This window comes from Teleopsis dalmanni, chromosome X, assembly GCF_002237135.1.
Source record: "Teleopsis dalmanni isolate 2A chromosome X, ASM223713v2, whole genome shotgun sequence".
NCBI classification, from domain to species: domain Eukaryota; kingdom Metazoa; phylum Arthropoda; class Insecta; order Diptera; family Diopsidae; genus Teleopsis; species Teleopsis dalmanni.
The window spans coordinates 36,803,727-36,869,458 of record NC_051848.1 but is presented as its reverse complement, the minus strand read 5'-3'; the positions used below and the strand labels follow the sequence as shown (position 1 = coordinate 36,869,458).

At 25.4% G+C, this 65,732-nt stretch overlaps 1 protein-coding gene across 4 annotated transcripts; it reads left to right on the top strand.

Annotated features, from left to right (window-relative positions):
* The first annotated feature begins 33,248 nt into the window (after positions 1-33,248).
* LOC119687185 (embryonic polarity protein dorsal-like) lies at positions 33,249-65,229 on the top strand. 4 transcript variants are annotated; one of them, XM_038101435.1, is made up of 9 exons: positions 33,249-33,317; positions 49,660-50,079; positions 50,235-50,413; positions 50,496-50,890; positions 51,268-51,346; positions 54,699-54,803; positions 63,081-63,143; positions 64,134-64,717; positions 64,788-65,229. In XM_038101435.1, the coding sequence occupies exons 2-9, from the start codon at positions 49,685-49,687 to the stop codon at positions 65,052-65,054; spliced, it is 2,067 nt and encodes a 688-aa protein (XP_037957363.1). In that variant the 5' UTR covers positions 33,249-33,317; positions 49,660-49,684; the 3' UTR covers positions 65,055-65,229. The 4 variants fall into 4 exon arrangements, with proteins under 4 accessions (XP_037957363.1, XP_037957360.1, XP_037957361.1 ...); XM_038101432.1 differs by lacking the exons at positions 54,699-54,803; positions 63,081-63,143; positions 64,134-64,717; positions 64,788-65,229 and having other exon boundaries at positions 51,268-53,946; XM_038101433.1 differs by lacking the exons at positions 33,249-33,317; positions 54,699-54,803; positions 63,081-63,143; positions 64,134-64,717; positions 64,788-65,229 and adding an exon at positions 39,142-39,252 and having other exon boundaries at positions 51,268-53,946.
* The last annotated feature ends 503 nt before the right edge of the window (positions 65,230-65,732 follow it).

Genomic DNA, 65,732 nt, shown 5'->3' with positions numbered 1-65,732 from the left:
TAAGTTAAAAAAATGTGCTCTTAGTTTTGTTTTGTTTATCAACATCAAACAAAACCAAATATGTATCATCCGGAATATTTGAATATAAATTTTATTTAATATGATTTAAAAATTTAAATTTATGCACCGAAAATTTTGGGTTGTCACTAACGTTACAGGTCATAACAATAACAAATATTATAAAATACAAAAAATATTCTAAAAATGTTTTGTCTAATATAGAAAAGAAGGTATATGATGTTTTTGTTATTTTTTTCACCTGATATATTTTTTTTAACTTACTCGAATTTCTTTTATTTTTCAAAATTGTATAATGTGTGAAACTGAACCATAATTTACTGATCATATAATATTTTCCTATCACAGAAATTGTTGCCTTTGTGACCAATCTTTAAACTTTGGCAAAGATTCTGATTTTACCCGAATCCGGTAAAATCATTAAATTTTAAAAAGGAACTACGTTCAACTGATATCTATCACGATACTTCAACGATTACTCAAGCGTGGCTTTATAAGTCGTTTGCTGATTTGAAACGCGGTCCTACAAACACCGATGAAGCACATCAAAAGAGGTGGTGACATTGGAGAACAACAAATGAGTTCAAAAAGAATAAACTGAAGTTGCAGGAGAAAGCTGATATCATAAAGGTTTCAAAGAAATGTGTCTGCTTCATTTTGCTTGAACATAGACAATGAAAAAACTTTTCATAATTGAAACGGAGTTAATTAAAAACAACAACGTGTTAATGATTCATAGCTGTTTGGAGCTGTTGAAGCGAGATAAATAATCTTTTTGCATCGGTACATAATAATGGACTAATCTTGGATCCATCACTTCACGTCTGAGCCGAATCGGGAATCAACTGCTTAACAGTTGCTAAACTGTTAAAAGTAGCAAAAACGCAAAAGACAGCTGACAAGGCTATGACGTCCGTATTTTGAGTTGTGCGTGGAATTTTGTTTACACCAAACACGCTTTAAAAAAACTAATGGCCAGATAAAGGGCTGAAATGATTGTTTTACTCTTAAAGGAGACTTAATTAATTACCTAGTTGACCATTATAGTTGTGAGACGTCCTTGGCCGCGTCGAATAGAGTGATCAGTGGCTTGCTAACGCTAGTTGGTAGTACCGAGAGCCCCCAAAGCATTGGTCACCTGATTTTTCCACCGAAGATGCAGACGTTCTCTTCTGTGCTTTTTATCTGCCAGTACCAAATCAAACATCTTTCTACCCGGAGGACTTTCTTCCATACGCACGACATGCCTAAGCCATAGATCTTCTGAAGAACTTTTTTCTCGAATCCTCCTAACGCCTTCTCATCACTGTTGGTATTGGTGCAAACTTCTAAGGTGCAGAAGCAGGACAGGGATAATAACTGACTTATTGAGCGTGATTTGATAAGAGTAATTTTTCATTGAATCGCTAGGCTGATGTCATTTTTGATGTTTATGCTGGTTCCCAAATAAACAAAGTCTCTTTCACGACTTCGAATTTATAAATGTCAACGGAAATTTATTTGTTGATAGAATGTACTATATATTGTCCTCATTTACTACAAGAGCCATTTGCTTCTCTTTTTGTTCTAAGTTAGTGAATGCCATACTAACAGCGCGGTTGTTTAGGCTAATGATATCAATATCATCGACATACGCAAGCAGCATTAAACTTTTGTAGAATATTGTGTCAATGCGGTTTAAATCTACTGCTGGGATTATCGTTTCTAACATTAGGTTAAAGTAGTAGTCATACGACAAGGAGTTACCTTGTCTGAAATCTAGTTAGGCATTAAACGGCTTGAAGGAGGGTCTTTCCGTGGTGGGAGAGAGAGAGAGCTGGTGGTGTTGCTCAACATCTTGAGGGAGATTACATTGCTGAATATACCATAGTTGAATTTTGCCAAACAATTGTTGTTTTTTTTTTGGTTATCCTACAGACTTTTCGACCTATGTATTATTTTCTGCTCTTTAAATCGTACATCATTACTTTCATTATATTCTTGAATTTTTAAATTGATATCGATTTTGTTGACAAACCAATTTAATACTATTGACCGATGGATTTACCAAAGTATTAAGCATATCATTTTAATAAAGTTTGTAATAAATATATTTTTAACTGGAAATGATAATACATTACTTTCAGTTATTACAGCATTTTATTGATTTTGTTTCTAGCATGCTGAAAAACATTTTTAAATAATTTAATTTCCTAGAAAAGTTATTCTTTTCGAACTTCCCCCTAATACACCGATAAGCCACCGTTGAGTGATTGTGGGGAATACTATGAAACACTACCAATTCAATTCTATGTTATACATTAATTTTATTTAAATGAATTTAAAATTTTGCGAAAAAAATTAATTATTAGAAATAAGCTCATTATTAATTTGACTATTTAAGTTTTATTATCTATATACATGCGAGTATACATGTTTCTAATATATGTATTATTATTATTTATTATTATTTTTTATTGTTTTTTATTGTGTTTTATTATTTTTTTTATAATATTTTTATTATTTTTTATTTATCAAAAACAAAATCATTCGATTTCTCCATGAGAGTCTGGAAATACCGTACCACTTGCTAATTTTCATATATCTACCTGCGAACCAAAGAGTACGTACAAAAATTTATATATAGTCTAAACGCGTTACACCTATTTCTTTTATATTAAATTAGCTTCTGCGTATATTAACCTAATCAATTGATTTCAATTGAAAGCCATCAAAATAGATTTTATTGATAATTATTACTGCTATTAATATTTCAGAATTAGTACAAAAAAAAAAAAATTAATAAAAAGAAAAAAAAAAGCATAACAAACAATAAACTGAGTAAAAAGTATATAAAATTATTTATGTGAAGCGGCGAGCAATGCTTTTTATTTCATTAATAGAATGTGTTGCGAGCTAAAACGTTGATAAACGTTATCAGTTAATTTCATGGCTCGTTCAGGATTAACCAAATGCTATTTGGACACTTTACATTGATGATGATTTAAAGAGTGACTATCAGGCCCGTGTGGCTAAAATGTAAGAAAAAAAAAAAAACAGAAAAAAAAAGAAAAAAGAAAGGCGATAAAATATTTGCGAACAAATGTATATATTAAATAATAATTGTGTTTACTGATATAAACAGAAAATGAAATTACCCCATAAGTATGAATAAAAACGGTTCAAAATATTCCCCCATTCATGCTAAGACGTAAATATAGAAATGTACGTAGAAATGTTCTATATCGGATGAGGCCTCATTTTATATTTGTTGACAAGTAAGTCTTTTGGTGAAAATCAGATTAAAAATTCAAATACGAGTATGAGCCATTAGTTGTACAATCAAAAAGTCGTCAATAGATTATGGCACGTAATGGCAATCAGTTAAAAATGTATTAAATATTTTAAATGTATGGAAAAAAAATGATTGATAGTATAGAAAAAAAGTTTTTCTAGACTCCAAAGTACTAAGTCATGAGACACATAGTTGCGACTTTCCCTTCTTTAAAATATCTTCACTTACGTAAACGGAAAAAAATTAAAGTTCGAAATTAGTTTTGGATGGATTACAAAACTACTCTTCATTAAATCAAACCTTATGGTTTTCATTAGTCGTTAAAAAATATAATGTTGAAAAATATTTTTATGACGTAAATATTAATTAATACCAAAAAAAAGTCCCATTATTATTTAAATTATTATTTTTAATATAGTCAAATACGAGTGCAATTCCGATTTCCCGGGCATGTCCTTTTGACAACGATCTATATAAATGATAATACAATTATATGTCATTATATACTGATATAAATTACTTTTCGAGATTTTTAAAGTTAAAATTTTAATTTATTTATATTGATTAGACTAAAAAAAATTACATGCACCATCTAACACCAAGATAGAGGTACGTAGGTTGGAGTGAATTGACCTTGTATCAAAAGAAAGCTCAAATATTGGCATATCTGTATGCAATCTGGTCACGTTCCTATAAAATGAAATCCAAAATTCTCATTGAGATACCCCATAAAGATATCGATCTTTTGGTAGGTTTACTTAAAGGTCACTGCAAACTAGGGAACCATGCTAGAAGATTAGGTCTACCTTTCAATCAAACCTGTCGCAGCTGTTGGAAAGACGATGAGAGTGCCTCTCATCTACTATGTTTTTGTCTAGGTCATGTAACGGCGACGATTCAACACTTCAGGTGTCCCTTTTCTTGAGAATCGTGATCAATTACAAGATCTGACATAAAAGGTTGTAGGTGGTTTCAAACCATGAGATTTTCCTACATATACGGCAAAACAATGGGCCACGTATGAAATACCTAATTGAAATCAATTTCTATTTTGAGAGAGACACCCTTAATTCAGAACATACTGAATCTTTTTAGACACGCTTGAAATTCTGTGATGAAAGAAATCTTTTGTACCTTGATCTATTTTAAGAAAATTTTACAAAGTCTATTCTGTTTCTGCTGTGATTATTTTATACATTCCATTTAATGTAATGATTTTCACTATTTGTCTTTATACCAAAAATTTCTTGAGTAGCTGATTTTGAACGGCAGTCGAGATAAGATAAGTCGCATTGTTATTCATCTGTTCATTGACTAATGATTATTGAATTTTTTTTTTAAAATTTTTTTTCTGTTTTTGTTGTCATTAAAATTAAAAGGGTGACTCTTTAACATGTTCTTCCTTAACATTGTAAAAATTTGTTGACACATTTTCATTCTCAGTAAGTATCGGCATAAAAAGAACAAAGGTCTGATAAATCATATAAATATATTTGAGGAATTGTGTAGAATGGGAAGCCATATTTTTGAAGACAGTTGGTTTTATAGTGGATATTACTAAATGAGTGTAGTTTCAAACAGACTTCAAGTAATAGAGATCATATTGTTTTCATTGAAGTTAGTATAATTCATAACATTTTAGTTAAGGTGTGAATAAGAAAAACTAAAATCAAAGGAAACACACTGCATTAACTTACACCATAAATCATTTAGAAGGGTTTACTCTCGAAAATGGTTTTTTAAATTAATCAATGAGTATGATACTAGAATTTTATGTCTTAAAATACAACGATTAATTATGTTAAACTCAAAACCTAAAAGAACGATTAGAACGCGTTATGGTAGTTTAAAACACTCATAACATCAAATTCATGGCTCATCAAAACGCGTTGTGAATAACTTAAAACGACCAGAATGCGTTGCGGAGGCTGAGAAATGTCAAATGGCTTCAATAAATAAAAATATGTGATTATAGAATTCCTTCTTATTGCTTGGTAAAACTGGGTGCTTAAGTACATATTTCCACAGTTCCATAGATTTATTTTTTACAGTAACCTGTTGACCTTCCTTCTTCGTTCTGGGCATTACGGAGTATAAAACAAGGTTAAGCATTACGATCAAATGTAAATCTTCTTCGTGTAAACCAGAGGCTATTATGACCATTGTCACAATGCTTGTCAATGTCATCGTAAATGTGGACGTCAGTTTACGTGTAGTTCCTTTCATAATGTATGCGGTTTGTATTTGTTTCTGACTTAAGCTGTCTAAAGTCTACTTAACCCATTTCGGAAAAGTTTTGAATATTTCAAAGAATATTTTCTATTTTTTTTAGGTTAAAAGAAATTGAGAGTAATCTTTCAAATAAATATTAAACTTATCTCATTTACTTAAACTTGTTTTATTTTACTATTTACTATAGAAATTTCAACGTAAAATTTCAAGTCTGAAATTGCATGGTACTTAATGGGTTAAGAATGCATTGAAGGGTTAATATAATAAATACTGTCTCCGGATTACTGATACGTCTGCTTCACCGAACTCCACATTGGTATTTACAAAGCACCTCTTCAGCTATTTATCAATTATGAATTTAATATAAGTATGAAGTTTAATAACCCGTACTTTGTAACTTTTAGTTTCTTCAGTTACTGCCACTCATTTTATGTTATTATTTTATGAATAATGTAATATGGAAAATTAGACCAATAGATTTTTCTAAAGACCATTTATGATGAGCTTAAGAATTTAATTAATTCAAAGTTAAATTTTTGAATCTGAAAATTCATTCACTATTATGTCTTTTTCTATTCGAAATAAGATTATTGACATAGGACAATTTTAACTTAATTTAATTATTTGTAAAATGGCAGTTGTATAAATATAATTAATAAATATTAATGATTTTAAATTAAGTTAAATTAAATAAAAATTAATTGAAATAAAATTAATAACTTATTTCAATTTATTTGATAATAAAACTGCACTGAAATTGAATAAAATTAAAATAAATTTAGTTAAATAAAATAATATAACATTAAATAAAATAAATAAAACGAAATAAAATATAAAAAAAAATTAAAATTAAATAAATAAAACGAAATAAAATATAAACAAAAATTAAAATAAAATAAAATAAAAAAAATAATATAATAATAATAATAAAATAATAATAATAAAATAATAATAATAAAATAGTATAGAGTAAAATAAAATGAAAAGAAAAAAAACTAAAATAAAATGAAAAGAAAATAAAATGCAAAGAAAAGAAAATAAAATGAAAAAAAAAATATGAAATAAAAAACAATAAAATTATATAAAATAAATTTTAAAAAAAATTTAATTAATTTAAAATATATAAAACATATAAAATAAAATTCTATTAATTTAAAATATATAAAATAAAATGAAATCATATCAAGTAAAATTAAATTATATTATCTCATATTGTATAAAATTAAATCAAATCAAATAAAATTAAATCAAATAAATTTAGTTAAATCAAATGAAGTGACTTTATATTATATCAAATTAAATAAAATAAAATAAAATAAAATAAAATAAAATAAAATAAAATGAAATTTAAATTAAATGTTATTAATAAACATAATAAAATTAATCTGAACCCAACTGAGTGTGTAGAGTGTGTGTAGTTCGCTTAAAAATTAAACATAAAAATTTTTTCATGTTTGTTAAATTTTTTTTTTATTGTTTTTTTTTCTTATTGTTTTTGTTATAAATATACTTAATGGAAAATTTATATTGTTTGACAATAAACATTTTTGGTTAATATTTATTTAAATTATTTAAAATTGCAATGCTTCAACAACTTCAAATTTTTGTAGTGTATATTTTATTAAGAAAAATAAAAAGCTCTCCGCAACAACTTCTCTCTTCCACAACGTGCTACGCATTTGATTGTTATGTGTGTTTATATAAATTTTTGTTTGTTTTTTTTTTGTTTTTTGTTTTTTCTTTTTTGTCTTTTTTTTTATAAACTTATGCGGGCTACTACATGAGTTTATGATTCGATTTCGCATTTCACAACCAAATAAATGGTACGAACTTTATAGTGTTTGTGGCGGTGTAGTGGGGTAATGCGAAACACCTGTACAAATGCTTTGCTTTATTCAAATTCCAAAACTTTCATGAGCATGAAGTTACGCACATAGATGACGCTTTTTTATTGCTCAACAAAAAAATTTGAGAGAAAACAAATTTTATAAATTGCTTTCTCTTGCTTTATGTGCCTCCTTTTCGCTCTGTTTTGTTTTTAGGAAATAAAGCTTTTTATCGTATCGCAGCTGTTTGTTGTCATATGCAGTGTTTGGTGGCTCCGCCGTACACACACCATTTTCCTCCTACTGTTTTTGTGTTTTTTTTCTTTGTTTTTGTTTTTACCCTATTCTAGACTATTTGCAGGGAAAAACAAACTATTAATTACCATTTTTTGTTGCGACAATTACAATCGCTATTGCTGCTTTTGCTGCTTTTGCCATACTCGCTGTCGCTGTCAATACCTTCACCACTACTGTTGTGACTTTAGAAGTTAGTAAAACAATATTGGCCAAACGAATTTTGAATGCGATTCATTGTTAACTTGACTCCATTCGCATTCGGTCGCTTAATATATTGAACGGCCGGTAATATTCGAAAAGTATTTGCATTTTTACAAACTTTTATAAATTTTTTAATCTATGAATCTATAAATCTATAAAACTTAGTGCATTAATAATAGATTAATTGTTTTGTTTATTTGTGTAGTTTGTGTAAACTAAAAGCCGAAATTGTGTTAAATTTTTTAACAATAAATAACAACTTTTTGTGTATGCGAAATCAAATTTAAATTTCGCGCCAATTTTTTGTACGTTGAAAATTCGTTGAAAATAACTGAAAAATTTTAAATCTTAAGCTTTTAATTATAAAATATCTTAAATAATAATTGTAATTTATCTCAATAAATTTGCTCAAAAAAAAAAATAATTAATAAAATTTTGCAAAACACAAAATACAATTCACACAATCGACTCAATCGACTAAATTTACTAAATGCAAGATGTAAGTCTATAAATAAATAAAATATTTTTTTTAAACAAAAAAAAAGTGAAATAGCATGCAAAAATATTAAAATGTGTGAAAATATTGTGCAATCGTATTTATTTTACCTTCTAAGATAAAACATATTATTGAAAATTGTAAAAATTTTAAAAATTTTAAAAATTATAAAAATTATAAAAATTATAAAAATTATAAAAATTATAAAAATTATAAAAATTTTAAAAATTATAAAAATTATAAAAATTATAAAAATTATAAAAATTATAAAAATTATAAAAATTATAAAAATTGTAAAAATAACTATTATTTAAATTTCATTGCCTGTGCCTGTCTTTTCTAATTAATTTATTCTAACATCTTAGGGGTTTTTTTTGAAATTGAGTTTGTAAAACAGTAGGAAAAACACACAATAAAAAATTTATTCAATAATTTAGGAATATATTAAAAATGTTAACCTTCTTTATTTTAGTTTTAATTACTGAGTATTTTTAATTTTAACAAATTAAAAATGTTGGTTTCACTTAATTAATATCTACTTAAAACTATATACATATGTATATAAAACCCTTATTTAGATTTGAATTTTAAATTTTAAATTTGAAATTGATACGCATAATATGATAAATTGTTATAAGATTTTACTACAGTGCTGCTATTAAAAAATATTGTATATCTAAATTATAGTTTAGAGCATTTTTTTGTTTATTAATTTGAATCTTGAAGTATTTTATGTTTAAACAAACAAAACTCCGGTTTTTCCTATTTAATCCGGTTTATGTGATTTGTGATTAAAAAAAACCCAAAGTACTGAATTGAAGTTCTTATCAACAAATTTAGTATAATTAAGTTAAAAGTATTTTAATGGTCTAATAGCAAGTTTCGAAATATTTAATAATATATATAAAAAAAAATGCTGCAGATAAAACTTAATAAAATAAAAAAACAAAAAGCAACCGCTTAACATCAGAGACAACAACTATTTGATTATGAATACATAATATATAAATTCATACACTTTTTAAGTACATAAACATCTATAAAAAAAAATTAATAATATTAATAATAATAATAAATTGTTTAAATTTAAATACAGTGTTAAAAAAAAATAACTCGTAAAATGTTTAATCTAGTTTAAGAACATTGTTTACTATTTAAAGTAATAATTGTAAAGAAATAATAATTCACCTATGTAGATAGATGTAGCTGTAGTGAAAGGACAATTCAATCCTCCTGAATTAGCTAAGAAGCTAAGAAAGAATTGTATGCTTATTAGAACCAGTTAGACACATTGACAAATGCAAGTATCTGGCCAATATAAATGCTGGAAATATCGCTGCATGTGTTAAATATTGGAGCGCAAAAAGTTTAAGCCTGGTTCTAACAAGTCTACACATAAACAAACTAGATGCTCCGGTGTCTCATCTTCTAGCGCCGGTAGACATGTACTATAAAAGATTCGACACAGCCACCTTATAGTCCAGTGTCCAGTTATGACAGATATTAACCTCAATAGTTTAAATTTACTTCTATCTGTCTAGTCGGAAGTTCTATATTTGGAGTATAAAGATCTCTGTGACTCTTAACCTGGCTTCTAAGCAAATATGAGTACAACTACTATTTGCCGTAAATCAACTTTCGTCTGTTGATGATAGTAGCAGGGCTTAAAACTAGAGTTTTCATATAAGAGTCGCCAGGTCTAGAATTACCAAACTAGAATTACCTTTGAGCTACTGCTTATCACGTTTAAAAATCGTCTAAATTTATGAACTATTGCGGACGAGATGCAAACTGCTGAAATAGGTTTGATAGCTGCCTATGACTATCAGTAAAAATATAAACTTCCATTTTACAAGAGTACATATTTGTCCATGATAAAGCATTTAACGGAAATTTATACACACATTTATAAGAGATATAAAGCCTGATGCTTAACAAAAATATATGTTTTTAATATAAACTATAAACATGACTGGTTGCTTATCGTCTGACAGCACAGCGTAGTCTTTCTCTTCTTCGGAACTTTTTCATTGCTTTCAGTTCACTATTGTGAACGATAGCATTTTTGATCGAAGACTAGTGACCCTCTCAGGCAATGTGGCAAAGGACTTCCTTATAACTTAATCTTTACGAGAAATTTTTCAAATTTGTTCAAGCTAAACATCTACGTCTATATATAATAAAGTTTATAGTTTCTTTAACTATGAATTATCTATTAAATTATTTAACTATTATATAATGTATTCATCAGTGATTAGATTATGTTTAAAGTTAGCCGCTTATTTTTTTAATACTGTATATGATAGCATAAGGATCCAGTAAACCTAAATTAATACTAATAAAGTTTTTAAGGACGTTTTATTTTTTATTTGAAAAATAGAAAAATTTTTGTAAACAGTTGAAGTCGGTCAATGAAAAATAATTATTAAAAATAGTTTTCTTAGCAAGCAGGACTACTTATTTAGTCTACAAATATAAAACTAATGTTGGATTTTCAAATATGGTTTTTGCTTATATTGTGTAGTAGATATTTATTATTAGTGCTGGGTTGGTGATTGGAAGGAACGAGTCCTACTCAATTAGCTAAAAAGCCGTTTTGAATCCACAAAACCTCGTAATAGTGGGTAGTAGAGAGAAGGTCAAGCTAGAACCAGTCAGAGGCATTTATAAAGGCAAGAATTTGGCCAATGCTAATGCTAGAGGTATCGCCAAGTGTGTTGAAGAAGGGGCCACCCAAAATTTTACGTCTAATTCTGACCAAACCTGCACATAGACACATCAGGTATTCTGGTGTCCTTTCTTCGAGAGCTGGTAGATTTTATTTTTTTTATATATAATCAAAAAAAAATCGAACTTCGAAATTCGAATTTTCCTTCCATCAGGCACTGTTTTCTTGTAATACTCTTTAGAAGCAAGGAATTTACCGGTTTTTTCGACAAAACTGATAAGAAACTAAAGCATTTTTTGTAAAAAAAGGTGCATTATGATAGAAAATCCTTTAAGAAAAATCTTCATAAGATAATAAGGTATTGAGGTTTTCAGTAAATATGGTGGACTTTCTTTTTAATAAAAGAAAATTAGCGTTGGAGCATTAGAATGTTTGAGTCCATTTAAGTACGAAAGCATGTCAGACATTAAATTAAAGAATATTTAATGAAGTTTACTATCTTGGTTATCCATTTGTACGATACAGTGATTTATTTGTCACTTGTGAATGAATATAAATAGAATTCACTTTTATTTCGTTTGTGAGTCGTTTGCTGGGTTCACTATCTAGCAAAAATTGTGAACGTTACTTGGTCGTTGTAGACTAGTAGCTCCGATAACTAACTCTAATTCATACTACATTATACTATACTATTATATTGAGGCACAAGGAATGTCAAATTAAATGTTAATATTTAAAAACAGTCGGTACAGTCGGTAATTTTACATACATATTTTAAATACATATATAGATATATATAAAGGTATTTCGATTTTTTATAGTTTATTTCATGTTATTACACTTAACAGAACAGGTCTATATGCGCAATTGGTTGTTATTATTAAATTTCTTGGAAAATTTGTTTAAGGCTGGCATTGCATTGTATATTTATAAATATTTATTTAAATTACGACACTTCAGCTGCATGCTTTCATTTTGCATCTTATTTCACTTCTACAATTGTGTTCGTTCTCATGTAAATTGAAATATTTCCGATAAAAAAAATTTATATGGACAATAAAATTGAAATTGTTTATTATAATATATATTTGTTTATTATTTAAGAACACAATCTGCAGACATAATTGCAATAAATAATAAATGTAAATTTATGTGAAACTTAAAGACGATATTATTTTTTATATAAAAATATATTTTACGCGACTATTATTTAGGAATACTGAGAACTTGCTAAGATGTTTTGATCTAGATATTTATATATTGCAAAATTATTTTCTAGGGAACAGAATGGAGTTTTATAAACATAAAATGTTTTGTCATTTAAGTTACTAGATATTTTATTAGTTTTTATGGTTTTATAAAAGAACATTTTATCTTGCTTATATTATTATGTTGAGGCTAGTCTCTATTAACAGCGAAGTTTCTTCATAACCCCTCTCTACGCCTTGATTGGATTATTGTTTATCAATTAATAAGCCTAAGCAATAACTGACCTTAGATCTGCATACCTCCCCGAGGAGCCTATAACCATTTTGAGATTCGGTAACGCGGTGTTGGTAAGCCTGTCAGTTTTTGCAATTAATTTCAGGGCTCTATCCTTTATGTATTTTTTGATCGAATCATTACTTTTATTTTATAATTGTATCGAATTTGGAATAATATATGGCCCAAAGCAAGACAATGGGTCTTTCGATTTTTTATTAAATCTTATGTTGCACTACGTTATTAAAGAAATCGATCCTGAAATCATTATATAGTATACTGTGAGGTAGTGAAAAATGTGTTTGTCATGATATTATAACTATATTAAAGAGAAATACCTGCAGCCTGAAGGATGTATTCCTAGAACTGAAAAAGCTGAGGTTGAAATTTATGTTAATGAGAGAAATATGGTTAAAAAAAAAACAAGAAATTTTGTATAACCAAAAGTTTGGAGGATATAATTTTAAAGGAGTTTCAAATGTCGATCAATACAGTTTCAAATATAACAGATATATAAATCCAAATATCTGGAAATTACACATTTAGCAGTGACGACAAAATACTATACAATTACTAAATAAATTAAAACTGTAAACAAATGTATATATGCTCACCGAATTGTTTCACCCACTTTTAACCTCTGATTGTAAAATTTGGGTATTAAAAAAAAAAAATTAAGCTATATATAACTGGTTATCTTTGCGTAATAAGTATTACGAATTATCTTCAGGCGCTTTCAGCACTGCTAGAAACTCAAGCGGTTGACCGACTATTGTCGTGTAGATCATGTGATGTATAAAGCACTAATGTGTACTTTAGCTTATAGTACACATGTGTTATAGACCGATGTAAACAGCATGCGATAAGTATATATTGGCTGACCATGCGTTATGGAGATAATTCTATTATTTAGAAAATAATTTTGAGAATGTAGTGATGCTATAAAATACATCTAGTGACTCATATAGTGTAATGATAAAAAAATTAAAAGTGTGAACAGTAAAAAATGAAATTTTACCTTGATCAATCTATCTATGTCTGTCTAGAAAAAACTGTGCGGAAGAATTAAATAATATATTATATTTATAGAATAGATAGCCTATTAGTAAATTTGCAAGATCTGCAGACAATAAAATTTCGTTATAAATAATTTATCGACTAAAAAGTATAAAATATAGCTATTTTTGAATAGTTCACTGACAATCATTAGTTTTTTTTTTTCAAAATAATTCTTGCGTTTAATTATGAGTAAAAAATTTTTTAGACTACAACTATTCTAAAACTTTTAATTAAAAAAAAAATTAAAAAAAAATTAAATAGAAAATTAATTTTTTTAACTATTTCGTTTAATATATTGTATGTACTTAAATGATTAATTTTCTTATCTTTTTCTAACTACAGACTAGTATTGCGTCAAGTTTTTTTTATTTAAATAATTAAATAAATTATAATTATTTAATATTATATAAATAAATAAAATTTATTATTTAACTAATAGGAAATGATTTCTTAAAGACATATTGACATAATTTAGCATAACAAGTTGTTCGGGCAATAATATATATATATATATATATATATATATATATATATATATATATATATATCCAAGTATGTTTTCTAACAAATTGTATGTAGGTATTAGATGGTTTAATCTTACCAATGTTTGTCAATTTAGGTTAAACGATTAAAAAAATAATATAAATATTATAAAAAAATATTTTTTTTGAAATTGAAATTTGTTTTGTTATAAAATTATTATCAAAGTAATGTATGTAAATCTAAATGTCGCAATTAAAAACGTCATTACTTTGTTAAAAAAATGTGATTTTATTTTATTATTTATTAATCTGTGTATTCGTTAATTATATTCACTCATTCATTCTATATTTTACTGAAAGCTGAGTCATAAAGTTCTCATTGTAAAACATGTGTACTTTTTTCATATTAAACACAACAAAAAAATGTGTACTTTGAAATACGTATGTGAATTTATAATATAATTTTCATTTCAGATTACTTGTTAAGTTCCTTAAGTTAATGAATAAATATTTATAATTTAATTATTAGTTATTTCTATTAAACAACATTTTTATTTTAAATAGCTATCTAGTTCCACTTATATTGTATATAGAGTAGCAACTAATTTTCAAACTAGTAAGAATGTGAAGACTATATGACTTTAAACATCTTTTCACGTCCGGACAAAAAATTATTTATGGAACGATCGTTACGTACTTTGCTAGAAGATAACAGTCATTAAACTGTTAAGTTTAGAATGCTGAGATTTCCAATTTAGTAATCAAGAGTAAAAGTAGGGACAATTTAGTTAACCTAAAGAGCGCGAACAGTGGAAGAAGGTTAAATAGGTAAAGAGAATTGGGTAGTTGTGAGGTTATTATGTATAGACTTTCTGACTGGGATCATAAAAACTATGATTTTTACCTAGGAATGTCGGAAAGAACACATTACATCTTATAGAAGTAGAAAGAGCGGTAATTTGGAAATTGTAATTCATAGCTTAAATAAAACCTGGAGGAATGGTATTAAACGAAACTAAAGTTGCAAAAGGTAACTGATGTATGAAGAATATCAAAAAAGCAAACTTTTGGTTAAAGTATTGATAATATGTGAAGATTGTTGCTGGGGTCATGAAAATTGTAGAAGTAGAGTGAAAGTTAATTTGGGGACTTGTTCTACACAAATGAGCAGATTTATTAATGATTTTTTAATTTATTAATAATTTTTAATTATTACTTTATTCAATATTTTATATTAATTAATAAAAGCTTGTTTTTAATGTTTAAAATATAGTCAAATTTCTTAAGTAAAATGCATACTACGTACAAAAATTGGCTAAATCTGATTTTCCAATTTATGCATTTTGTTGTACAATTATCCTTTGCTATTAAAATACACTGTAATTTATTTCCTACAAATTTCTTATTTTATAATTAGAAATAAAGAAAGTGTGCAATGTAAGAGCAAAAACAAGAGCGAAACCATATGAAAGTATCTAGAAATTTAAAATGAGTAGTTATGTTATGCTAAGAGCGTAGTATTCTCAAGTAGTAGTTTCCACAGTGCAAGACGTGGACGAATACACTTTATAAGTCATCGATAAGATTTAATGTCTTTGTTCGGAAGTGCCTTCGAAGTCTGTATATATTTGAATCGATTGGTCTATTAGTATGTTCCGTTCAACAACACATCAAGATACCTTCAAGATATTATGAAAGACGAATCGATCTGTTTTGTCAATATGAAAAGTCAATATAAGAAGATTTTCAACTATTATAAGAAATAAAAAGATTTTTCTTTTATAAAGTGAAATAAACAATTAAATAATATATATTTTATTATTGAAATTATAATATTTAAATTTGTGTATCTGTTGTCCCGTACATCCTACATAGAGTACGCCGTTCTATTAAGCATAGTGACACGTCTTGAAATGTTTTGCTTTTCAATTTAAGTTTTAAAACTTTTAATGAATTTAATAAATTTTCAGTACGACTACTTTAAGTACATTAAGTTTCATTTAATTGTACTTTAAATGCAATTTACAATAAATTGTGTACTGGTTTGAGTTTACGTTGAAAGTGACTCATGTTGCATTTCAAGGAATTCATATCAGATATACTGCAACCAGCCATATAATTCCAAAAACACTTACAACACATCCAGTTTAAGTGTTAAACCAGTTTGAATACAAATTGACGGTTCAGATATTAAATCTACTTAGTATATGCATTACGTACGCAGATATGATTTTCTTCAAATTTTATATTTTTTGTATATTTTTTATTTCTTATATACAATGAATATAGTATCTTGTTTTGCTAATGTTTACTTGTGATCGATGCGTACTGCTGGGTATTAAGTGAAAATTAATGATATTTTAATACCTTAATTAAACGTTATTAGAAGACAACGTTAGCAATTTATTTATTTATATATGTTTATATTATATATATATATATATATATTTCATGATAAAAATGTTCAGTTTTTATGTAATATAATAATTAAATTGTTGAAGTTTTATGTATATACTTGTCGAAATATATGTTTGAAAACAATGTGTTTTATAAACAAATGTGTGCAAAATAATTATACATTATTATATACGTAAGTAGATACATGCAGAATAAACATGGTTGGGTAGCGACTCTTAATTGCTTTATCATAGATTTATTTTTAAACAAATTAAAATATATTAAATATTTTAATTGAAAAAGTACTTATATATATTTAAAATTTTTATACATTAGCATGTTTGGTAGAAACAAACATTTTCAAGTGTAAAAATTTTTTATGTATATATTATCTTTTATCTTATTTATCTCAGTTATTAAAAATGTCTATATAGAAGCATTCCAAAAATTTTTGAGTCTAAAGATAAGTTCATTGCATTTTTCGTCAATATTGATATTCCATTGAGTACTTTTCAACAATTTGTTTTTCTCATATTTGGTGCTGTTAACCGGCAATTTTATTGTTTTTGCAAAATTGCTTATATATTCTTCGATAATTAATTTGTCCGGTTTTTGTGCTAACAGCTGGTATTTTGACTTTTACTTTTCACTGTGGTTATACAAACTTCCTAATTCATCAGTACTGATGGTCTTGTAAAAGTACTATATATATATATGTATATAATATTGAAAAAATAAATTGAATTTGGTAAAACACTTTTAATGCAATTTATGAAAAAAAATAAGATTCAAAGAAATACTCATTTAAGGAAATTAAAATTTATTAGTTTTTGTTTTTATTTATATAATAAAATTGTTGTGCTTGCTAATGTTCTTCTGCCTAGTTTTCAGATAATATCCGTCTTAGATTTATTTTTACAAACCCATTATCCACTTTTGCAACACTGTTAAGAATATAGTAATGGATTTATTAATACTAGTGGTGTTCATATCTTATTTGCCTGGTTGAACGACGGTCAAGGCGATATTGATCCCGTTCCCTCTGATTTTCAACGTATTAACTATTTCCTATTAACTACTAGCAAAATTACATTTTAAAATGTTTTAAATATTTTTTTCATTTCCTATATTTTGTAGGGAGTCCTAAAACTTATAGTAGTAGTAGAAGTACTAGCTTTATTAAATAATTTAAAATTTTCTATTTCTATGTAGAGCTGATTTGACAACATATTAAGTAAAGTCCCTTATGCGAAATAGTTTTTTTTTTACTAAACTGTATGCTGTTAGTTTTCGAGATAACGAGACTTAATGTTGTTCTATTGTTATATTAATTATATATACAGATACCACACAATAGGTATACGAATTATTACATTAACAACACAAATAACTAGTTTTTCATGTTAATATTTTCGGTTTTAAAATTCAGTATCTTAAGAAACAAGGACTACTAAAATCACCTCTTATGAATGATTGTGGAAGATTGCAGACGCGTTCAGCAGATGCAACCCCATTCCAACAATATAGGACAGAGATTCCTTTTAAGGCGAAGTCAAAGGCTTTTTGGATGAGGCAAGCCTCAGAGAAAAGCTGCACCCTTTAGGTAGTGTTATCTGAAGTTAGACAGAAATAGGAATAGTAAGAGGAGTAGGAATCGTGTCAAAGACTCTGTACAAATATAGCCTAAAGCTATCGCAATTTTGCTATGTGTTGAATTAATATTTCTAGTACTTGGAATGTTAAAACTTAATATTATATAATAAAATGTGTTATCTTTAGAATTTTAATTAAACTAATTTCGGAAAGTCACATTTTATTATGTTTTTCCTGTACTCTTAATATACGAGTATGCAGTTAATAATCTGTAGTTGAAATCATTTAGTATTTATAGTTTTTCATTAAAATTGAATGTTAGCTTTTCCGAAGTACAATATTTGAGGTTCTTTGAAAATTGGGTGCTCTCCCACTAAATAAATTACATCGTCTTTTATTTGTATTTTTTGTTATAAACTAATTTTGACTTTGTTTATATTTACGTGGGTTTAAGTATATATAAAATATTTCTAGTATGCACTGTTCTTAAAAATCGCTAATGTACTCATAAATTAACTATAAAATATTCACAGATAAAAGATAGTTTTGTTATTTATATTAACTTTATGAAGTTTTTATGAATTCTATACATAAATTTCATATTCTAGCTATAAATCTTCTTAGTTAATCTTCAGTTTTTCAATAGTATAGATCGATATAAATGCAAATTATATCCAAAATAGACTTCAAGATACTGTTGCTATTATTTTGAAATCAAATACGAATTGATTAAAATTGAACTTATTTTTAATATTTTTTGTTTAAGCTTATTAATTATTTTATTTGCTAAGCTTATCATTTGATCTTTGACGCTGGCGCCAAATGCTCAATAGCAAAAGAATAAATTAAAATTATTTACGAAATTGAAAAAGATGTTTGAGATATAACAAATCAAAAATAATAATAAAATAAATAAATAAAATAAAAATGAAGATAAATTCATTTTGTGAACTGATAGAGTGGCGCAGACTTCGTGTATGCCTACACAGATATTAGTTATTTTATGTTAGAATATAATTATAATATAAATATAATTAGAGTATAAAAATACTTCAATTCGAAAGTGATGCTCATAAAATGATTAATTATGTATATAAAAATAATTTATAATAATACATTTTTATTTTTATGTTCCATAGTTTTCTATTATTTGGTTTTATTTATTATTTGCTTCAATTTTTTTCCATTTATTGTCTCTTTTATTTAAACACTTTTATTTGGTTTTATTTGGTTTTATTTATTAAAGAACGGGAGGTGCCTTATCTTTAATGAACATATTTTTGGTTTAATATCTAAATTACAATTATTGGCATATAATCATATATTTCGATCATTTTACGTTATGACGCTTATTTGACTACCGAATTCAGGAAATTAATTTATATCATTTGATTTATTCTATACCAATATTATTTTATTATATTTAATTTGCAAAATGTATATATATTTATATATTTATGTACGCAATTCTGATAAGAAAATTTGAAAATAAACGTGATCATTTCTTGAACTTTGTAATACTCGATATCAGGCAAGTAGTACTGTTTGTTTTATGGATAGATACTTATTTATTTATAAATTTTTATTGTGCTTCCTAATACTTTTTGTACACATATAAAACACAATATATTTTAGTATATATATACATATATAAATATATTTATATATACGAGTATATGGCTATACTCGTATAATGATTTAAATGAGGGCAAAAGTAAAAAAATATTATAAATATAAAATAAATTATCTCAGCATGAGATCTTTTTTTATGTTTACTTTAAAGAAATTTCTTTTTGATTTGATTTATTTAAACTAATTTTTCTAATTTATATTTCAACGTATACTTATACTTAATTATATTTAAGTAGCTACACTAATCTGTCATATTTATATATTGTCTTAAAACCAATTTCTTTTGTACGCCATCATTATTATTAATATTATAATTATTATTTTATTAAAATTTAAGTAGTTCTATTTATGAAATTAAAAATTGATTTTGGCAGCTGCTTTAGTTGTTGCTTTTCCTTCAATTATCACTAGTAAAAGATATTAATATTTTGCTTTCTGAGTACGTAATTTAAAAGCTGAAGTCCTCATTCTTAGTGTACTTGCAAGGTCCTCAAAATTTTGGAATTGTATTCAAATAATTTATTTGAAGTATATATTTTAAAATTTAAGTTAAATTTAAAAATCAAGCGTAAGCAATTTTGCAATTTCGAATAGTGTTAATACCTATTAGTACTATTCTTGGTTGTACTATATGCATCTTACTCATTATATTATAAATCCATTTCCAAATAAATCCAAATATTATACTATACATTTTTTGGTTTTTATTTAGCAGCACTTTTTTTAGTGGCATTTGGCAAATAGAACTGTCATCCAAGACATTATACTACTATATGTTTGGTTTAAAGTTTGCCATATATAAATATAGATCACTTTATAAATAATATAATAATATGTATAATAATAATAATAATAATATTGTATAATAATTTTTCGCATAAATGGATATGTTCACAAGTAAATAACGAAAGATCATTGCATTAACAAAAAACCATTTTCTGGTATGACATTTGGTCTGGAGGTATGATAGGCCTGACCTACGGTGTGATACAAACCGTGAAATCTTATCACTACAGCTTAATACAGTTTAATAATTTATTTGGTTTGAAATTGAAGAAATGTATGAAAAAGATATGTATTTCCTAAAGAATAGTGCCACAAGCTATACAACATACTTCCATAACTTGAGAAAAGATTCGATTTATAGAGACTTGAGTCAAAAAAAAAAAATCCTGCTGCACTCTATTTAGTTTAAGTTATAGAAAATTCCAGTTATGGGAGTTTGATTGTATATAATGATATGAACTATACAAAATATAGTTTAAATATTTTTTTTTTTGTAATCTTATTTGTTGTAGTTACTAAATAATTAAAATATATTAGACATCGAATTAAAATATATTTATTAATAAACTGTTTTTGGGATTGACTGAGTTGAGAGTCAACTCCGGTAGACTTGTTTTGATACCTTGTATTCCGGTAAATATTGATGATGGACCCCTTTTTTATGCTGTTTCACATTTCTTTGATTCAATAGTTAATTTCATTTTTGCAATTTAGTTTTGAAGCGTTATTATTATATGTATTAAATATATGTATATTTAGAATATAAAATTGGTAGGACATAATTTATAACATTTCATTCACATGTATTATTTTTATAAATTTTTATAAAATTACACATATTTTATTATTTTAATTAAATTAAATTAATATAAGCGTTTTATTTATTTATTATAGGAAATTAATACAATAAAAATTGATTTCCGCTTGACGCATAAATCAAATGTTAATTGCAAACATTTCCTTGACTTGCTATATAATTATGAAGAATATTTATGTAAATAAAAAAATTTCAAAAACGTTTTAAAAAAAAATTTTAAATTATATAAGGAAAGGTGTATATTCAAATATACATTTTTATATTTTAAAATAAAAAATATGTTTATATTTATTAAAAAGTTCGTGTATTTTGTTAGTGTTTTTTCCATTTGAAGTTTTTATCACAAAAGCATTTAAGTTATAAAATTTGCTTGATGCAAAGTAATTATTGGGGTTTTCTTATGAAATAATTATATTTCAAGATATCTTAATTAGTATGATCTTAACAATTGAATTTGCGGGATTTGTAGGTTTTACCATATGGATAAGTTGTTGTGTGTTTTATAAAACTTATATTTCATTAATAAATTTTGAATTGGATTTTTTTTTATATTGGAAGTAATATCCACATGAAAGATACTAATAAACAGAGCGTTTTTTTTATTGGGTATAACCTATAAAATTGGAGAATTTGTGTCCAAATAGTCGTTTTGAATGTTAATTTATTGTAGAGATTCACAAATTTATCAGACATGTTTAAACACTTTTGAAAATGGAAATTCAACGTAAAGTATTAAATTAAGAACTCCAGAAAAATGTACTTACATAAAAGTCAAGTACGGCTTTGGGTCAGTTGGTTAAGGTGCGCTGACTCTGAGTTTCAAATTTGGCAGGAGACGAGCTCGATTCCAGGTACTTGCAGTCTTCAAAAATTATTTATGAATAATTAAATACAAAAAATATTTCTAAGCCCACTGATGATGGGTATTTGACAATGTTGGAAACAGCTGTATGGTCAGCCAAAAATTCAATTAATTGAAATAATATGGAATGAAAAACCTCATTAAGAAATTATGGTATATAGTACCTAAGATACTTGAATGGGCTAGCCGTACCAGTTCTCTTTTTCATTATCTGAGTGCTGATTTTTGGTGAATAAGTCATGATTTATCTTTAATAGAGAATATAAAATATGATTTATATAAAATACAAATTATAGTTGTAGGTTTTTAATCAATATGGATGTATGGAATAATTATAAAACGACTAAATCGTTGAGTACAGAATGGTTGTTAGAAGTAATAAAATGTATTTGTCACATACATGATTTGTTTAATTTTTATGTTCCCACATTCAACGGACAAAATTGTATTTGTGCTATGTTACTTATGATTAATACTCCATATCTTCCAATATGACATATGTGAGATATAAAAATATGTAGTTATTGCATAGTTAACAGTTATTCAAATTTCAAGTCGTAAAAGTGAAATTTGATAACCCTTAACTTTCAATAAATAACACTTCACATTTTTATTTCAGTGCACACAAATCAAAACTCTTAGATGTTAAAGTATCTAGATATTATAACCTGATTATAACCTGACACGCATTGAATGGTATGAAATTAGATCTTGAGGTTCTAATTTCAAAGTTGATTTTTACACACTCATTGGGGATCAACAAAATAAAACTGCGAATGGGGAATTACCATACTTATATATATGTGAATATTTAATTTAATACATCGGACAAATGTGAAAAATACTTTATCTTTCAAAATTAAAGTTAAGATATTAAACAAACCTATTTTAGATGTTAAAGGAAATTATTTAGGTTCACATTACAATGTGACAAAATCTGTCATCAGTAATATAAAATTGATGAAAAAGTTTTATTAGATGCTGAATATCTGAGATGAAAGATAATTTCCTTAACTAACTAAAGTAGCTTTAACTAAAGTAATTAGAATTATCCAAAGAATTCCATCTGCATATAAGTATTTCTATATTATTTATTATTTGATACAATATAGAATTTAAAGTAAGGTTTATAATAGTTAAAAAGCTTGTTCCAAAGTAAACAGGAATTTAAAGTAATAGTTTTTTGTAGTGAGATTATATATTGTGAAGCATATACCTCGGTTAGATCGACCAGTCTTTAGTATAAATTAGTTCTGCTAACTTTTACCTTTTCAGAAAAATGCATTAACTGTTAAAAGAAAAGCATTTTGTGGATGTGGAAGTGACTTTAAAGAATTACATTAACATCGTGAGAAATGACTGGGTCGAATATCTAATATCTATCATGCTTTTAAATTGTACAAATTACAAATAATATAACTCTTTCATTATTTAAAAATCTTTCAGGAATTATCTCAATGTTTAACTTTTTCACACTTTTTGATTTAAATTGATGGCCTTTTCGATAATAAATATATCAATTAAAATATATCATTTAACATTTCAAACATATTTTGATCTGTTCTGTTGTGCCCACCTTTGTTCCTATTTTTTAATCATATATTGCTGAGCTTAGGGTAGCCCTTGGCGTTTAGAGATTAAGTGATCCATTGCTCCTTTATCTTCACTTCGGTATCCGTCTTCTGACATAGAGATGCCCATTTTGCGTGGATGTTAGTTACAGCCGTAGTATTCTACATATAATGATTAATACTCTCGTCTGCTGAGCCATGGCATAGTGGTAGGGTGATTAAATTGAAATTTTTTAAAAAGATAGCTTTGATTACCTGAATAAGAGTCAGACTTTTAGAATATAGTTTATTTTGCTATTAAAATTTTTATGACAGGATTATTTATTTATTAATATTTTTGTTATTATTATTTATATATATTAAAAGTTTTATTATTATTTATATATTAATATCATTATTATTTATATATTAATATTATTATTATTTATATATTAATATTATTATTATTTATATATAGTAATATTATTATTATTATTTATATATTAGTAATTATAATAATAATATAATTTTTTGATTATTTGTTAATTATACTACAAACGAAAAAAGGATTCCGTACTACACAATATTTTTAATTACTTTTGAGTAAAATATCTGCTCATTTTTATATATTTATTTCAAACTAAATATATCATTTTTTATGTAAATAATATATATTTAAGAAATATAATAGTAACCTTGATAAAAAAAAATATATTGGCTTATGAAAATCTGTTTTAATATTATAGTAGTAAAAATTGATCCTTCCCAAAATTTCTTTTTTCATTCATTCATTTATATTTTGTATATATATATATGTATAAGAAAACGTATATCTTTTATGATTCATATATTAATTGTTTATTATATTTGTTGTTTATGATTCATATAATATTATTATTAATAATAATAATAAAAATAATAATTAAATTATTTATAAGCTAAATAAAAATATATATGTTTTAACAAAATCTTATGACAAAATGCAGTAAATCCGTCCGACTGTCCTACTGGTTGGTCCGCCATACATATGTATACTATAAAAAAAATTCATATTAAAGATTTGAAATAGTTTTTATATATACCTATATTACTACAAAAATCAGTGCAATGTAAACAGAAGCCAATTAAGTTACCGAGTTCCAAATCTTATATCTGCGTAAGTGAATGCTATTTTTAAACTGGCCATTCACGCATTGTTTCGTCATGATTATATTAAAATTATAGTTAACAATAATTTTTTTGACAAGTGTTTGGTTTCAAATTAGCCATTTTACAATACCATTCCTTTAACAATCGCTGAACGTGCTACAATTTTATAAACTTAATCCAAAAAATTGTGACGTTTTCTCGTTTTAAAGGCTAATTTTTTGTTAGTTAGACATGCTAAAAAATAAAATTTGCATTAAGGGTAGTAAAAATTGGCAAGTAACTATCTAAAGACAATTTTATCATAAATAATTTATTTGTTTAACACTAAGCTATTTATTAAATAACTTAAGCTAGATATCAACTTATTTTATTAAATACCATATGTCTTAATCTAATGTCCACTAGAGCTCTGCACCTTCCTTAATGGCTTCAGGAAGTATAATGATTTGACGTTTTCTATTTTTCAAAACTTTTAAGGGAATTTTTAATGGAAATCTAATTTATTCTAAAATTTAATTAAATTTTTATTTATTTTTTATATAAGTACGTAATTAACTTCCAAATATATTTTGTGCAATATTTTTCCATCCATTCCGCATCCTTTCCTGTCTTGGTCCGCTGATGCTAACAATTCAATATAATATGTTTATGCTTGAACCTCAAAATTCTGTTTCATTTATTTCTTTATTCTTTATAAATATGTATCTATTCTGTCATTATAGTAATGTAGAAATAATATGTACTCTAGCATATTTGAGGTACGAAAATTCCATATATTCTATAGTGTTACTCCGATAAAGGGAAGAATATGAGTACCGTGAATATATTCATAATGTATATGGCGATCTATCATATTCAATTGAAAGAAAATGAATTGCTTACTTTCTTTTTGATAATGTGAATGGAAATATGCTTCTTGCATTAGTCGAATGATATGTAGAATAATTTAGAAGTTTGACAATTGGAGTTAATTACTGGGAAGCTGAAGACTGAAGACAATATTATAAACATAGTTTACTGTTTAGGTATTTGCAAAACTAATAATTAAAACTTTATGGATCAAATCTATGAATATCTGTTGAAGTGGCATAAAATTGAGCCATTTGAGTCACGTTGTGAAGAGTGATGTGCAAAGTTTGTTGGTCAAAAAAGAAAAAGTCAAGTAAACATGATCTATGATCCAAGCCGAAATTAATAATATTGAAGATAGATCTATATGTATGATGATTGATTAGGTATAAGGTTTTACTGCCAAGCTAAATAATTATATTGAACCTTTACTGCTAGATATTGAAGCAGTTAAAAGAAAATATTAAAAAAAGATACAGAATTTAATTAAAAGGAATGTTGTTTTATTTAATTAAAACAATATTAGACTACATAACCCTTGCTTAGCAAGTTTTGTAAAGTACTGTAATTTCTCCACTGGATTAGTTTATGTTTTGGTATTCACAATACTCTTATTGGACCGTGTTAAGAAAATAATGTTAGAAGAATTTGGGCATGTTTTGGCTTAGTCAACTTTTCAAATGCCTCAAAAGCTGCAATACATTTCAATCCTGAAAATTAACCGAACTATTAGCGTATATAAAACAATCTGCTTTAGTTTGGTTTGATTATATTAATTGGTTTTATCTATACTATATGAATTTCGGGATTTAAAAATTCGTAAACTTCAACTGGTTTTGTTTGTGTAAAAAACATTAGCCCAAGCATACTCTGAATAAAAAATTTGTGCATGTATTAATTTAATGTGCCAGGACACACTAGAGTAACTCTGTAGGTTGAAAAGAGTTTTTATAATATTGTTCGCAATATTATAATTTAGTCAATTTTTGAATTAAACTGTTTATCTATCTGTTGTTGTAGTGGTGAGTGATAAGGTGATTTATATTATAAAAAATACACAATTTTATATATGAAGTGTATTAAGGGATTTTTTTTTGTTTAGCACAAATAAAAGTCGGTCAACTTAATATATATCTCGCTCACGTAAATTAAAGGTGGGTCACTAACATCGAAGAAATTATTGCTTTAGACATTCACTTCGTTTGCTGAAAATGTTCCGAATATTTAAAAAAAAAATTATTTCATTCAGTGTAAAAGAAAAATTATTTAACTGTTTTTTGTTTGCAGTTTTCTTTTACGTAAACTGAAGTTGTTTAGTTACCACAATCAGAGAAATAGCTACTGTAAATGTACTTTTTGTTTGACTGTAATGTTTTACCGCTGACATTTTGAATCTTTAAATCGTTTAAAGGAAATAAATGTTTTTTGTTCAAGTGCTCTGGGTCACGTCAAAAAAAAAAAAGAATCCCAAGAGTAATAAAAGATATGAACTTACGCTGCATACAGTGCTGCTTTCTTCAGACATTTTTAAGCCTAATCAGAATTTTATTTGGTACTTGTTATATGTTAATTTGCAACAATAACGATGTTGTTTTGTGTACTACAAAAAAAGTTTGTATGCATATTCAAAATCCATAAAAGTGCATTGTGTGAATTAATCAATATATTTATATGTGTGAAGGGTATATCAACTAGAAAGAAATGTCTGATTAAGTTACTTTAGTAATTTATATTGCGGAATGTTTCACCTCTTCACAACAGGTGATAAAGTAAATTAAACTTAAATGTAGTACGGAAAAGACCAATTTTGCATATTTCATTCGAACATTGTTGCCAGAGAATTAAAATATAAACATTTTATTTTGGAATTCGCCTTCTCCTACCATTTATAATTGACTTGTATTAAAATTCTGAGAACTTGTTTGAAATTTAAGATATTTATATATATATATAATTTAAAGAACACTGCAGCATATATGAAGGTTAATTATTTTTATAACTTTGGCCACGCGAAATTCTTCGCATTTTTGGGATGTGTGTCTTACTCATTTGGAAATTTCCCTATTTTCGATATTTTTTCCTGTCATAGCATATTAAAATTATTTTTATTTTATTAAATATTTGAGTGTTTAAATGTAAAAATTTTGAAAATTTTTAAATACGTAATTTTGAGATAGAATAAGAAAATTTTAAAAATTCTTTTATTTCAAAAATAGCAAATCTAGCAAATCAAGTGGCGCTTTACCTTATATGCTGCATTTTTGGCACATTGAGTAAAAAATTTACTACATAAATTTTTTATATTTTATACAGTGTAATAACTATAAAAACATTTTTCACCACATATATATACAGGGTATTTCCAAATGAAATGACACAAATGCAGTTGCAAGAAAAAAAAAGTTTTATAAGAGAGATGGTCAGTCAAGTCTATTTTCAATATTAACTAATATACAAAGTGAAGAAATTTCATACAAAACACCTCAAAATGATTTGTTTTGGGGGAAAAAAAATATGTTTTCTTATGAGCATTTGTTTCTATTATTAATCCCTTTTCTATAATTATATTATTAATTAAATCATAATATATTAAATTAATATAATAACTATATTATGTAAAACGGGTTTGTAGCAGGGTATTGTCGCAGCTTATATATGTTTACTAAAAATTCAAAATTTTATAAACTTCATTCAAAAAGTTGCGACGATGATGATCACCGTTCAATCAACAACAATCAAATGTCATTCACATGTCTAATATTGAATAGAATATACATTTAAATAAAGAGAGAATAAGAGCATAAAGCTTATATCCATATGTAAAACAAATCAAATAATATAATGTTTTTATGCCCTAATCAATATCTTTTTGTCATTTACTTTACAGTCCTTAGATTCTTGTAGTTTTGCGTCAAAAACCTACTTCCTACTCTTACTTTTTTCCGTAGATGCTTATAACACCATATCCTTGATCTTCAAATAGTCTTAGAACGCTACATTTTTCCTTTAGTGTTTCATGATATTTTATACAATAAGTTTCATAAGTTGAACATATCCTCTAGATTCTCATGGTTTTGAATTAAAAATCTTTCGTATTATTCTTTTCTTGTTTATTCTTAGTAGGTGTCTATAATTCCATCATCTTTGTACTTTAATAAATATTCTAATACTACGTTTTTCATTAAGTGTATTTAATATCTTGTATAATATGTTCATTCCCCATAAGCACCGCAGTATATATTTTTTCTAGAATTTTCCGTTTAGTAGATTTTTATGTTTATTTTTTTAGAATTCCAAGTCTCATATTAAACTGTAAGAACAGGTCTTATAACTGTTCTGCATATTTATCGCTTAATTTTGTTGGGTATCAATATCGATATTGTGAGTAGTAAATATTCTCTTGCAATGATTATGTATTTTTTTTTATGCTGAGCACTACGTTAAGATATTAAAATTTTTACTTTATATACATATATTATATTATATTATATATTATATTATATATTATATTATATATTATATTATATTATATATTATATTATATTATATATTATATTAGATAAGGTGATATGATGAAATCGATAGAATGTTTTGGATTTGTGAAAAACAAGTCTAAATTACAATAATAAAAAAATTCCTATAAAACTGTGTAAAAATATGTTATATATTATATAGACTATATGTAGACGATATACAGTAATATATGGCAATTATAGAATAAATAGAGATGATAAGGAATACAAATTTACTCCATGAAATATTTTAAAATGCTCAATAAAGTTTTAATGCTAAATTTTTTGGACAGTGTAAACATTTCATATTGACATCTAAGATCTATTATTTAGATAGATATCAGTGGCAAGCCATCTGAAGAGAATACACAGTTTATTTAGATAGTTTATGTGCGTCCATTGTGATGTATGTACAATTTATATTGGTAGTATAGGTAGTATAAAATATACTAATAATAAAAACATTCTTAAACTTTCTTGGTGTAAATTAATCTTTTATTATATATAATTTAATCTATATTTACTCTATTCCATTTTTTTTAATATTTGTTATTTTTCAAATATTGCTTAAAATATAATTTAATAATAAATAATATTAAATTATTAATAATAATATATTATATAAAATAATATTATAATATATAATATAATATATAGATAAAATTTATCTATAATATAATTCAAATAATATATTTAATTATTTTCTGCCTAATTAATATACAGTTTTTTTAAATTAATTATTTAAGTAAATATAATTATAACCGAAAAGAAATCATATGTTAAGCTAAAAAGTGTTATCAAAATGTAGTTTAAACTTTAGTAATAGATCTTACCTATATTTAAGTGAATATAGCGAATATATTTTCCAGTTAACCTTATTACGATCGTACAATATTGTTAAGATCTTATGTTCATTGAAATCCAGTTCTTCCTAACACAATAATTTTGTGGTTTTTTTAATATAGGCCTCCTATTTAAATTGTTAAAATGTGTACTGCAGACCTATTTTGCTCATAATTGTTCCCATACAATTCTGACATCCCATCGAGCTGGCATTATCCATGATATTTTATTAACTTTGTACCATAAATAACTTGCATTAATATCTGTTGATCCAGATACTCAGAGATACGTGTTGGACTTATGAGCTTTCTTTGTGGTTTGGAGTTTATTTCTTTCCTGGTAATTTTTCTAAATGATTAAATTTGCACTATTCCAATAATTGTAAAACTGTTCACAGACAGGAAATGTTAATAACTTTTGCCTGTAATTTTATTTTTTTTTTCTAGATTTCTTTTGAGAGGATATTTGGCAATCGTTAATTATTATAAATAAAAAGTGTTTTGTAAATATATCTTAAGTGAAGATCTAGTGTGTAAGCGTGGCCGTAATTATTTAATAAAAAAATATTATTGTACATATTTATATGTATTGTATATATTAGTGGTTTAGTATACCAAACACTGTGTTTATTTTATATAAACAAATATTTTCATAAATTACTTTCTAGACAATTGCAAACATGCCATTCTATTGACTCCGCAATAATTAGAACATAGTCAACATCCTGTTGAATTAAACACTTTTTTTGTTTGTAAACATTTACATTTTAGCAATAAACAATACAAATAAATATTTTATCAAATATATATGATTTACCTTTATGGGTTTACAATAAGACTTTCATTCCCTACCAGAAGATCGCATTATACAAGTCATTTTTAATTACCATTTGGCGTTTGTCCAAACATTTCCTTCCATGTGGTTGATGTGTTTTCAAATTCACGATCTCACATACTTGTATGTAGAAATATATGTATATAGCTGCGTATATACATAAATATCCAAGAATTTGTTTAAACATTTATTATTTATATACAATATTATTATTGGTCAGTTTTGCTTTCATTTGCTTTACTCGGTTAATGTTTGCTATATTGTATATTTGTTTTGCATTGAGTTTTTTTCTCAATGAAATTTTTGGTTTAAAATTCATTGAATTTCCTTTTCTCATTTGTTTTTATCATATAGATATACTAAAATATTTAATACAAATATTTGTATCCAAACAGAAATTGATCGTGATTCAGTGCTAAAAAATTCCTGTTTTTCAAAATCTTATACGTTTTTATTATGAGTTCATATACTTTCTTGAGCATCCCCAGCGCTCGGTGTTCACTACTACAACGCGTGATATATATTATACTAATATTTTGTTAAAATTACATAAAATTTATTATTGATCGTAAATGGCTTGCAATCAGTTTTGATTAATATCGCCACAATCTCATAATAAACTACCCTCTGCCAGCTGCGAACAGTCTTGTATGAAAAATAATCCAACATTGTAAATTTGTGATTTGCTAATCCAAGTAATAAAATGATGACTAAAATAATAAATGCAAGATCATTTTGAAGTTAATCAAGTTAATTCCAACTATATCTACTCGTACACTTGATGTCTGGTCGGCTAAGCACTTAGTCAAGTACTATAAACCATGAATAAATAAATGATAAGAATTGCATATGTCTAACAAATAAAAAAAAACAACTGCAACTATTGTACTGTTCTAATAAATTATTATCCCTTTAGTGGTGTTTCAAGAGTATAATTTACGATTAACTATGAAAACTGAACCTTCAATGTTGAAAATATACTTATGAAACGTTTACACTAACGTAATTACCTCAACAAAACCAAGTACATATAATAATGTGCTAATAAGATTCTATTGATTATTGTATGTCTAATTATATTGGGACACGATTTCATTATCAAGGCACGTTCATTTGACAACAGACTCAACAAGTGTACAGCAATAAGTGATCAATAAGTGATACAAAACCTAAACCAAATCTTAACGAAAAAAAGTACTTATCGTGGTTCCATCGGTTATTGTACGTGTTAATCTAATATTAAGTTAAATTTTGATACCCGAGCACGATTCCGATACCAGAACACACCCATTTAACAATGGACAACTATTACGAACAATTATTTTTAACAACGTTACATGTCAATATAGCTTAGTTTTTGAGATATATTGCTGTCAAGTGAAAATATTTTATATGTAAATCATAAATAACAAGTAGACGCGAGAGATGGTGTCATGTGTGTAATCAATTTAAAAATTGTAAATATATGTTGGCACTAGATAGCTTTTTTTTGTTAGTGTAATCGCTATAAAAAGCTTACAGTTTTATACCATGATATCTTGGGAAGTATATTGGCATATGGCGTTGTCGAGGAAGTTGTTAAAAACAGCTGATGTTATCAAAACCCTAACCGGAAAATCAGATTTGTGAATTCTTTTGCCTAAAAGCTTTTTACAGGTAGACTTCACTTTGATATTATATTTCTCCGTAAATTCTAGAAATAGATATCTCCTAAGATAATGGGTGACATGTAGTGCTGCTATTGATTTTAATAAGGTTTTTTTTATTTAGTAAATTATAAAATAATTTTGTTTTTTGTTCTACTCTATTGTTACTCTAATTGTTCTACTCTATTGATTATGATTATATTATTTAAATAATATTGTTTTTTTTTATAGCATTTTATAAAAATGAAATGGATAAGATCTTGTTAAATAAGATTTTGTGAATATGTTCACTACCTCCTACCGAAGTATTTGGTTGCTGAGGAGTCAAATTGTATAAAATTGATGTGTTTCCAGAGTACTAATCAATAAATTTGCATATTTTTGTTGAAAAAAAGCTATAGAATGCTTGACGACACATGATAGAAGAAAAATTCTTTTGCAAAAAATATTGGTTATATTACACTTGCTATTTCAAACAACCTACTTTGAGATATCAGAGATCTGATTAAATATTGTTTGTGGGCAGATTTCTGTTAGACATCGGTTGATATTGAAAACAAAACTTACTCTTTCATACGATTCTTTCACATTTTTTTAACTATAATGTACGGGAGGTATACAAGAAGCAAACTGTGTATATAATATAAACGTCTGTTTATATGAAAATATATAGTATATAAGTGTGATTAATATTTTGATGAATTTTTTTTATTATAAATTTATATTATTTTTTTTTTTTTTTTTCAGAATAATTAAAACAATTTTCCATTAGTATGGGGATTTAAGATTTGGATAACCTATAAAAATATCAGGTAAGTTTTTGTTAAATATATTTCAATATTAATAGTTTTAGGTTCTTTTATATTAAAAGTGTAAGCAAATTAACAATTTCTTTTTTCTTATAACTAGTTTATTAATCAAAAAGAAGAAACTTAAACCTAATAACTATTAGTATTTATAGAAAATATTTCTTTAAAACATATTCATGTTCACATTTGATCTTATTATTATATTCTTTATGCTGGTTTGAAAATTGGAAGAGGTGAGAAGATGAAAAAAGACATTGAAGACTGCAAAATTTTCATCACATCATTAAGACAAATTATTGCAGCGATGATGGATGATTACCCACCTGCATACTTCTGTGTCTCTCAGATTATTTCAGCTGAAGCGTAATATAGTATATTGTTATCTTTTTCTTTTGTTCTTATTAGATAGGAATATTGATGATATTTCTATTCTATCATTGATGAAAAATCAATCTTATACAGTCTTCACATTTAAAAACATAACACTGAGATGATTTAAGGCATTATTATTATATTATTTCTAAGCGAATGGTTTTTTCAAAATGACACCTGACAAACATTTGTACAACATTTCAAAAAATCTGTTGAATTATTTAAAAAAAATGAAATTTTTTAAAAAATGTTCTTAGAAACTAAAAGAATTTTATGTTTTTTTTTTTTTAAAACCGAATTTTGCAAATGAAATTCAATGAAATTATTGTATTATTACTATTTATTTTTATTACTATTTTTATGGCAGTTTCTAAAAAAATGTCATTCAAATCAGAAGGAGATATAGAGGTATAGATCTGCCAGTCAGATAATAATTATTCGATTGTTTCTTTCAAGCCTACATCCTGCTGCGGACATTAGAAGTTCCTGCTGCGAACAATTGATCTAGTCGCCCATATATCTATTAATCTTTGATTTGTAATAGCAAACGTAAACAGTCACATATAAATCGTCTTGTCAGACATTTTTACAGTAATAAAATAATTTTAAAATTATCAATAAATATCCATGAAAAAATTGAAGATGAATCGTTTTTATTTAGTATCTTTTTATATCAAATTTTAACATACAAACATTAGAGATATTAACTGTCTTATATTATTAAACTAAAAACTATTCTCCATTTGGACAAATCACTGTCTAAAATATGCGTAATTTTTGTAGTAAAATTAAAAAATATCAGCTGTGGGTTGTATTCGCAACTAGCATAACTTTAATGAATACAGACTAATTTTTTTCCAAGCTATTTGAGGTCCATTTTAAGGACCTTATAGTTGATCTTAAATAAACCGCTGCATAACCTTGATGAATATGGACTACTTTTCTCCCAAGTCTTTTGAGGTCCATTTTAAGGACCTTATAGTGAACTATAAAAATTGTAATAATGTTAAATAAAGCATATTGAGTTAAAATAAACTTATATTATTATTATTATTATTATATTAGAATATTATAAACCGCTGCATAACCTTGATGAATATAGACTACTTTTCTCCCAAGCCTTTTGAGGTCTATTTTAAGGACCTCATAGTGAATTACAAAAATTGTAATAATGTTCAATAAAGTATATTGAGTTAAAATATAATTATTATTATTATATTGTGATATTATAAACCGCTGCTTCGGGTGTCAATTTTGGTACATCCAGTGTTTCCAGATATATTAAATGATCCTCAGGCTTTTAATGAATGTGTACACTTTTGATGGTTGTATTGGGTTCTGTATATTGTGTAGGGCAACAAATTTTTAACGCAGACAAATGAATTCACTTCTATGTGGCAAATATCAGTTATTGAAATGTCCATTTTGTTGAGATGTGTCTCAGTCTACAAAGAACTGTCGGAAATTCTGTTTATAATATTCTCTCGTTTCAATGAATGTTTGTACCTGCATTTGGCCTTTACAGATACAGTTTAATATTTTATAAATTGCAATTTCTTTGAGTATCTGCGTTTTTTCACAGGATGTCACTTGAATAATGTACAGAAAAGTTCAACTCGTATAAATTGACATGAGGGTTCTCGTTTAGGAAAGAATTCAGACATTTTCAGCTAGTTTAGTTTTTCTTGTCCCGGAACTTATAATAAAGTGTATTGGTTGATAAAACTCTATTAGGCAATAATATATTTCTTTTTTTGATTTTTTAATTTGACTATTTTAATTCACTCTTCTCTTAAAGTTTATAGTAAAATTATCACATAAAAATAACGTTTTTTCTAAATATTAAAATTATTTGATGATTGTTAAGTGTAATTTTTATTATTTACTTCTTTAATAGTGGGTTACGATAACATCACCAATGTTAGTTATATTTATATTATATATTTATATTACATTTAAGTTTTCTTTGTGCATTGTGGCATTTGTGTGTGTATGTTTTTACATTTAATAAATTTTTATCGTTATTAAGAATCATAATTAGTCACCGAATAGAAATAAAAATGTCGTGAACTATGCTTTCTCTTTAAAAAAAATGTTTTTCAAAACCTGCTTTTTTGTAAAGTCATTTTTCCTCGAAAAATATAGAAAATTAAACGAAATTTGAAAAATTGCCAGATTTTTAAATTGAAATACGAAATTCAACTTAATAATTTGTTCTTTTATTTTATTTATATAAAATATTGTGTACATAAGAAGAAAGCGTGCCACAAATTAACACTAACAAAACGAATGCAATGCAATATTTATGCAAGTCTCACTTTGATAAATGCATTCCTCTTTACAGCATCCGAACATCATACTTACATATTATAAGCATAAAATATATATGTTAACCTCTTATAAATTTTATTTGTAAAATAGCATTTCTAATTAGTTTTAGGAAATCCACTAAAACATTATCTGCTGAATTTTAGTATAACAAAGTTTATTGACACATATCTTTTAAAGAAAATTTTCACATATTTAAAAATATTCTGAAAACGCGCAATCCATATGAACTGATTCCCAAACAAAAAAAAACTTTTATATGTATTCATTCTTTATTGCTCTTTTAAGTTCTTAACGAAAAAAAATTGGAAAAGCTTTCTACGACTGTGTCGGGATTCTTCATAGAAGTATGAAGTCTGATGAGTTACCAGGCTGCTATTTTACATTATTTTACATTATTTTACATTAAGACGATATATTCATCAATCTGGTTTGATTAAGTTCTAAACTAAAGTTAAGTATAGCTTAGGAATATGTTATTTATCTATCTGCATGCATTGCACTGAAGTCAGTAGGGTGTTCAAAAAGTTCTAAGCGCAAATATAACGCAAATTCTTTAAAAGTTATTGAATAATGTTGGAATAAAAATCAGGAGGCTGTTGTTGAGCCTGTGTAGACTTCACTTCAATTCATTCCAAAAATATTGTATTTGTAATATTTGATTATAAATTTGTTTTTGGGAAATATATCTTATATAAAATTTGAATAATTCGATTGAGATTGCATGTACCGATTTAGTGCCCCGTTAAATTTAAAGCTTACATCCAGTGTTTTTTTTTTTTTTTTTCTCTGCTAATTTGGTGTGAAAGTTCATTAGAAAAAGCACTTATATTTTCTTTTACAACCAAACATAAACCAACTATGGAATAATTAAATTAATTAATCATATTTATTCTATTCTTTACTATTCTCTACTATTCTTTTTGTAGAGGATTTATCTGTTGCTAGTTATTATTGGTGAATGATTATTCTGAAATGTGTAATCTCTTTACTCTTTAAGCATACTATATTTCATCCAATAGAGCTACAGTTAACGAATTTATGTGGTTTCTTATTCTTCCAAGATATTTGGAACTTTTAGTATCGCATCTTTTGTGCTAGGAACAATTTTATATTCTTGGATGTTCATAGATATTTGGAACTAGGTTTTAGAAACAAATTAGAGAGTTTGCGTAATTAATCTTACTATTTTGAATTAAAATCTTTGTAGTATTTCTGTGTTAGAGTTATTAACTGAACTTAACTTTATTCCATGTGACCACATTAATTTTAATCTTATAAGGTTAATTTTTTTTGTTTTAAACAAAAACAGAAACTTTTTAGAATCTTTAATATATTTACGTAAAAGTACATAAAAATAATTAGTTAATACGGAATTTGGTAAGCTATACCAATAACTTATTATTTGATTGGTGCTATAAGGTGTATTCTTTAGACATAATTGCTTCAATAGAACAACTTTTGCTTGATTAAGAATAAGAATAACTTGGCATCGCTTTCTAATTCAGTAAATATATGAGAAGTAAAAAAAAATTAAACATATTTATGATTGATATATACATGTAAATATAAAAATACCCGAATAATTTTATAAAAAAGTTTTTTATAAAAGAGTTTTTTATAAAAAGTTATTGGTGAGCATTTTATATTGTATTTAAATTTACATAAAAGTAACTACTTTTTATAGTCTTTATCTATGATAACGGAGAAAAATAGTGAAATAATGAAGATACAAAGAGAGCGGGGCATTTATTAAATATTTGTAATTTTTGATAGCTCCAACTCTTCAGAAGTTTATACGAGATCGTCAATAAATTCGTTTGTATAATTTTAAAACTTTTGATATTATTTAACCTTGTTTTATTTTTCTTGTAATTTTCTTATAAATACATTTTCTTATGTATTTCATTTTATTATGTTCATTAAACATAATACAGAAATTATAAATTCCTTAATAAATAATGAATGAGTGATTTCTTATTAATTATTAACCTTTCTGTTATTAATTTTATTAAAAAATCACTTTTCTTAAATATTTAAATTTACTCATTAGTTGTATAAATAAAACATAAACTCTTCTCTCATCTGACTGAAATTTTCGAGAATTTTCACAATAGATCAGTTTTAACATTTGGCACTATTTTAGGAAAATGAGCTTTTATTTTTGGGAATTTTGTTTTTGCTTTGCATGTTAATTTTTAAGCGACAAGTGTCTTTTTGGAGCATTCATATCAAAAGAATACACCTACATATAGTAGATTTGTATTTATATTTTTTATATGTTATGATTAGCACATACACAATTAATTATAATCATAAGGTGTATCGTGCTATCTCGGAAGAGCGTCTGTGTAAATTAAAGCTATTGACAAACTTAAAAATATCTAGAGGTTAAAGATCTCAGTACTATTTCGGTTTAATGAGAACTGTATTTACAATTAAGCATGAAGATAATTTCATTTTCTAAATTTTAAAAAAATATTGACAAAGTATAATGTTACTAGTATTATTAATTATTAACATCAGTTCATATTAATAAGCTAATATATTAATAAACTAATTTTAACAGAAAATATGCTAATACTTTGTTGTAAAAAGAATTGTTTAAAAAATGTTGTGTTGGCAACTCTAGAAAATATGCAGTGGAAAACAATAACTTAAGTAGTATAAACAAATTTTTTTTTTAGAATATATATATATGTATATATGTTTTTGCCAAAAGACAGAAATATTTAAGAAAATTTGGTCAGGAAAAATTGTGGCTTTTAGTTTTGAATGAATAGACAAGATTGACGCACACAAAATTTAAATAAAAAAAAAAATAATTATTCTACATAATAATTCGTTCGTTAATATATAAACAAACACTAATTAAGCGATTTAAAGATAGGAAAAGTTTCGTTCAGTTAACGGAAGAAGATGTGTAAAATGATCGAAATAATTTACTTTTTAATTTAATATTTTTAATAACTAATATTAAGTTAATATACACTTAGAACAAATTACGTACTAAGATAACAATATATATTAAGTGCTGTGAATATCTAATTCATTCATAAAAACTAAAATATCATAAATTAAAAACAATAAATATTTTTATTTGTGTTTGCGTATATCGCAAAAATCTGATAAAAAAGTAAAAACAAAGATTAATTAAATACATTCAGAAGTTGAAATCAAACTATTGAAGCAACCACCGCGATCGACCATTTTGTCAGTGATTACTGATAAAGAAAAGGTGATTATATTATTTTATGACGTGCTAATATATGGTTTAATAAAAATTTTCAAATTACAGTATAAAGTTATATGAAGCATTGAAGAAAGAAATGATTGCTTTCTAAATTTTACATATAACGTTGAAAAAAAAAATTTAAATAAATTTAATAATAGAATAATATAAAAAGTGAGTTAATCAATTAATTAGTTTAAATTGTTTTAAAATCTTATATTATAATCATCCATTGTATAGTTTTATATACATTATAAATTAATTGTGTGCTGTTGTGTTTATCTATATAGAATAAAAGTAAAATTTTGATAAAAAAAAACTGCTTCAGTTAATTGTGTTTTAGTTGAAGATTTTTAACTAAATTTGAAAGTGACTAAATATTATACAGTTTAGATATAATATTACAAAAAAAAAAATTAAATAAAGTATTATAAGTATCTCTTATTAGTATAATAGGTGATCTCAAAAAATTTTCTTAATAGTTATTAATAACATAGTGCAATTTTAATTCTTTTCATTGGATGGTTTCTAACAGTAGTGAATTGTAATAACAAAATTTTTTATTTATATTTAATTAATTGAATTTTTGGCTGAAGAAAATAAAGAGTACAGTCATAATTAACATTAAAATTAAATTAAATTTTTTTTATTTAAATTATGACTTAACTATTTCATTAATAGAAGGATTCTTGATTAGTTGTAAATCACAACAACTAATGTTATTATTATTTAATTATTTTTTAATATAATTATTTTTGGAGTTTTTGAAACATCATCAAAAAATTTTATAAAGAAATTATTCACTCGAACATTTTTATATAGCTGATTTTATTTTTTAGTGACTATAAACTGTTTTATTTGAAATTATTATATATGTAATAAAAATATTTATGTATGTAAATATATATGTATGTAAATATATATGTATATATATATGTACATACATAATTTGTTAATTTTTTATATTAGAATAAGAATCAAATTAGATTAAAACTTATACTTTTGCTGTAATTTCACATAATATATGTACATATATATAGTAACTCTATATATATTGTTTTTATTAAATTTTTGAATAGTTAAAATTTTTTGTTGATTGCTGTTAAATTAAAAAAAAGATAAGTGAAATTTTTTTTTTATTTAAAGAAAAGACCTTCAACACTTTTTTTTAAATACACTTTATTTTAATCGTTAAAATATATTTTTATCCTTAAAATTTTAACTTAAATAATTTATATTTTTATGTTTATAATTGTTTTATAATACTAATTTGGCTATAAAGAAGCTTTATACATTTAAGACTTTTGCCTTGTTAGTTTCATTTCAATTTTTGAATATAATAATAATAATTATGTGTAATTCTGCATATAAGTTCTTTTAAAAATTTAATATAAGCTATGAGTCAGCAGCTATAATAAATATAAAGGAACAATAGGTTTAATATCTAGCAGTGGTGTGTTGCCCATATAAACCATTTTCTATTACCATATTTTTATAAGTTAACCTTTACAACTTTCTTTATAATGCAGTTTGGTTAAGCAATTTACAATATAGTTTTTTTTCGATAAGGTTATATCAGTCGTCCTACGGATTCCCTTAGGCCCATTATCATATTTTGCTACAATATAAAACTCAGGAGTTTAAAAAGCATCCTGAACCTAAGGAAAGTTAAAAATGTTTTTTAAAGATGAAACGTTAAGCTGGCTAAGAATTACTAAAAAGTGTTCCCCATATGCTAAACAGTGACAGCATATGCAAAGTATCTTTGTCTTCTTTCTCCACAACTACAATAACTTTGTTATAATTGAACAGCATAATTATTCGTCGAGCATGGTTCCTTAACCGACTGTGACCCATCAACAAATTCAGCAAAAATCTAAAGTTCTTATGGAACATTTTAATTATATTGCTAGATTTTTATATAGATGTCTTTCTGTCGTTGAATTCTCTAATCTTCTATTTCATTGAAGAATAGAATATTTCAACAAGTGTTACATGTTGCCAGCGGTGAGTTATTTTTTAGATGTTACAAACAAAAAAAAAATAATATTCATACATATGATAATATATTTGCTATAATGTGTAACTATAGATATATTAGTTATAGTCTGCTCGCCTATTTGAAATTTTTAGCCTAAGTCACTGGCATCTAATTTTATCAGCATTAAAATAAAAAATAAAAAAATCTATTTACCATGTTCATTCATTATTGTACTAATAGACGCTAGGGGGTCTAGTAGATGCTGTGGCTAGGTGTTAGGTAGAGACATTAAAGCATTGTTTAATGCATCAAGGAGAAATACTATCTATTAAGAGAAGACTAGTTTATACGAAAAAAATAAATCTTGGGATCTTTAAAAATTAAAATTGAAAAATGTTTTTTAATAATTTTTTTTTCCTATCACCAGTTTTATATGGTTGAGAATTTTGTCAAGTTTTGCTCAAGTTTTGTGTCAGCTGAATACCTCTATAATTTTGGTATTCATTTAAGTTGTCGAAAATGAATGAATTTTCACTATTTATGTCAGATCCTGTTTAACTTAGAGCTCATCTGCATATTTTCTTAATTTTCGCATATCCAACTAGAAAAAACCAGTCAATATTGGACAAATGTAATTTTTTCAAGATTATATTTTGTTATATTTTTTTAAATGTCTGCACAGATATAGATGCATTTATTGTTTGATTTATTAATAGTAGCCAGATGAACTAGTCTACAAAACCGGTGGTATAGTCAAATGGTTTTGTTGGTGAAATTTTTTCTCGATTCGCAAAATTTTGAAATATTGAATTGCTCAGGGTTGTTATATTAATATTTTTTTTTTTTTAAAAAGCACGCATAAGATAGAAAATGTTTGTTTATTTTGTTGTATAATAGTCAAAGATGTTCAATATATATTTTTTTTTGCGAATTATGTTTCAATTGCCTTTTTGTCTAGATAAAAAAAAAGTATTACAATTTTAAAACATTCAGATTTTTTTCTAAAATATCAAATAGATTTGGGTTTAAAAAATAAACATTATTGATTATAATATCGGAAATACAGAACATCGTCAAGAGACAATGTAGTAATCCAGCCTGTTTTTGACGAAAAAATAATTTATTTTAAAGTTTATTTTAACTATTAATTAAATTAATTATTTTAAAGACTTATTATTATATATAAAGGATAACTGTATCTTGTGATTAAGATAAAAGCAACTTATGTTAAAGCTGAATATTTTCACGGAGTTAATGAATATTTGGAATCTTTCTGATCTATAAATAATATATAATTTCAAATATTTTCATGACAAGTTGTTAATGCTGTTAAATAAATTACAGCAATGAAATAATTCATTATTTTAATCAATTACAAAGATTTTTCAACTGATAACCAGTTTAAAGCAAACAAAATAGGGGTTATATTTCCGACTAATGCCAACACAGACCTTGTTCTGCAAGACGATAAAAACTACAGAAAAAAAAAATTGGCAGATGAGAGATGAGAGATTTGTTCTATTGCAGTAAAACAAACAAAAAAAAATAATAAATAAATAAAATAATATACAATACAATACATTACAATGTTATTGAAAGGTAGCTAAACTGTCTTTATATTCAAAATAAAATTTAACTAACAATTTTATAGTTGGGTAAACTTTTAATGATAAAACAATTTTCAATAGGTAAAAAAGATTAATTTTGATAATTAATTCCACAATAAGCTAAAACATTATTAATTTTTATTTATTAAGAAATCAACCAACTAGTATCTAATTCTCAGCCCCTTTACGAATGTACCTTTTGATATTTAGACTATATTAATATATCTATGGCCAGTATTGAGGGTCGTTCAAATACTACACAATGCAAATTTTTGTCATTCAGATTCATTCTCTTCCAGTGTAATACTATGGCAAAAATTTGTATTAATAGGGAATAAGTTTATTATACCAGTCTACGTTTGGCAACAGACTTTAGAAACATAGCTTTCTTATATGGTTGCGTCTATTTAGTATTTAGTTTAGGTTATAAATTTGTTTATTGATAATAAGATCAAAGAAAACTACTGTGCATAAATTGTGATACAATAGTTAATACAATATATATATAAACCATATATAATTTATAAAACTTACTCTCTATATAAGCAAAGTGAGCTTTGCTAAGTGTGATGTACGCTGTGACATTAAGTTTCTTTTTTCTTTATTAATAATAATATATAATAAATAATATGTAATATATAATAATATAAAACACATAATATGTAATATATAATAATATATAAAACATAATATGTAAGATGTAATAATCTATAATACATAATATGTAAGATATAATAATATATAATAAATAATATGTAAGGTATAATAATATATAATACATAATATGTAAGATATAATAATATATAATACATAATATGTAAGATATAATAATATATAATACATAATATATAATAATATATAATACATAATATATAACAATATATAATACATAATATACAATAATATATGATACATAATATGTAATATATAATAATATAAAACACATAATATGTAATATATAATAATATATAAGACATAATATGTAAGATATAATAATATATAATAAATAATATGTAAGGTATAATAATATATAATACATAATATGTAAGATATAATAATATATAATACATAATATGTAAGATATAATAATATATAATACATAATATATAATAATATATAATACATAATATATAACAATATATAATACATAATATATAATAATATATTATACATAATATGTATTAATATATAATACATAATATATAATATATATATTATATATAAATGTATATATATAAACATATAAGATTTCTTTCCTTTAAAAAAATTGCTAAAAAGTTATATATTATATAAATAATAATAAAAGAAATAACATATTTTTGATTATAATAAATAATATCATAATACAATTGATTTGATCTAAGAAATTATGAAATATGATAAAAAAAATATAAAGCATTGCGTTGAGGAAATGCCTTATATATATGTTTACATTCTATTAATTGCATGTTATCCACCTACTTTAAATAGAAACAATTTATTTTATTGCAATAATTTTAATTATTATTAATAAAATGTTTTTACTTAATTGTTCGGTTAATGTAATTTTACAAATGTAACATGTAGTCCCTCTGTTCTCTTAAAACTTTCATTCGATTAAATAATATATTTTATTAGCATGAATTTATTATTTTATGATGTTTTTTATTTTGGCTTCCATCCAACTAAACTATTTAATTTAATATTAATGACGTAATTTTTATTCGTTTTAGTCCGTAGGTGGCAAAATTGAATATTCATACAGAATTTTTTTCCTATTGCTTTATTGTCTTTTCAAAGAAAACATCATCAATTTTTCTCTAAAATAAAAAAGAAAATTCTAAATATATGCGTATTAGTGTGCTGTGGGCACCTTGAGAAGTGTTATGGGTCCAAAAATTAGACTCACAACAAACAAATAATTGAACACATGTTTATTTTGGTACTGAAGACCTAAACAATTTTTCTAACATTTCCAAAGACAATCTTCTATGTATTTTGCAGATCAGTTGCTATAAAATATAAAGAAAAGGATACGCACGGGTATTCTAAACAAACTAATACCATATATTCTTCATAAGAAAAATACCATTACGGGATCTTAGTCCCCTTTTAAAAACTGAATACGACGACGTTATTGTACGGTATAATTATAAAAGTTTACAAAGTTATTAGTAATATATTGCGATATATGCAAAATTCCTTAAATAAACGACAGATGGCGTACAATTTTGTGGTGGTGTCACACGAAAAGGGACTAAAGCGATTTTAGTTTTGAATTCGCTGTGTTTCTGCTTCCATATAAACATCTATGTCAAGTAAATTTTGTAGCAATATTTATAAAAACTGCTATGGTCATACATATATTTAAAACCTTTTTATAAAGCATTTGTCATAATAATTCTTTTGTGTTTATAATTTTAACAGATTCACTGCTTAGTTTCTCCAGTTTCTTAGTCATCATTTTTTAATTTTTCTTTACACTTTTCTATACACTTTCTATATAGACTTGACAAATTTGAGAACAGTGTACGCTTTCCTTGTGTGATAAATAATGATTTAATAGTTATCCTCAATATATATACTAAATAATATATAATGAAAAGAATTAGACTCTAAAAATATTCTCATAATTTCTTTTTCTATATATAATACTTCTATGTTTTTTTACTTAAGGTACAGTTAATATTAAAGTACCTAGTTCGAGACTACTCTGAACAATCGGCTTGGTTTCCCGATATGCGAATACCGAAATATTCTCATATATTTTCTTTTTCTATATATAATACTTCTGTTTTTTTTTACTTTAAGTACAGTTAATATTAAAGTAATTCGAGATTACTCTGATTTTTTCTTTGATTTTTGTTTCGTTTAAAAAGTTGGCAATTCCGATTTAATGCCAGTTCGATTGATAATCCTCCATAGTGGTTTGGTTAGTGATACTATAAAAAAGTCAGAGTTTCCAGTTCCATATCAGTTCACAACACTGTTAACTTTTCATTTTTGTCGCATCAATTAAGTGTTTCCATGTAAAATTTAGGAGGAAAATTGCTTTTTCTATTGAAAAGGACTTCAATAAATTCATTAGTCCGTAAAAATTGTTAATCATATATACAGAAAAACAAAACATAAAAACTAATGAATAATGAATTAATGAACTAACAAACGTTACAAACTCAATTGAAATGTACTCGGGGTCAGAATATTCGCAGGAAGGTATCATGAAAACATGTGTGATGGTACGTCACTATCAAATCAAATAAACTGAGATAATATATAATATATAAAAATTGTATAATTTATATATTATTATATTTCATTTATATATAATATAAAAATTTTATATTGTACTTATTATATTGTATTATATTTTATATTAGCACTATCGGTAGTAAGGTACCAGAGGGAATGATGATGTATTGTATTTTAGTATTATTATTATTAGTACTTTTAATTTTTTTTAGTAATTTTATTTTTATTTTTTTTTTTATTTTTTTTTTTATTTTTTTTTTTATTTTTTTTATTGAATAATTGAAAAAATTAGTTTCTATAATTACAAACAATTATCTTGTATATATAAAAAGTCTACGCTTTTTACACAGAGTATTATAGATACCATTCAATATATCATAATTTTGAAAATCATAGGAAAGTAGTTTGTTTAAAGATTTATTATAAAGAACCTAGGATAATATCTCATATCAGAGCTATCAGAATACTATTCAACGTTAGTATAATTGACTGAAAGTGCAAGTTAATGTAACAAGTAGCATATTAAGTTCATCTCCCTCTCTCTTCTTGACTTTTGGCTGTTCTCACACCTTAAAAGATTCTATGGGCACAAATTAGTTTCAGCAATGAAAAGGTAGTAGTTTCTGTGGAGCGGTATTTTATAGCCCTTGCTGCAAGCAACCACAGAGATGAGATCCTTAAAGGAGTGAAGGATTTTAGACACAAATAAAGTTTTTTTTCATTCATTTTTTAAAGAATCTTGTGTAGACGTCATTTCCACGAAATTAAGCCTAATAACACCAAAAAATATTCCTTATTTGTAGTGCTAGTAATCTAACGAATATTGAGTTATTTTAAATTAACTGTTAAAAATTTTATAAATAACCTACATTAATATTTATAAAGATATAACAAACTGCTTAATGGTTTACAATGAACTGTGATAAATTACCTATATTATTTGGTGGAGAGTTTCGAGATATAAAGGTTACACCAAACGAAAAGTGCTATCTCAATAGATTGGACCTCTATACTTTGACAAGAGCGTTAATATCAAACGATTTTAAATATAAGAAAAACTTCCAATTTAAAAAGTATGTGAAGAAATGAAAGACAGTTTCAGATTGACTCCTCCTTACTCTGAGCAAAGAAGATTTTAAAATTTTTATCGGTTTAATGACAAAATGTGCCTTTCAGATATCAGTATATATGAAATGGATGTAAAAACGCCTGAACAGATTCTTCATATGTGCGATAGACTTGTAGATATTTAAAATGTATGGAACAACACAAAACCTTCAAAGATGTTTACATTTATTAAAAATCTATTGATCGGTTAAAGCAACTATGGTTAGCACAATAGATTATTTGAGTCGCGCTGTATAGTATTCTTCACTTAATTAATTATGTTTATAAATGGATTAAGAAATTAAAAAATTTAATAAATTAAAATTAAAAAAAAATTTTCGCAGGGTACAAATTTTTTAATAGAACACATAATATCGTTAATATATTTTTAATAATAAACTTTTGTTTATAATTTATATATACTATTAATATACTAATGTGCTTGTAAGTATAGAGAGGTCAGTTATGGAGAGGTCATACCCGGCATAAAAGTCCATGCGGTTTAGTTTTGTATTGCTTTGCAACAAATTACGCAAAAATTTATTTTTATAAAACTGTCCGGAGCTGCCTACATAATTATACAACAAACAAAACAAAAAAAAAATAAATAAATAAATAAATATAAACTGAAAAAATATGTATATAGTTCAAAATTTTGGCTAGCAAAATAAGAGCACCAAAATAAAACTTTATTGGAGAATGACTCTCAATTAATCTGTGAAAATGTACGACGAAGAGAAAAGTTTGTTTAATGCATTGCACGTCCTATATTTTACTTAATAGTTGTCTTGTATATATTTAATATATTTTTATGGGAGTTTTTTATTTTTTTAAATATATCTACATTTTTAGATGCAAGCTAATATACATTTATGCCGAAATTTACACAAATTTTTTAAACTATAGTAAAATATGGAACGCTTAAAACAGACTCATAGATCTTTTGTTGATTAGATTAAGAAGATTTATATAGCATCCTTGATTCGTGTTATAAGAAATTGGTATTAATTTTTTTAAAATCAATTCACAATAATATGTATTCACCTTTACATAAGATATAATACATTTTATGTGTTGAAGGTGCGTAAATGTTTAAAAATCTATATATAAAACTCATTTTTAAATCAAAATTTTTTTATATGCTCCAAATGTGGTTTTTTCAAAATATATTTTCCAAAAAAAAAAGAAAATTATTTGTTGTTTTCTATTGAAAGATATTGAAATATCTTTATTGTTTTCTAAATTATTTTTTAAATTATAGTTGAGAATCCAAGACTTCATTTAACTTATAGGTTCTTGCAGATTTCTCTAGAACATTAATTTTTTTTTACAATTAGTAATTGTTCTTATTCTATTACATTTGCATATTGGTTAACAATAAGTTCAGAAAGACTAGTTGATTATGTTGAGGCTAGTTGAGTCAGTGCACCTGAGCACTTTTACCCTCGATTAACTGCGAGGTTTCTTCCAAACTTCTATTTGCGCCTTGACTAGATTATTGTTTACCACTTCATCAGACTAAGCTATAATTGACCTCAGATCTGCACACCTTTCCGAGGAGCCTGTAACCATTCTGAGACTTGATAACGCGGATGTTTGTACTATCGTCAGTTTTTTGTTTGTTTTTATTTTATTCAAATAATTATATTTAAATCTTCCGATTTTAAGTTACGTACATATATTAGTTATGAGTGAACTTTAAATTTTAAATAAAAATAAATAGGGTTTACATACTATATTTAATAACAGTAATATTGATTATAAAAATTGTTTTTAAAATTTTTTTTTTTGAATTATTATAAATTGAATTCATTGCCAAACAAAAAAGTAAAAAAAAAAATATTATTTAATATCAAGGAGACAATCGCGAAGGCAATTAATAATTTTGTAACACATTAAATATGATTTTTTTAAAATCTGTGAGCTAGTTCACTACAAAAATAATAAAATTTTAAACAATAAAAGTTTTTTTTTTTTTGAAATCTCACCGAAATTTCGCTCAAAAAGTCTTGCCGTACGGATAAATGAGATAAAAAAATTGCCGTGTCTACACTGATTGCTATTCGTAAAAGACCAGACAGAAGAGTACACGGCCAGTGTGTGAGCATTCTTCGTTTCTTCTGAGTTTTCTGTGCTCAAATAGAAGATTCGTTGATCTTTATATTTAGTATCTATCGACCATCTGCTCGTGTTTAGTGATCACTGCAGAATTTTCGCATTTTCCATTTTCTTTGCCTTGTTGGATTTTGAGTTCATTAAATTAATTTTTCCAACCTAGACAAAAATAATTTTTGGTATGCATTCGTCACTCGAGTGTCTAGTAGTTTTAAAGATTGCTTACTAAAATTAATACATATGTAATATTTAAAAATTCAATATATACTAATTAAAAGTTATAAAATAAAATAATGTAATATATTACATTTAAATATTTTATACAGATAAAACATTTGTTCATTAAAATAAACTTTTTTTTTCTCATTTCAGTTAAATTCATAACCTTGATACGAATATGTTTCAAAATCAGAATTCTGCCAATAATGGCGTCATGGGTGGTGGAGCGACTACACTACCCACCGATACAAATATGGATCCAACACAGCAGCAACAACAAGCACAAAATATAAACTATAATAATATGCAGCAACAGCAACAGCAACAACAACAACAAATGCAAGAACCAAATACAAATAAAAATGTACGTAAAAAACCTTATGTGAAAATAACAGAACAGCCTGCCGGTAAAGCATTACGGTTTCGATATGAATGTGAGGGCCGTTCGGCTGGTTCGATACCTGGCATAAGTTCTACACCAGAAAATAAAACTTTTCCAACTATTGAAATAGTTGGCTATAAGGGACGTGCTGTTGTAGTAGTGTCTTGCGTGACGAAGGACATGCCATATCGGTAAGTTCTTATCGAACATTACAAAGACATAAAAATATATATTTACATTAATATGCATTTATTGTTGCACTCTTAATGTATATAATGCATATATATGTATATATATGTATACATAATTTGTTATAATTTTTAAATTGTAATTCTTTATTTTGTAGTCCACATCCTCATAATTTAGTTGGGAAAGAGGGCTGTAAAAAGGGTGTCTGCACTTTGGAAATTAACAGTGAAACTATGCGTGCCGTTTTTAGTAATTTAGGTATACAATGTGTCAAGAAAAAGGATATTGAGGCAGCGCTTAAGGCACGTGAGGAAATACGCGTTGATCCATTTAAAAGTAAATATTATTATTATTATTAAATATTATTTTTAATAAATTGTCAAATTGTAAATTTGCATTTATTTTTGCCATCTTGCAGCTGGTTTCTCGCATCGTTTTCAACCTTCTAGCATTGACTTAAATTCCGTAAGATTATGTTTTCAAGTATTTATGGAAAGCGAACAGAAAGGACGATTTACACAACCATTACCTCCAGTTGTATCCGAACCTATATATGATAAGAAAGCTATGTCTGATTTAGTTATATGTCGATTATGCAGTTGTTCGGCATCTGTACTGGGTAATACTCAGATTATATTGTTGTGTGAAAAAGTAGCCAAAGAGGATATTGCTGTGAGATTTTTCGAGGAGAAAAACGGACAAGTTTTTTGGGAAGCTTTTGGAGAATTTCAACATGCTGATGTACATAAGCAGACTGCCATTACATTTAAGACACCCAGATATCATACGCTGGATATAACGGAACCCGCTAAGGTAAATATAAATGACAATATGCAAAAAAAAAAAAAATGCGTCTTGAAATTAATAATATATTATAGTGAAAACTCTTGTCCGTATATTTATCATAAGGCAATTTTCGTTTATCTAAGAAGGGTGTTTGGTCAAAAAGGATTAAATTATTCTAAATAATGATAAAAAATATTTCACTTTAGAAAGTTTTTCCGAACATGAGAGATATCTAACCATTCAATATGATTGTTCGTTATAAGAGTTTTCACTGTATACAAATATTTTGTTTTTTTTTAATAACCAGATTATAATATTAAACATTATTTATTAGTTTTCATAAAAATATTTTTTTTTTAGTTGTGTGCTATAATAATTGTTATAAATATTTTTGAATATTATAGGTTAATATTCAGCTAAAGCGACCATCAGACGGTGTTACGAGTGATCCGTTACCATTCGAATATGTGCCGCTCGATTCAGGTAGGCATAGATTCTGGAATTTACGCCAGAATCTAAAAAGAAAAACAGAACCAGAAATTTTTCAAGATATTTTGGCTGTGGCTGGAAAGGCAAAGCAACCAGTAACAGAAGTTATTGATTTGAATACGCCAATCACAGAACAGCAAGGTATTGAGGTATTTAATATTTTAGCAGCAAAAGACATCGATGAAGAGTTAAAACGTCGCACTGAAAATGAAGTTGATGCAATTATTGATGAAAAAGTACGCGAATTTGAATTACAAGATCAAATTCACAAACTACAACAAAAAGATTTGCAACATGATATTCAACAATTAGATATTCAACAATTAGATATGCAACAACAAGTTATGCAACAACAAGTTATGCAACAACAAAATTCACTAGAACAAGATTTACAACAACCGAATATACAACAACCGAATATACAACAACAAATTATGCAGCAACAAGATTTAGAACAAAATATACAACAACATGAATTGCAGCAACAGGAAATTCAAGAACAAGATATTCAGCAACAGCAATTAGCATCTCAATACGCAATGGAATCAATGGAAGCTGATCCATCAAACCAGTTACAACAGCAACAACAGCTTGACCAACAACAAATTCAACAAGCTCAGCAACAATTTTTACAGGAACAATTACAGAAAACTCAACTACAAGAGCCTCAGGATCGTATCGCTGATTGGATGAAATACAGTGATTTAAATTGTACCGATGTCTCCATTATTGAGAATGATTTTCCAATGAGTTCACCAAGTGTATACAATAATGATATGTCACCTTTTGATGACTTTATCAATGACGTTACCGAACTCGATAGCATTGGTGAAGCTCGTACCTATCCAACCGTAGAGAATGAAAGTATTAATGAAATAAATGCTTTAGATGGTGTATTGTCCGGCCCATCTGCTACTTTAGCTGATGAAATGGATACAGAAGATACTTTTGATGATGCTGCTACTTATAGTAGCCTGCAAATTGCTTTCAAGAATCCGATAAATATACCAATGAACGATTTAATGCCACCAACACCTCCAGCTTCACATTTAGCATCAGAAGATTCACAACATTACGATCATGTTGAAGTTATGACAAAATCACCTATATCGACGAATATACTAACAAGTCAAGCGCCACCCAGACCAGCGCCATCTAAACTTACTTCACCACATATGCATGTTACAGCCGCTGAAGAAGAAAAATTACCTCCCCTACCACCTAAACGTGTACGTAAGCAAGATAACACGGAAAATCGTTCATTAGAAGCAAACTCAACAGATACTTTAGATCGGAAATTACGGCAACAAACGCCTATAATAATAATGAAAACCCCAGATCAATCGCCTCCAACAAAACGCCTCCCACCTAAACCTGGTAGTAGTGGTAGTACACAATCGAAACAAAAGAAACCTGGTTTCTTTTCAAAATTATTCTCACGTCGCAAGAGTAAATCCGATCTTAATCAGAATGGTGAACATGTTTCGTTAGCTGGTTCAAGAGGCGGTTCTAAAACAACTAGCCCTAATGCCAGTCGAGAACCAAGTATTGGTCACTTTCAAATGCACGATTCAAAACGTGCATCAATGCGGTCAGTGAAATCTTTGCAACCAACTTCGTCATCTTTACCTACAAGCCCAGCTAAGAATGCATTATATAAAGGCGAAAAAATTGGTAAACCAGTTGGTCGCAGTGTAAGTAGTGTTTCTGGAAAGCGACCGGCACATCTAAATGCAGATGTTATACATATACCACTAAAAGGCGATAGTGTGAATAGTTTACCGCACAATGAGGGTTATTCCAACGCCAGCACAATAACACTTAGTAACCATCTTGATCGTAAAACTGTGTCGGCATTACAATTGGCTGATATACCAATATGTGATGGTAATATGGAGCTGGTGGCTATAGCCGATCGTCAGAGTTTACGCAATTTATGCGAAGGTGCATTTAATGTAAAATTAGATCCTAATGTGGATTTGACAGAGGCAGAACATTTTGCACTCTATACTAGCATACCGCCACAAGCTACCGCTAGTGAGTTCGATGAAGCTTCAGCCTACTATGCAGCTGTGGATGCGGGTGAAATACTGACGCCCGAAGAAATAGCACAACGTTTGGAAGAAGCAAATCGCTTAAATTAAAGTCTTTTAAAATATGTTTACCTATAATATAAACGTTATAGATCATATATTTGGGATATTTTTTGATAACAAAAATACGTTTGTTAACCTTGATTTCATTGCGTATGGATGTTGTTGCTTGTGTGATACGTATTTGTTAAACGTAGTTTTCCTTTATAGTTTAATGAAAATTAAATTTACTACAATCGAATTATGGAGATATATATTAAGATAACGCAGCTACAGAAGAGTAACAAAATTATTTTTCGGTGGAATTTTATATAATATTTTATAGATACATTGATTGGGCCATTGTATAGAAAAAGTAATGAGGCTAATTAATACCTGATGAGATGCAATTTTGTTACGTCGCTCAAAGCGCATTGATGAATATAAAATATAATGAACATATTAGAAAAACTATTAAAAGGAAAGAAATTGTTGTATCTATCAAAATAATGAGAATAATTTAACAAGATTTTTTAAATATAAATTATATTTGTTGTTATTTGTTTTGCTCTTATAATGCAAAACCGTAAATGATAAAATATATAAATGATTGTTATTCTATAAATCTTTTATAGAAAATTTTGTATTTGTTAAGATGCTTAATGCTCACTTGGTTGAAACAGCTAGAAAATAGCTCAACAAATCAAATTTTTATAACCCAAATTGGGATTGGATATTTTGTAATTTGTATCATTGTCTATAGAAAAAAAATGTATAACATTTTGAAAATTTGGAACGAGATGTTTACTTAACAACTCAAAATTGTTTTCAATTATCGGTGGGGTAATGTAGATATTTTCCTAAAATTTTCTACGAACATAAAATAATATTTTACCTTACCGTTTTAAAGTGCTTTTTTTTAATAAAATAAAAAATTTAGCCGAAATAATTAAAAAAAAAAAAATTAATAATACATATTTGTTAGAAATATTTATATAAATAACGAAAAAAACCATTTGTAATATGAATATAAACAAATTCAAATGTTATAAGATAGTTTTAAGATAATTTTGAATTAAATTTATATTTATTAAATTTTTTCCTGATAAAGAGTTACCACTTGAGAGCTATAATAAGATTTTTGGTGGGAAACTCTTTTAAAATATGTTTAACTATAATATAAACGATATTTCTTCAATTACAAATTTATTATATACATACGAAAATAATATGTAATTGCACATGAAATAAAAAAAATTGAATTTATTTTTTAGATCCTGTTCATTTAAGGCGTAAACGTCAAAAGACTGGTGATGATCCTATGCAATTGTTGCTGCAACAGCAACAAAAGCAACACCAAAATGACCATCAAGATGGAAGTAAGTTTCAAGCACCTAGTGCTCTACTTCTTACGCCCATATACATAGTAACATCTTATTTACTGTAAAACGTCATTAGAAATTATTGGTGGTGGTCTTTATTCTAGTTTCGACTGTTTTTTTCATACGGAACTCATTAACTCATACCTCAAGTTGTGTACATATACTTCTTGTCATTTTCATATATGGATATTTTATTATGACTACATAAAAGTATTTACTATTTGAAACATAAAATATAAATTCTAACTTTTTATTAATTAAATATATTATAGACAGACACCCTCTTTTTACTTCTCATATAAACAGATTATTGTTTATATTATATGGTTGAAGGGATTTTCACTTGATCTTTCTGTTTTTGGTATTAGATTGAATTTTTCATGTCAATATCTTAGAAGGTTAAAGGTATACTAATATTTAAGGCTTTCAATGATGTATAAGAGTTTGATAATATAAATATAATATAAACCTGTTTAATTTGAATTTTATTGGGTTTTCTTAAGATTCTATTCTTTTAAAATATATTTTAAAATATATATTTTATTATCACCAAAACTTCGACTATAGTTTTTACTTGTATACTGAAGATAATTATAGACTATAGTTGAAATATTAGTGACAATTGTGTTTTTTTTAATCATCTGATCAATTAATCTGTTCAAAAATATATAAATAAAATTTGGTCATAATGAATTATAAAACATATAAATCATTTTCTAACGTTATATAAAACAGTAATATAGTATTACTATTTTGGACAACCGTATTCTATACAGTATTAAAATGGGTATATTGTGTGGACTATCAGTAAATTCCTAAGAGAAACTCAATGAGATTCATTGACTTCATTATAATTATAATAACAAATCAGGGAATATAATATTTTCTTAAATCTATTGTTTATTCAAGTTTTTTGTTTTTATTTCAATTTTATTTTTTAAATAATAGTATTTATTATATAAAAAAAATTATTATATATTTCTATAAAATACATCCTTTTATAATATGTATTACATATTAATTATAAATATTTATTTTCCTTCAGTTATTATTTTATAATTATCTTATCGTATTAGAATATATATTAGTTATATATATATATATATATACTTATAACTAGGCCCGTAACCAGAGTTTACTTAAAGAGAAAAGAGGCTTACAGTTAAAAACCATAAAAATTTTAAAAGTGAACTCGTAGATAATTTCACGATAAAAGATTAACTACTTGATTTGCATTTGTAACTACTGTATTCCAATGAATTGAAATTATAGTGGGGATTTCAGCTACCTGGGTCTAATCTCTGGCTACGTGCCTGCTTATAATTATAATACAACAATTTACTGCAGAGTATTGTGTCAAAATATATTAAATGGATCATGTATTTAGAGAAAATGATCCAGGCAAAAATTTTGAGAAAGGCACTTCCAATTATGTACGATATTTTGAACTCTTAAGCACATTTACAATTAAAAATATAAATTATATAAATATTAGTAAAAAATGAAATTAAGATATACGAAAATATATATTAGCTCTTTGTATTAGAAAAATTTTAGTAGATAAATTGCTAGTAGATTATTACAAAAATATATAAAATTTAAAAATTATAAATTTAAGAGATAAATTATATTAACAATTTTTAAAAGTAGTGGAAAGTAAATTCTTAAAATATTTTTAAATAAATATGGCAACATACACATATTAAATATATTTAAATATACAGAAAGTCAAAAGCTTTATGCTACGTCGTAATGTTAATTAGTTTAAATGAGACCAATGAATGCAGATTGCTACTCTGCTTTGTCGCAGTTTAGTATTAATTTAGTACTATAACTTCGGTATATTAAAAATAATTTAAAATCTAAAATTATTCTTCCTGCAATAAAATATACAATATATTATTACTAATCATTTCTTTTATCGATTCTTTATAATCATTCAATAATATTTGCCTTACTTTAAATCTCATATATAAATCTAGTATGAGATTTAGTATATTTAGAAAAAGTGCAACTTTAGAATGTTTTTAGTAAGACTATGTATACTTTTTAAGTGTCAATACTACAACAATTCTCTTGGGTTTAGTTAAATTTCACATCGGCCTCCTTATTATTGCTAATGTAACCTACATTGTCTTGATAAAATGCAAGTATAGTAAAGAATAACAAAACGTGGTCTATAATATTCTAGGATGGCGTGAGTGAAAAAAAATTAAGATTGCAATAGGAAAAATGATTAGGTAAAAATGTTGAGTCTATATAACCTGTATCGAGATGAAAGAATCGTGTTTGACTGAACTACTTTCACTTGTGTAATTAAAAAATAATAATTTATTCCACCTATTTAGTTTTAATTTCGGTTTCATAAGGACTGAAAGGAAAACCTTACAATAGCTTTAATCTCCCTTGGGCTTAGAGCAGAAGATCTTTTTTAGTATATAGTACAAAAGATTTTGTAGGTTGCGTTATACCATTGTGTCTTATACATTAATCAATCTAATTACGGTTAAGTGTGAAATTATTCTTCTTCATTTCTTAAGAGTATTTACATCTCTATGGATATTTCGATTTGTTTAAAAAATTTAATTAGCTTTATGTAATTATTAAAACGTTAGATTTGTCATAAACATACAGTATATTTAAATTATAGTTATATTTTTAATTGTAATTTCATCAACGAAAATGCAAGTTTTTAAATGATACGTATTTTTTTTTTTAAATCAATAAAGCACAGAACGTACGCAATACTTTAACAATAGTTGTCACTTGAGAGCTTTTGGAAAGGTTTTGGTACGGAATTCATCTTCGATATATTTCTATAATATGATAAATTTGAATACACTTAGTTTCTTTTATGATCCATTGTTACAGGAGCTTTTCGCTTGAGGAAGTTTTTCAAATGTTATTCTATAAACACCATTAAAGTCTCTAGTGAAGTTTTGCTTTATTGTTTTCTCCTAATAAATTTCAACCTCGCTATTATTTTTGTCATCATAGCTGAGAACGTGACGATGAAAAATATGAAATATTTTCTTCTTTTTGAAATAATACGGTTACATGAAAATTTCATACGTATTCGCAATTAATATCTATAGACACTGAAGCTATGTTGTACGTTTTCAGTATAATAATAAATATAATGAATATTTTTTCACATATAAATAATATGTAATTGTACATTAAATAAAAAAGAAAAACTTGAATTTATTTTTTAGATCCTGACCATTTAAGACGTAAACGTCAAAAGACTGGCGGTGATCCTATGCAATTGTTGCTACAACAGCAACAAAAGCAACACCAAAATGACCATCAAGATGGTAGTAAGTTTAAGCACCTGTTTCGCATCCATATATGTACATACATATACCTACCATCCTATTTAAAAATTATTGGTGTAAGATTCTCATTCGGAATTCATAAAATCATACCTCAAGTTGTATATATATTCTTCCTGTCATTTTCATATATGGACATTTTTTAATTATTTTATTAGGGCTACGTAAAATATACGCTATTCACAATTAAACATTAAGTCCAAATCTAAATTTTAACTGCTCGAATATTACGTTTACATTATGTAAAAACTTATCATAAACAAAGATCTTTCTGAACTTGTCATTAGACGAAATTACATGCCGGTATCTTGGTTAATATGCGCCATCATTGATTGTTTTCAAATTCTTCTTTATTTGTATATTCGATTTCGAAGTTATCGACCCTTAAAAAAATATGCCATAATAATATAAAAATCTATATTTAAATATTAAACAAGTATACGTATTAGTTTTGTTCAACAATCGCGTACTGTATTTCATAGCCTTCTTATATTGCCAACATCCATCGTTAATATTTCGCAACCACAATTTTAACTTCCTCTCGCTTTCTTTTTTGTCTTTTAAAATCAGTTGCAGCAGTCTACCTTCTCTGGCCCATACGTTTCTCTTCAATTTGATTCCTTAGTATGTCACCGAGGTACGTTGTCGTTCTACTTCTGATTGTTGTTGAAAGAAGTTTCTTGTTTCTATTTAATAGTCGTAGCTCCTTTACATTTGTAATGTTATGAGCTAACCGTATTTGTAGGTTTTTTCTATTTATTTAGATTTCGAAAACCTCCAACTTATTTATACTTGATATTTTCAGCATCCAAAAGTCTATTGCGTATGGCAGTATTCAGGGAATGTATTCATCCCATGTTGTTTTTAATTAAGTGGATATTTCATTGTATGTTAAAATCAAATAGCAAAATAATATTCATAAAAATCGTAAAAAATTTTCACTTATAATTTCCAAAGCTGGGTTTGTCATTTCTATTTCTATTCTAACTTCTTTTATGTAGTCTTTATATTAATTCATCCAGTAGCCAGAATATTTTGATTTGGACATCTTTTTCACCAATTCACGTTGGTGGATTGATATTTAAGATACCATATTGTTTTACTGATAATTATCTTAAGATCGTATTTGTCTCTATGGTCTTCGATTGTATGTACTGTCCTTTGCAGATCATACCTATATATTTTCTACAAAAAGTGTTGGAAGGGTGAAATGAATATATATTGAATTGTAAGCGTAAAAATATTCATTATTTGTTATACCATAATCTCTACTGCTTGAATTATATACAGATTCTCTATAGATTGCAACTATTTCCTATGGGTTGCAACTAAGTAGATTTATTAAGATTTTGCAAATTACAATATGCTGTATAACTTGTCATAGTGTAGAATATCGAAGACTTTTTGGAGTAAATAAAATATTAAAGGTGCCCTTAAGTACATCATTACAGTTCTAAACAAGAATATTGATACATTCTAGAATTTTCCTTATAAGTTTGTCTCCATAGATTTAAACACCCCAAATGTTTTAAATATTTTAATACATAATTGTAATCATTTTTAATAAGAACTTGGTTTAAATTTATTTATTTATAATTTTTTATATATAAATTTTTATTTATGTTTATATACTTATTTATATTTATTTATTTATATTTATTTATTTATATTTATTTATTTATATTTATTTATATATATTTATTTATTTATATTTATTTATTTATATTTATTTATTTATATTTATTTATTTATATTTATTTATTTATATTTATTTATTTATATTTATTTATTTATATTTATTTTTATTTATGTTTATTTATATTAATTATTTGTATTTTTATTTATATTTTATTTTTATTTATATTTATTTATTTTTATTTATATTAATTTTTATTTATATTTTTATTTATTTATTATTTATTTATATTTATTTTTATTTATATTTATTATTATTTATATATATTTTTATTTATAATCATATTTATATTTATTTTTATTTATTTATATTTATTTTTATTTATATATATTTTTATTCATATTTATTTTTTTTTATTTTATTTATTTATTTATATTTATTTTTTTATATATTTTTATTTCTTTAATTGTATTTATTTATTTATATTTACTTATTTATATTTTTCTAATTATATTTATTTATTTATATTTTTTATATTTATTTTTTTTTAATTATATTTGTATTTATTTATTTATTTATATTTATTTTGTTACTTATATTTATTTATTTATGTATATATTTATATATATTTTATAATATATCTATTATTATATTATATTATTATGTTATATATTTATTTATAAATAATAAATGACAATAAATTACTAAATAACAATCTGTTTGCTTATGTTTGTGTATATAAATATCAGAATATGTATGTATGTTTCCATACAATAAAATATTTGAATATTTTTATCGAATTATATATATATTGGAATCAAAATGCTCTTTCTTCTTACCAACAAAATTTTTTGAAAAGTGAAGTTCTTTGATAGAATATTGGTACTGCTAGTACTTGAGAATGCGAAATAGAAGTGAATATTTATAAAAAAAAATTATTATTAAATATGTAGTAATATTAGTGAATATGAGAAGCTTTTTTATTATATAGCTATTAATATTTAATTAAGGCTAACATTTAAAAAAAAATAATTGTAAGTAAACTTTTTGAAAACTGGAAATATACTCTTTCTATAGTTTTTTTTTTATTTTATATTTATATTTATATTTAATTAAAAATATTAGAGACAGTGTAAATGTTTTCGTACAGTCCAATAATAATTTGCTGTTGTAAAGTATCTGGTATTGTCGGAAAATTCGGCAAGTGTAGAAAAATAGTTTAAATATTTATAAGAAAAGTTTTTAAATAAAATCATTTTACAGCAATGTTCTATTTTGGAATTTATAGACAATGTTTAATTAAATAAAAATGAACATTTTTAGTGAATGTGTAGTATGTAGATTTTTGGGAAAAGAAAGATCTCTATTCAGGAGAATAAATTTACAAAGTAAAAGCAATATATTTTCAGAAAATTATACGACTGTGTAATTATTTTAAAAAACCAAAAATATTTTTTGTATTTGCTATACTTTTTAATATATATATATATATATATAAATAAAATAACATTTTTAGAAAAATTTTTTTAAACCTAAATATTTTAAAAATATAAAAATATACAAGACTAAAAACTATTTAATCTAAATAATTTAGTTGAAATTAGTTTAAATAAAATAGACTTTTTCTACTACAAAGCACTGCACTTTAAAGAAGCAAACGTTTAAAAAAAATTTGTATTAAAAGTATAAACATTTTTAGAGTAAATGAAACATTTCTGCTCTTATATATATAAATTAAATAAATTTAATAATATATATGTATATATATTATATTTTTAATTATAATCATGTGCAAATTGCAATTTTTCGAAATAAATTTTTATAAGTGTTTTCAATAACATATATAAATATTTTGCAGATTTAGTAAATATTGAATTTGAGAAATTCATAAATATATATAAATAAATTGGGAAATGCATAAGTTTTGATAAACTTATATAAAATTAACTAAATTTTTATATATAATTGAAACATGCAGTACGATGAAATATATTAGGTTTTGTATGAACAGAAAATGATATATAATTTAGGGAAAAATTTGAAGTTTAGAAAAAAAAATTAACAAACAATTTTTCATATTTATATACAAGCTAATAATATTTATATATAATAATGTTTTGGTGAAGCTCGCAACTGCGACATATAATAATTTGACAAAATAAAGACTAGTAAAAAAACTAAAATTAAAAAATTAAAATTATAAATAAAATGATTTGTTCATTAAAAATTTTTTTAAACTTTATTATTGAAATTATTATAAATATTTATAAATATAATGTTTTTTGAAAAAATATTGTGTTAGAAAAAAAATATATACTACAAATTGAAAGAATGAAAGTGAAACGAAGAAGATTAAACTTATTTATCGAAAAAAAAAAAAAAGATAACTATAATATATAAAATAAATAAATAATATATATAATTTTTGAGTTTAAAAACTACTCAACTAAAACTTTGTCTTTAATTTTATAATGGAAGAATGTGCGGGTACATTTAAAAGTAAATCTTGTAAGTTAAAATAAATAAATTAATCAAGTCTTGTTGTTTATTTTGATGTTAAATTTATTAATTTTTTGAATTTTTATTAATGCTAATAGCAACATTAGTGCACGGCTATATGATTCATTTTTATTTTTTAATTATTTTAAAATGAAAATATATATATATATATATATATATATATTTATTCAATTTTTATTAATGCCAATAGTATTATAAATTGCTTGATTTTTTTATTTATATCTATTAATTAATTATCTTAAATCGTACAAATTTTATTATTTACAATAAATTTTTAGAAACTTCAATTTTATTAGTTTATTCAATTGTTATTAATGTAAATAGTATTTTAAATTATGTGACTTAATTATTTATTTTTATTTATTAATTTATTTTATAATCAAAAAAAATGGATTATTTAGAATATATTTTTAAAAACATTTGAATTTTTAAAAAATGTTTTGTTATTGTACTTATCGTAGTTATTTTTGTGGCAACATATTTTTTATATATATTCATTTTTTGTGACTTAAAATATATAAAATTATTTATTTAATTTAATATTATAACTAATAAATGTTAAAATATTAACTTTCTAAATAATTAAATTAAATTTTAATGCTTTCTTTTCTTTCATTGATTAATACGTTAAAACGCATGCTTTTTAATATGTTTATTGTAGTTATATCATTATATTCATCACCCATTTTATTTATTTTTCTTTTCATTTTCATTAAGTCATAGTCACTTGATTCAATTAAAATTATTAATTAATTTATTTTTTATTTCTATTTCTAAATCAAGGACAAGGCAGTATAGCATGTTGGAATACACCAAACATACCGTCAATAAAAACTGAACCACGAGGTAAGTCTGAGGGCAAATCAAACAATTATTATCATTATATATAAATTATATAAATAAATATGGTAAAATCTTTTTAATATAATATTAAATAATATAATATGATCATATATTATATATATATATATATATATGATTATATATTATATATATGATTATATATATATTATATATATGATTATTTATATATTATATATATAATTATATATAATATATTATAATATATTATATATAATATATAATTATATAATATAAATATAAGAGTTTAATGGAGCCTGTACATTTTTTGTCGAAGGTGGTTAGTGGTTACCTTAGGATCAAAAAAGCACAACAATATATTTAGAAAGATCTTATAATCTATATACGTTGTCTTTTTTTTTAATAAAGACAAAATTATTGTGTTGTTGTAATTCAAAACGTCTCGAAATTATTGGTAATGACCTTGTTGGTAGTGATAAGCAGTACCACATGTTGTTGTAGCATGTAGGTGTCTATCAAGCAGATAATATAAATGGAATTAAAAAGACGTATGCATGGGTTTAGATCTATTTAAGTGGTTGTAGTGTTAGATGGGTATGGGTGGAATTTAAATTAAAATTAAGCAGGGTTGATGCAAAGAAGTCTACCCACTTCAATGCCAAAATAGATTCCAAGAACGCCCGGGTCTACGTTCTGGTGCCACTCGTCGCTAGCGAGAACGAAGTTCCTTTCGACACCTCCTAGAATGGTTTCACAAGCAGGTCCCAGCGGGTTACAACAGTAACAACAACCCACTTCAATTAGGCGGATCCAAAGATTGATTGGATTATTCCAAAAGGTACTATACCAGCGACGCTACGTAGAATTTGCTAGATTCAATGCATAGACTTAGCTGCTCCTGGAAAATTATATTAATTCATAATATTTGAAAAATTGCAATTGAATTAAATATATTGTGTTATATTTTTATTACGCATAATGATTTTACAATTTTTATTAATTATTCTTTTTCAGATACCTCACCGCAACCATTTGCCATGTACCGTGCTCAGCATGAACTAACACCTTCACCACAGTCAATGTCTCCATCAAATTACAATCATAACAATACGCCTTCACCATATAATATGGCTGCTGGACCTTGCAATGCTCAGTTAATGTCACCTAACAATCACTATAGTCATGTTGCTGGTAGTGGTGGCGGTGGAAATGGTGGTAATCCTGCTGTTGGTAATAGAGGAGATGTACCAACAGCAATGGATATGCAAGATTATAATGCTTTTGCCCAGCAACAACAGCAACAGCAACAACAACAACAACAACACCAACAACAACATCCTGCTCATACGCATCAGCAGCAACAACAACAACATTATCAAGGTAATCTTTTTGGAACCACATGTGCAAATCATTGGGAAAATAAATTTACGGCAGCTCCAACAACTGCATTTGTTAATAATAATAACAATATGAGCAATCTCAATAATACGAATCCTTTTACAATGCACAACCTTCTGGAAGGTGGTAATGGTGGCACAAATGTTGGTGCTGCTGCACCATCGCCACATGCACAATGGAACTTAACACCAAATCATTTGGTAAGTCAATAAAATGATTTTACATTATCTGAAATTTATTTATTAATATTTTATTTTATTTACAATGTAGCATCATATGCAACAACAGCATCACCATCAAGCGTACCAGACTGGTAACGATGCTAACAATATAGCCGGAAACACTGGTATGCCTGAGGGTTCCAATACTATTGGCGCTGCTGGCAATGTGAATAACAATAGTGAAAATGGTCCGACCGTAAGTAACCTGCTTAACTTCGACAGCGAACAATTGGTGCGCATTAATTCTGAGGATCAACAAATGTTGCCTTTTAACTCGGAAGACTTTAAACTATCAAATTTGTCTATATCAACATAATTGAAATATGGCAAGCTGACAACCAAATACAAAAAATTAAGATCTTTATTTTAACGATATTTTATTAAAATTAGTTTTGTTTTCAGTTTTTACACTTTTTTTTTTTGTTTTTAACAAAAGGTGTCTAAAGTCTTTGATTCTCAGAGCCTTTTATGATTCACTTAATTTGTAATTTCGTACTCGTGTAAAAATATTTAATTTTAATTTATTTAAGTTTACAAAATTTTTTTTGTTGTTTTTTCTAAGATATTTTGTAATTATAAATTTATTTAACTGAGTTGTGCGTATTTTCAAGCGACTCTCTCGTTTTGTACTTAACGTTTTAATTATCAATAAAATCAATAAAAAACAAATAAAATTATTACAATTTAAATGTATTTAATTAATAAACTTCTTCATAAATATTATTAAAGAAAATTTGCATACACATAATATTATGCGGGTCCGCCAGTGTAACTTAAAGGGAACAATGTGAAATATATTTAAAAAAAATATACATTTTCTAATTAAAAGAAGTTTTATAGGAACAGACATCAATAAGATGTCTGTTTAAGAGAACTTACTGTTTAAAATAAATGTCTTTATATGAATAATTAAAATTTGGAATTATTATCGATATAATACGTTTGAGAATGATATGCATTTATGTATGATAACTGGCCCTTCATTGTAGTTCAT

Excerpts from the sequence above, each read along its gene's own strand:
- LOC119687185 (XM_038101432.1), top strand. The coding sequence starts at position 49,685 with ATGTTTCAAAATCAGAATTCTGCCAATAATGGCGTCATGGGTGGTGGA. Across the intron at positions 50,414-50,495 it reads ACGCGTTGATCCATTTAAAA|CTGGTTTCTCGCATCGTTTT; the intron begins GTAAATATTATT and ends GCCATCTTGCAG. Across the intron at positions 50,891-51,267 it reads ATATAACGGAACCCGCTAAG|GTTAATATTCAGCTAAAGCG; the intron begins GTAAATATAAAT and ends TGAATATTATAG.